Genomic DNA, 67,813 nt, shown 5'->3' on the forward strand with positions numbered 1-67,813 from the left:
GATGTGAGGAGGGCATTAGCCTTTTATATCGAAAGAACGCAACACTTTAGGAAATCGGACCGTCTAATAGTGTCATTAGCGGATCGAACCAAGGGACAACCATCACTTCCCAACGGATTGAGAGGTTAATAGTATCGTGTATTACAACCTGCTACTCCATACATAACAAACCTCTTGTGTGTGCTCCTAAGGCCCATTCTACGAGAGCAGTAGCCATGACTACAGCTTTTCTTAGAGGTGTTCCATTCTGAGACACTTGTCGAGCAGCAACATGGTCATCTCATTCTACCTTTATGAGGCATTACGCTGTAGTAAACCAATTTGCTGCCGATTCCTCTGTGGCTACGGCAGTTCTTTCGCATGTCCAAAAAACTTTAATTCCGGAGCGCTCAAGTGTTTGAGTACTGCTCCGAAGTCACCTGGAGTGGAGCACCCACGGGGCCACTCGAAGAAGAAGTTACTCACCCTGTGAAGTAATGATTGTTCTTCGAGATGTGCCCGGTGGGTGCTCCACGACCCGCCCTTCTTCCCCGCTCTGGTATTTTTCATTTTCTCGTTTCAGGGAGTGGCTGAGGAATTGAGCAAGCCGGACCGCGCACAACACATCAAAGGCGCGAACGCCGCCTCGGGCAGCCACGCATGCACGGTCCGGCGGACCACGGCTCTGATAGCTCTCTGATTTGCGGCGCTGGGACGGGACCCGACACCTGGAGTGGAGCACCCACGGGGCACATCTCGAAGAACAATCGTTACTTCACAGGGCGAGTAACTTCTTCATAGGAATAAATGGCAAATTTTCAGAATGGAGAGGGTTAACTAGAAGTGTTCCCAAAGGGTCAGTCCTAGGACCAATCCTATTCAACTTATTCATAAATGATCTGGTGAAAGAGATAAACAGTGAGGTGGCAAAGTTTGCAGACGACACTAAACTGCTCAAGGTAGTTAAGACCAAAGTAGACTGTGAAGAACTTCAGAAAGATCTCACCAAACTAAATGACTGGGCAACAAAATGGCAAATGAAATGGAATGTGGATAAATGTAAAGTAATGCACATTGAAAAATATAACCCCAACTATACATATAATCAGGGCTTGACAAACCATGGCGAAATCCACTCGCCAGCCCTGCACCACGCATGCGCCAGACCCGCACTGCACATGTGCGCGCCACCGGTGAGCAAGGTGACTGATGAAATCTACTTGCCACAGGCGAGTAGATACATGGATTTGTTGAGTCCTGCATATAATACGATGGGGGCTAATTTAGCTAGAACTAATCAGGAAAGAGATCTTGTAGTCATCATGGATAGTTCTCTGAAGACGTCCGTGCAGTGGTAGTCAAAAAAGCAAACAGGATGTTAGGAATCTATTAAAAAAGGGATAGAGAATAAGATGGAGAATATCTTACTGCCCTTATATAAATCCATAGTAGGCCCACATCTTGAATACTGCATACAGATGTGGTCTCCTCATCTCAAAAAAGATATTTTGGCATTAGAAAAGGTTCAGAGGAGGGCAACTAAAATGATTAGAGGTTTGGAATGGGTCCCATATGAGGAGAGATTAAAGAGACTGGGACTTTTCAGCTTGGAAAAGAGGAGACTAAGGGGGATATGATAGAGGTATGTAAAATCGTGAGTGGTATGGAGAAAGTGAATAAGGAAAAATTATTTACTTGTTCACATAATATAAGAACTAGGGGCCATCAAATGAAACTAATGAGCAACAGGTTTAAAACAAATAAAAGGAAGTTCTTCTTCACACAGCACATAGTCAATCTGTGGAACTCCTTGCCTGAGGAGGTTGTGAAGGCTAGAACTATAACAGGGTTTAAACAAGAACTAGATAATCTCCATGAATTTAAGTCCATAAATGGCTATTAGCCAGTATGGGTAAGAAATGGTGTCCTTAGCCTCTGTTTGTCAGTGGGTGGAGATGGATGGCAGGAGAGAGATTGCTTGATCATTACCTGTTTGATTCACTCCTTCTGGGACACCTGGCATTGGCCACTGTTGACAGACAAGGTAGTAGGCTGGATGGACCTTTGGTCTGACCCAGTATGGCCATTCTTATGTTCTGTGGTTCTACACATTTTCCCAAGCATTTCTGTAACAATAGGTATAAGGAACTGGCTGGAGTTTGAACCATTCTACTGCATTCTCTGTTCTCAGATGTCAGAATTGCAGAAGAAATTGGGTTTTTAAGACAAATTCTGTAAGCTATCACCACTCTAACTATTGAGGTGCAGTAAGATAGACAATATTGAAATTACACCATGACCTTTTTCCCCCCAACATAAAACAGAGATGAGGAAAAATATCCCTTAGATTTCAGGAAAATTACAGTAGAGTTTTCTATACTTTCTGATTATATATGTAAATTGAAATGTATCTGGTTATTCATAATTAACCCTCTAGTTCAGTGGTAAGGAACCTCAGGCCTGAGGACTGGATGCCTGGATCTGGCCCCCAAGTCTCAGGGCTCCCTTCCCCCAGTATTGGGGAGCCTGTGCTGATACTCAGCCCCTACCCTGCTACACAAAAAAATCTAAAATCTACTAGGGTGCCCCCCTCTGGTGTGGGATGGGAATGTGGGGAGTGTCTTTCTCTTTCCAAATCAGGGCCATGTCAGTGAGGGTTTGGCTTCCTCCCCCCCCATTTGTGTGTGGCCCCACACTGATTTTTCTGTGGCTCAGGGGCCCTCAACCCAAAAAAGGTTCCCCACCTCTGCTCTAGTTCTATTTCCTCTTTTCATTTGAGCTCCTGGTTCTTTTTTCTAAACTTCATCTGCAAAATGTGCTGCTGTTAAACTTTTGATGGTGCCCCCCATGGAGTAAAAAGAATAATTGACGAATATGCCTGGACGGTGAGATTAAACGATGCATGAGCTGCAGAGGGGCGAATTTCACTTAAAGAGCATAAAGCTTGTAACATGCTGCTTTTCTGTGTAGTCTCCACACCAAGTCGTTCTCCCCTGGCGTGGCACGGGGATCCGAATAGCATGTTCTGAGTCTCCCTTGGGCTTTCTCCTAAAGGTTGTCCTACCATTAAACCGTGATATTCAGTTCCATCTCAATGTAATTAGGAAAGAAAGCTGGCCCACGCTGCCCATGAATCATATGTCATGTGCACCAGTTTGATGGATATCATAAAAACGCCTCAGTCAGATTTGACCTTCTCCGTGCGGTGGGGTGGGGACGGTGACATCGGCTCTCCGGGAACGAGCTAGGCGGCGAGCTTGTTTTCCTGCAGATCAGAAAGGGAACGGAAAGTCTCTGCATTTGCATGTGAAAGGGATCTCGTTAGTCACAGCAGCAGCGCCTTCCCGGCCCAGGCCCGGAGAGCTCCATCCAGCAGGGTGAGCCAGGGCTGTGGAGCCAGGTGGTGCACGCATGCTCCTCCATCCGCAATCTCCCCTCCTCCCACCTCGTCTCCTCCCACTCCTGTCCCGAGCTCCCCGCGGGGACCAGCTCATCCATTTCTGCCAGGGAAGGGAACAAGGGCTGAACAGCACCGCACCTCGCCCTAGCTCTGCAGCCCGCCGGCTGCTTCTAGCCGCCGCAGGTTGGGAGGCTTCAGCACCACAGGACTCGGACAGCTCCCTGAGCGGCCGCCGCAGGCTGCGGCGGGGTTCGGCGCGGGGCTCAGGTTGCACACAAAGCCGGCTTGTGCAAAGCAGGGAGCCTCCTTATTCCTCAGCCTAGCTTCGCCGCGAGCCCTGCAGCCAGCCTCACCTCTCGCCAGCCGCCCCGACGAACACAAGGATGGGTCTCAACTGGGCAACGCTGCTTCAGGTGCTGGCGCTGTTCCTGAGCCAGGTTCACGGCTTCCCTAAGCCCGAGGGCAGCAGAGGTAGGTCACGGCCTCATTATCCCTTTGCCCCGAGATGGGGAAAGTTTTCCATGGAAGCAGGGAGGAAGAGTTAAAACTTTGCTCTCTCTTAGCTAAACAGGATTAGGTCCCAAGGAATCAACACACTGAGGGAGGGGGGGTAATTAAAACGGAAATTAGGCACAGGAGTGGGGATCGGCTCTTAAATGACGTTTTGTTCTTTTCCAAGGGCTGTTTTATCTATCCAACTCTCTCTTTTTCTGTGGTAGTGTTCTGCATGTCATAGATCTTTTAATCTCTTGATTATGCCAATCCGATTATGCTATTACTATTTTAGTCAAGGTCTTACACAAGTTGTTAAAGTGTGTGTGGGGGGGGGGGTCTGATCAGAGAGCACAAGGTTTGTTCAGTATGTAGAGCTTTCTCTTCTGGGGGGGAAAGTATACCCTCTTCCCCAAATTTAAATGTTTGGTTTATTCCCTCTTCTTTTTATTTTCATAAGAATTTATATTTTACATCAATTTTCAATTCATGTGTTTTAAGGGGGGAAAACTACAATTCATTTTTATTATACTGCCTCTGTGTGTACAACACTTACCGTAACTGAGTGTGTGTGTGTATGTGTATTCATTCTAGATAAAGGTCTATACAACAGAGAATTAAGTGAGGAGAGACCACTGGAGGAACAGGTAAATAAAATGAAAAAAAAAAGATCCAAATGCTGTTTGAGATTTTAAATCTAGTAAATATAATTTGGTGAGCTTTCAGCTGTGCGACTGATGACAATCTCGACAGCTGAACAAAAACTCTAAGACTATAATGAATACTGTAGCCGTTGGTGAAATGTCTTAGAGTTTCAGTAGTTCCTAAGTATTAATCATGAGCTAAACCAAAATTTTACTAGTCTAGATGCCATCAGCTCCAACTGCACAAGTCTTTTTGCATCCAAATTCACACTGAAGTCAGGCAGGATCAGCATCCATCTACAGCTCTGCAATATGTTACAACTTTCCATTAAGAGTTTCTTTAACCCAAAGATACAATGCTACAAAAACAAAACAACTCACCACAACCCATCAACAACCCTAAGGGCTTGATCATACTTATGCAAACTTATACCTAACTCTAGAATAAAGAATACAGGTCAGGCCATAAGGCTTTTCCAGAATAAAATCAGAAAATAAATTGTACAGTGTATAATTGAATAAAGAATGTGTGCTTACAACGTACTTATTGTTCCTATCTTGGATTTGTTCTCACATACCAGATTGCTGAAGCTGGGGCAGGCAAAATCAGGAAAACAGTCCCTACAGGTAAAACATGGACTCTATTAATTATAGTCATCTGCATAGTACAGTATTGTGAGGGTTAAAAATATGACATGTGTTAATACATTTTCCAGAAAATAACCCAGAGTTCAGAAATTATTCCTTTACTGATGACTTGAACCTGCTAAAGTCAGTAGCAGGAAAAGAAAGGAATGAAAAGGAGAGTGAATCAATAAGAAGTTCCCTATATGATCATCAACAACCAGCCCCTGATGATGCAGACTCCACCAAGAACCGAAGGCTGGTAGATGACTATGACTCCACTAAAAGTGGACTGGATTATAAGTTTCAAGGTATTTCATAATGATCTTTTCCTAAACTCATAGGTTTGATTTTTCATGCAAGTTATTGCAATTATGAATCATACAAAATTACTTATCTAAAAATGCACAATACTCATCAGTCGTCTATAAATTTGTTATTGTCAATTTTGTTAGAAACTTACCACATCAGAAGTACAGCTTGATAGACAAGCACAAAAAATTTCACGGTTGTTGGCAATAATCACAGACAACTTCCACAGATCTGATCCAAATGTGTAATCTGCATATTTTTAGAGCCTTCACATTCAGTTACAGGAGTACCCTAATGATAAACCTCATAAACTATATACTTAAATTAGAAAAAAGAAAGCACATTTAATGTATTTAGGAATATAGTGCTATTTTGCATACCTGTTTATTTCAGATATTAAGTCGTTTATTCAGCACATTTGTTATTTCTTCACATAGCAAATAAGGAAAAATTATTTAGGACCAGATTATGTCTGCTTTACTCACAGAAGTAGTTCATTTACTTCAATGGTTTAAGTCCTGTGAGTAAGTTAAGCAGCATTTGGCTCGAGGTGTTTTATATTTACATCAAAACATTTTGGTCATGGGTCAAAGTCTGCACATCATATTCTCTGTTGTATTGGCTTAGAATGACATGATTTGCATAAGGAAGGGCTGCAGGATCGACGTTTTGATTTGCTGAAATCCAAACAGGAAAAAGTAACATGTTATGACCTGTGTTGTTCTACAAAGCCACATGATTAAAATAAATACCAACAACACGAGCACATACGGGAGCAATGTTATATTATTTTTAAGTACTTTTCTACAAACAGCAATTGAATAGATTTCCCTGTGTTTATTGGTGCTCATTGCAAAGCTTCAGCCAGAGAAAGGCATTTTTCAAAAGAAGGTAAGCACTTGTGCATTAAGACCATTGTGTTATTGACATAATGCTTTACAGACAATTGTAGCAAAGTATAATTGTAACTTTCCTTCAGCATTTGGAGACAAGTGGGTATTTGTGTGGAAAGGAGAAAGCAACGTACAGATATTTTTAATATATATTCGAATCAAATAAAATAGAGATGTTCAGTGAATAGCTAAATCGTAATCCTTTTAGATGATCCAGATGGCCTTCATCAGTTAGATGGTACTCCCTTAACTGCTGAAGACATCGTCCAGAAGATTGCCACAAGAATTTATGAGGAAAATGATAGAGGTGTATTTGACAAAATTGTCTCAAAGCTTCTAAATCTGGGTCTAGTAAGTTTCCTATTATCATTTCCTTTAGCTATTTTATCAGTTTATTTTCCCTTCCTTATTTTTTTAAGTGGGGCTGAATGCAATGTCTGTGCATCTGAAAAGTTATTTGTACTGGCTTGAATCAGGATGTGTGAGTGAGCAAGCTTCTCAACTCAATTGTGCCACTGCACATCAATCTTACTGTGCAGTAACCCAGCTGTTCCAGTACTGAGCTTTGCTATGAAAGATGCCAGGTTATAGGATGGTTTTATGGTGTGAAAATAAAAGTCCACTGACAACAAGGAGAGCAGCACACTCATTTTTATTTCACTTTTTGTTTTCATTGAATTCTTTTGTACTGTCTTGTGATTTTTGTCAACTATAGGTCAAATTCTCAAGTGGTGTAAATCCGCATGGCTCCATTGGCTTCAATAACACTACCGTGATTTACACCAGCTGAGGATCTGACCGAATAAGTGCTGCTTTTTTTGTTGATTTATGCTATAAAATGGATTCGATTCTAGGTCTCAAAGGATGATAGTTTTATTCTACTGCTCTACCCAGTCCTTATGTCTTAGTCTAATAGTACTATTATCTACCCTATTAATCCTGCAGTTGCTGCATGCTGAACTCCCATTGATTTCAGTGGAAGATCTGTGTGGGCAGTTGCAGGACTCAGAGCAGGCTCAAAAAATAGTTAAGATTTAACATAAAAGAACAAATGCACTTCACCGGAGCTGTGGACAATGGATTTTATTTTCCATCTTTATGTAACAGTATAGTATCAAATATGTATTCTCTCTTAATAGCATCTACAGGCTATAGTCAGCTCAGTGACCCATTGTGCTAGGCACTGAACTGATATATAGCGAAAAGCAGTCCTTTATGTAGTGGGAAAAAATCTGTGTAGGTTTTAAACTTAATTTGACTACATTCAGTCTTGAAGCAAGCTAGCTAAGCAATGGAGTAACTAACATAAGATCAGTTTATAAAATTCAATTTTCAAATTACACATTAAATTTAAGAAAAAAACAAATCCTTTATTAAATTAACAGATCACAGAGAGCCAGGCCTATACATTAGAGGATGAAGTGGCGGGGGTTTTACAACAGTTAATTGCTAATGAAGCAAAAGATCGTGAGAAGGAGTCTGAAGATCTTGATTATCCTCCAAGCAGAACAGACAGTGATACAGAAGAAAAGCAGGAGAAAAAAATGGTAATTGTTGATAGCTAATCATTTCAACTCATTTACCAAATAGTCTGAGAAGACCAATATGCTGTTCTATGCTTTAGGGAATAATTAGTTCAATTTGGAAATGATAAAAAAATTTAAATGCCAGCAGCTGGAAAATATGAGCAGTGTATTACATAAAAGTTTATAACAAGATCCTAAATTGGAATAACTGAGTAACTCATTGACCTTCTAATTACAGAAATGCTGGTGCTAGTTGAGACACAGCAAAAAATGATGTTGTTGCTTGGTCTTTTAATGGTATTATCTGTAGACTTATATAAATATATATATATTTACTTTTCAATGTTGTTTGTGGAGACACTGAACACTGCTGATCAAGTTGGTGTTATGAATGGAGAAATTGATGATACCTTGGATAACACATGGCCCTCCTCCAGTGTCTTGGAAAGAAGAAATGAGCTACCTTCTGAGGATAATTTTGAGGATCTCCAGTATTTCCCAAACTTTTATGGACTGCTAAAAAGTCTTAACTCAGGTGAGCCCTATATTTTCCCTGTCTTGTGTTCATAGAAATATTTAGTAAGGAATACTGGAAAAGCTGGATACAGAGGATTCCCCCATTTTCTTCCTCTTAGCCTGAAGCCTTTAACTTCAAATTCCCATGTTTTAAGGACTTTCCTTAAAATGAGGAGGCCTGCATGCCTTTCCATCAGTGTTCTCTGTAAGCCTGTGGTTCTCAGCCTGTGGTTCATGGATTACACTCGTGGTCCATGGTGACTTTTTGGGGGGTCCACAGGAACATTGTCCAAAGTCACACGGCATGAGCAGGTGCCACCATTAGACTGTTTTACGCCGTGTTCACAAGCATGCAGCACGTCATCCATAGTGTCACCTAGGACGCAACCGCGTTGTTGCCAGTAACTTCCATCTGAGGTTCTGAGCGTCAGTGTAGCTGCCGCCATCGTGCTGAGCGGTTGCTGTGTCGTTCATCTTGTGCTACATATGCCAGAGGTGGTCCACAAAAACTTTTTGATTGGCCTGGTGGTCTGTGGACTGAAACGAGTTGAGAACCACTGCTCTAAGCTGTGCCCAGAGCCTCTGACTGGGTGGGGCTGTTAATCAACTGTGAAGTGTGCTATAGCACAGCTTAGAGGGAACACTGCTTTGGATCCCATCATCCTTACATCTAGATCAGCTGGAGAGAGTGTTGTGATTAACTTTATTCACCAGGTGCAAAGTATGCTGCCTCTGTAGCCCCACCAGGCATGTGCTATGAAACCCAAGAACCTTGAATTTTTCTATTCGATTTAACCTAAAGATATTTCCAGTAATACTCTTGTCTCCTAAGCTAGGGGAGATGAAAAAAGTGACTCAGGCTACATTATCATCAACACAAGGATGGTGCAGGTGAATTTGCCTTAGCCTCCCCACTCTATTCACAAACCACAGAGTTTCCTATATATTGCAGTGAAAGCCCTGAATCACTTCTTGCTATTCCGGAGTTAGGCATTATTTCGTCCCAGTTTATTATGAGCTAGGTTGTGGCACCTAGCCACAGACACTCTGTCAGCACACTCTCTGTCTCACACCCACTCTCACTCTCCACAGCCAGCAACGTTCTCTCGCTTGCTCGCTCCCTCTTCTCATCGGAACCAACAACCACTTACTCTGCAGATTCCTTCTTCTGCAGGAGTTTGGATACTCCCCCAAATTTCCACAGGCAAGGAGTGGGGAGTAGGAACCAAATGCAAAGGGGATCTTTTCCTGGCACATTGGTTTTTCCTCTTCACTTTCAGTCCACAAAGCAGAGAGGGACCTGTACAGTTCAGTAGGTTGGCAAGAACAAGGAACAGGGCACTAGCCATTGCACATGGCTCTGTCATCTCTTCCTGTAGTCCACCCTGCTCCCCTGTGTCAGAGCAGGACGGGGAAGAGGCAGTGACATAATGCAGCTGCATGTTGATTTATAAACAGCAGTGTAAAAACCTGCTCACACAGCTCCTCAGTGCTACTGGACTCCCTGCCAAGAGTGGGAAAATGTTTCCACCTGTCCCTGCCTGACAGTGGACCTGATTCCTCATTGTGTGCATTAGTGACATTTTGGCATGTGGAAGGCTGTGCACATAATTGTATGGTGGTGGGTGAGTTTCATGCCACTATTCCAGAAATAGCAATGACTTGTTTGGTATATAGCCCTGACAGTATGGAACACAGAAGAATAAATAACAGAGGTAATGAGGCAAGCCAGGGGTACATATGGCAAGAGAGGAGGATAAATGCTTGCTGTGTTATATTTAGCTCTAACTTTAGCTCCCCATTTATTATAAAAAAATCACTGGCTGAGAAGCTGGCTCTAAGATGGTCAGGCTCCATCCCAACACTGAATGTGCAGATACATCGTTCACGTATATGAGTCACACCCTTGTGGCAATCCATAAAATTCTCTTGCAAAACTTTGTCTCCTTTTGTGAGCCCATAGGTCTGATATGAGTTTCCTATATACAAAGCGGCACTGGCATGTTCATGTCTTTCTCTAAAATGGGCCTTCAGAGAATTGTATTTTTTTCCAGTATTCTTCATTGGACAGTCCTGAGATATATGCTTCTTTGTCCCTGAATCTTTCAAGCATTAGGGGTATGTCTAGACTACATGGCTCCATCGACGGAGACATGTAGATGAGTTTACTAGACCTAGGAAAATGAAACGGCGATTTAAATAATTGCCACTTCATTTACATCAAAATGGCCACCACTCTGTGCTGATCAGCTGTTTGGTGGCACAGCGGGGCAGTCTGGACGCGCCGTGGTCGACAAGGGAAGCCTTTGTCAACCGCTCCAGTAAACCTCATTTCACGAGGCATACCGGAGCGGTTGACAAAGGCTTCCCTTGTTGACCACGGCACGTCCAGACTGCCCTGATGTGCTGCCAAACAGCTGATCGGTACAGAGCGGTAGCCATTTTGATGTAAATGAAGTGCCGATTATTTAAATCGCTGCTTCATTTTCCTATGTCTAGTAAACTCATCTACATGGCTGTCGATGAAGCCATGTAGTCTAGACATACCCTAACAGAAAAGATTAGAATCCCTGAGTCCAAGTCTGAAGTTTTCCAGGGGTCCAATACATTTTTTCTAGAGTATTAAAATATATTAAATTCATGACAACTCCGGCTGCTCTATAACACAAGGAGCAGGCATTATTCCAAGCCTTTTTACAAAGGCATTAATTCTAGTCCCTCAAAATAATTTCCTATCGCAAGGAGTTTTGGCCTCAAGGTCTGCTATCCAGTTGTAGATATAAGATGTTCTTTATGATTGCTGGAGGGTAAGACCACTTCTAGATTAGATTCTAGGACATTTCAGACATGTACAATAGATCCAGTGTGCAGCTTTCATCTGATTGTACATGAGGCACCTTCCGGCCTCCAGATTGGTTTATCTTGCAGTCATTGAAAGATATACATTTCTGGTGCAAGAATAATTTTTCTACCACAATTTTTGTGCATATCTGGATGCTATTTTTATCTTGGATATATTTTCCTGTTAAGCATTTCAGGGATTTCAAAGAGTAGGTTTTGTTTGTTTTGTTATAAATCTCTCACATTTTATCAAGTGTCAGGTTCTCATGTCTTTCTCACAACCTAGCTTTGCCCACAATGGAAAATCTTCATCCAACTGCCAGATCCTATAAACCTGTGCTTGATAGACTAAAATGTTGAGATCTGCTTCAAAGCGTGAGTGTCTTTCTATTGGCTTCAGTTAACTTTGCATCAGATCTTTAATCTCTAATCCTCTAGTCTTGTCTTGCAGAAAATGCATTTTTTAATCCGGAGCCTTTGTTACTTAAAGGAAGAGCAAGAAAGATGCTTATGATTGCTGTAGACACTGTAGCTCTGGAGATATAATTATTTACTAGTGCTTGGTCTACTACGAAAACAGAGGGATAACAGAGCCTGGGATTTAAAGTCTTTCTTTAGGTTCTGGATTACCAAGCCAAAATTGGCCCTGACTACGTTTTTCAGAAGTCATTTTAATTATACCTTATACTGTACAATACAAGAAGACTAGCAACAAGCCAATGCAGACAGCAGATACTCACTACCTAATTGCACAATATGGTAATCTACGCTATTATAAAAGAAGTGTTTGTTGCACCGTCTGTCACAGAGAACATTTGAGACGTTTCTAGGGGAAGGCAGGCCCTCAGCCCCACCTACTGCCCTGCCCCCTTCTGCTGAGGCCCTGCCCCCCCCATGGGGAGGGGAAAAGTACGTGCGCACCTCCTACCACCACAGCAAAGGGGAGAGTGTATGTGTGCCCCAGTATCCCCGGAGCAGTGGGGAGGGAAGAGGACACATGGCCTGAGTCTCCCCACTCCCAGGAGCAGCGGGGAGGGAGGAGGCCTCACAGCCTGAGCCGGCCCAGGCCTCCCCGGTCCCGGGAGCAGCGGGGAGGGAGGAGGCCATGTGTATGTTTACCATCACAACAGGACAGGTCATGCTAGTTCAAATAAAGGAATATCTTTCTGTAACCCCTTCGCCTCCTGTCACATCAGGCTGTGAACATAGTGGAACTGATGCAGTTTTGCTCTACAGTGGAAGTTGAAGGTCCGCACCCCTTCCATCTAGGGAAGAACAACTCAGAGGATCTCCTATGTCTTGGTGCACAAAAGAGTCCTGGGAGCTAGTCTAGTGGCTAAACTTCCACTGAATGGGGCACAACAGCAGTGTAAGATGCTGCAGTCCAGAGGCTGCAGTAATAGCCACAGAGTGATTGCACTGCCACTCTCTCTTGCCCCACTTCCAACCTAGTATCCCCTACTGGGAATAGGATTTACCCTGTAGATGTTAAAAGAGAAGTTTAGGGTGTGGGGGGAGTGCTGTACAGCAAAGCCTGTCATAACTTCCATGAGGCTAACCTGTTACCTGGAGTAATGGCATCTTCTCCAGTCTTTTCTCTTCCAGCCAATATTTCCAATGTTTAGGTTAACCCTTGGTTGAAGAGTCAGTAATGTAAAGCCACCCTTCCACCCCATGCTGCCTCAATTTGCAGCCATATTTCACAGAGTTTATCCCCTTATGAATACGTAGAAATTACTCATTAGTGCAAGAAGCTTACTTTCCCTCTTTTTGTCTGTTTTCTTTGGAGTACAGGCAGTCCCCAGGTTACGTACAAGATAGGGACTGTAGGTTTGTTCTTAAGTCAAATTTGTATGTAAGTCGGAACTGGCGTCCAGATTCAGTCGCTGCTGAAACTGACCAGCAGCTGACTACAGGAAGCCCGAGGCAGAGTTGCTCTGCCCCGGGCTTCCTGGAATCAGCCGCTGATCAACCCAGCAGCGCCTCAGCTGCTCTACCCCAGGCGTTGGCGGTGAGAAAAGCGATCCCGTTGCCCGTGTCCTCCACGTCTCCCTAGTCTGCTGCCCCCCCCCCCCCCAGCAGACCAGGGAGACGCGGAGCAAAGCCACGGAGGACGCGGGCAGCGGGATCGCGGCGTGTCTGGGTTGTCCTGCTGCCGGCATACTCCAAGGCTTTGCTCCTCGTCTCCCTGGTCTGCTGGGGGGAGGGGGGGGAGCAAAGCCGCGGAGATGCAGAGCAAAGCCGCGGAGGACCCGGGCAATGGGACAGCCCAGACGCGCCGCGGTCCTGCTGCCCGCGTCCTCCACGGCTTTGCTCCGCGTCTCCCTGGTCTGCTGGGGCCCCCCTCCCAGCAGACTAGGGAGACGCGGAGCAGCTTTTTTCGCCCCGGAGGACGTGGAGGGAGGGACCACGGCGCGTCTGGGTGGTCCCGCCGCCTGTGTCCTCCGGGGTGAGAAAAGCCCCGTTCGTAACTGCGGATCCGACATAAGTCGGAGCCGCGTAACTCGGGGACTGCCTGTATAATCAAGGCTGGGAAGTTGAAATATAATGGACATGAGACTTGTAAAAGAACGCTCCAGGACCATGGGATTTATGCATTATTGAAACATCACACTCTTTATGTATAAATTGAGATTTTATGGTGAAAGACTTGTTCGGTTCTCAGTTATCAGAACCTTCCTATTGTTTTTTAAATGGTATTATTGAGTTGTAGCATTGAGAGCATTGCAAATTAGGGGCCTAATCTTGCCAGTCCAGGATTTCCTCTCTCATTAAAGCTAAAATGTTTTAAATGAGGCAAATCTCCTAAGACCCACATATCCATGCTAAATCCAGATAGGAAAAAACGCTAGATGACATCTCCTGCTCAGCTGCCAAGACAGTGCATTGAGTTGCAGCCAATCCCTAGCCATCAATGGAAGTAGAGTAGGTGTGGAGGCAGACTTTAGAATGATTATTTGAATAGTACTATGGAATGAGGTACAGTCAGCACAGGGAGTTATTGGTCTTATACAGGAAGACAGTCTTTTGCTTCAGCTATGTGGCCGGTAAATTTATTTTAATTAGATGTTTTTAATTCAAGTGAAGGATCCAGATGCAGCTGCAATTAGAGTGATGTATAAATGAATAAATAAATGCCATGCATGACATCCTAGATCTTGGGTTTATTTCAAGTCTGCTTAAAGAAAAAAAGCTCTTTATAGGTACAAAGACTAATGATTCAAGTTCCAAGTAATAAGCAGCTAGTTGATTTTACTGTCTTTGCTTGAGGGGAGCATGCAGGCATCACATTCTGTAGGAGTTTCAAGTAAAAGTACTAGTAAGTAAACATTTATATTCACATTGACATCAACTTTCAGAACTATTCACTGGGGGTGAAACACACCCCTGTGCAGAGTAGCACCCCTGTTCTGAGATTTCATGGGAACTAAATGCTGCATAGCTCTTATGCTACCTTTCTGCACAGGAGTGAATGTCACCATGAGAAAATAATGTAATTGTCATTGAAGATCCATCTTCCTGAAATGACTAATTACATAGACTTGAAAGTGGTAGAATATAGTTTTGTTTCCATTTAACCCACTTCGTGTCTGGCAGACAGTTTAGTGGCTCCATCTTCTGGGGCGTAAGTTTGGGAAGAGGAATAGTGCTCAAGTAGGAAGTCTCTGGGCTATCTTGCTACTGCAGGGCAGGATATATTGCCTACACTACGATAGATTCTTCCCAGAGGAATAAGAAAATGGGAGAGGTATGTGGTCCAGTGGCTAGGGAAGAAGACTGAGAGTCAGAAAACTGTCCCTGGTTTGTCACTTCATCCTAAGTTATGTCTACACTGAAGCTGTGAGTAAACTTCCAGCCCAGGTAGATGGACTCAAGCTAGTACTCTGAAGATAACAGTGTGGACATGGCAGTTCTACCAGAGACATAGGCTAGTTACCCAAAATCAGACCTGGGAGTTGAGGTACTGTCCAAACTACACCCTCCCTTGCTATTTTTAGTGGGCTAGTTTGAGCCTTGCTTACATGAGTCAGTCTACCCAGGCTGGAAGGCTCATCTCCTGCTACAGCATATACACACCCTTCATTTCCTCCTCTGTAAAATAGAAATAATGATACTTGCCCTCCTTTGTAAAGTGCTTTGACACACACAGGGCAAAATCCATGTAGAAAAGCTCAGGCTAAGATTTTACAAGTATTGATGCACTGCTGCACTCGGCATCACAATGCCTAGTGGATAGTAGATGGGATTTAGATTTCTAAGTGCCTAAATAGCTTTTGAAAGTGAGATTTAGGCTCCTAAATCTTTTAGGTGTTGTGAACCTGAGCACACCAACACATAAATACCATTAAAAATCTAGGCCTAAGAGTCTAGCATTATTATGGAGGTCACATGTGCTTTGGGCTGCAGAGTCCATTGTGTTTCCTGGTAAGAAGAGCCCATCTTTCCTTGTGAGATATTGGGGAGGTTCCTTTGCTGACAACCCCAAATGAAGTCATGGACAAGTGAAACTGGGTAAGGGAGCAACTTGCAGCTTTGGAGGGTAAATAACTCCCCAGAATAAGATGTGGCCTCTACAGCTTTTATAGCTCAGGGGCCTTGCAAAATTATTCTGGGCCAACTACAGAGGAATAGATTTGGGCCTGAATAGATCCCTACAGTACTTTTTTCCTCAGATTGTAACAGTTTTGAAGAAGCAGTTCTAGTGCATAACATATAGGACAACTGTCCTCTTCACTAAGCCATTTCAGCCTTTTCTTTTCATGACAAGGACATGTTTTTATGCATGAACTTGCCAAAGATATTACAGGACTGAATGTCTCTGAGTTGGCCGTAGTTCTGACTATTTATATTTTGCTTTGTCCCTTAACATAGAGGAGACAAAAGAAAAAGAAACCCTAATAACTATCATGAAGACACTGATTGATTTTGTGAAGATGATGGTTAAATATGGAACAATCACACCAGAAGAAGGCGTTTCATATCTTGGTGAGAGCACATACTTTACTCTTTATAATAACAATTATTCATCCAAAATTCTTATACCGCTAACAGTGATAATTATATTGTCATCCCACTTGATGCCGGTCTTATTTCAGGCTTGAGCACTCAGAATATTGAGGTCTCACTTTTATGATCATTTTTTATACTAGTGTTGAATTTCATATGTATCACTGTTTTTTCTTATGAAATGAAAGGTTATCAATCAAATGTGAATGTAGAAGCTCATTCACCATTTTACTCCATTTTGACACTGGTGTAATTTCATTCATTTCAGTGGTATTACATTGGTGAGGAATCAGGTCCTTATATTTTCCCAAAAGAAATCCTACATATCAGGACCTTTATTCTGCCATCCACAAACTCCTCTAGTAGTGTGGGTTTAATTCTGGGAACCTTGATCGTGTAAATCTCATAGCATCTGTTGAATTTGCTGCATTGTAATTTTGAGTCACAGCTCAGCAATGGACTCTGAGGCTGCTGGCTCTCAAGACCCCTTATTACCAGCCTTGGCTATGCACACTCTTTTCTTTGGAAGAGATGTTGGAATGGTATAAACTCTCCCCCAAAACCTCCTCTTTTGGCATCCACGTACTCTTGCACATTAAGCATCCATAGCCATTCAAACTGAATAGCCAGCACTGCAGGAGGAGAGCTCATCTGCATGAGCTCACCATGACCCCACCACTTTCCCAACTATCACTGATCTGGTTCTGCATAATAAAATTCTGACCTCTCAGCTAAATAAATCAACCTGTCACCAAGCCAGGATTAGCAGAGACCTTTCATGGAGTCCATTCTCTGTATGACATGGGCAGTTGCAGAAATCTTATTAATGGATCCTACTGTAATTGCATGGGTTTGTTATCAGTAACCTGGTCACAGAAGGTTCTGTAGCTCATAATGAAAATACACAGCAGGATTATTTTTGTACTCTAAATAATGTAAATCCCTGGACAAGTCTTGCACTCCTTTTTAGTGGGCTGCTAAAAGCATCATATGTTCAAACATCTGTCAGTATTGGTCCTTTACTGCATAGTCTCTATATATGTATTAAAAGTGCCACATCCAATAAAGTGATTGATATAAGCACTGTAGAGGTTTCACTATCGTCCTCGCAAATGGAGATAGTGTGACTTGTGTGCTTCTCTTAAAAGCATTATGCCAAAGCATAATGGGCTAATTTTATCTCTGATCTATCTCCACTGAAGTCAATGGAGTTACATTAGGGACACATTTAGTCTATTAATATTTAGGATATTTGTTCAAATTGGCTTTGCTTTAAGGAAATAAATACTTCAATCCTGGAAACAATTTGCCAGGATAACACAAGGGGAAAACGTCAGGGATTAGGTTAAGTGTTTTTGGTGACAACACGTTCTAGTGACTGATGTAGTCAGGTTATGCCTTGCAAATCTGTGATTTGTAGACACACACAGAGGGAGATTTTTTGTTTCATCAGAGCAATTACTGTAATGGAAAAAGCTCTTTCATAGGTCTCAAGTTGCTTCTGTGGTAATCTTTTTTTAGATTTACTGTTGATTGACTTGAGAAATGACTTTAAATTTGACCTTCATAGATTGAGCAAATATTTTCAAGAGTTCAAGGACAGAAAACATAAAAGGGAATATTAGCTTGGTAAAGTGACATAATCAGTATTATACATATAGGCTGCGTCTAGACTGGCATGATTTTGTGGAAATACTTTTCCCTTAATGGAAAAACTTTTAAGTATTTCCGCAAAAGCACGTCTAGATTGGCAAGGATGCTTTTGCGCAAAAAGTGCTTTTGCGCAAAAGTATCCGTGGCCAGTCTAGATGCGATTTTGCGCAAGAAAGCCCCGATCGCCACTTTAGCCATCGGGGCTTTTTTGCGCAGAACAATTCTTCCCTGTCTACACTGGCCCTCTTGAGCAAGTATTCTTGCACAAGAGGGCTTTTTCCTGAGCGGGAGTGTGAAAGTATTTGCGCAAGTAGCACTGATTTTGTACATTACAAAGTCAGTGCTCTTGCGCAAATTCAAGCAGCCAGTATAGACAGCTGGCAAGTTTTTGCGCAAAAGCAGCCACTTTTGCACAAAATCTTGCTGGTCTAGACGCACCCACCGACATACAAAATGATTTAATAGATATGGCTTATGTACAAATGCTATTTAGTTCAGTTTAGGTGCTATGATATGGGCTCAATAGTAAAATATAGTAAAAACACAGTAAAATATAAATATTATAAATGTTAAAAGAAAAAATTGCTTTATTAAAAAAAGCCACAGCTCTTTAATTGCTCATTCAGACAAGAATTAGCAAGCAGCATCAAATCCCATGTTGCTTGACAATGGGGGAAACAGTATCTGGGCAGATGGAAACATAGTCTCTCCCTGTTTCACTATAGCATTAAGCTGCCCAAATTACTTCTGCCTGTCTGGTGGCTGAAGTCATGTGGAAACTATGTCCCTGAATTATATATTAAAAATAATAAATCTTTTATTAAATCAAGTCATAAGCTTTTATGTCTCTTCTATGGACATACAGGCAGTGAGTTTAAATGCATCTACCAGTAACAGCTGGTTTGGGATTTGAAACCACAGCATTATGTCATCATCTCAGTATCCCACTCCAGGGGAAAATGTCTTTCTGCAACAGTGAATGATGCTATAAGGTTTAGCCCTGTTACACAGGATATAGCATAAGGATGGTACAAGGGAAACAGACAGAGGAAAAACAAAATTGATAGTTAAATATATAAAATCAATACATATTGAAAGTCTTGCAATGTGATTTATGTAATCCATAATACAGAAGCCAAACATCAAGAAACAATAGATATGTAAAACCAGTAACATACTTTAGCATGTACAATGCGTGTTTCAGAAAGCACAAGTCGGGAAGCATTAAAGAGAAGCTGGAACAAACGAAGATACAATGTGCATTCATCCAAAATACATCACATTGGGCAACTGTTCTGCTGTTGGAAGAATGCCAGCTGTCTTCCCAACATTCTCCACTTTTTAAACACTGATGCCACACTTGGCAGGGGTGGGTTAGGGTTGGGGGGAGAGGGGAATTCTTCAGCAATGTGCAAAACTCTGTTTGTTTCCAGAGGGACTCCTCCCCTTTACAGATTCCTTCTGGGGAGTACCTCTGCCCTATGTAAGTTGGACACTATTTAAGTAAAAATATTTGCAGCCAAAAAAAAGTATCAAGGATGTCAGGGCAAAAGAGACAACATGGCTATAGGATACAGTTTTACTGCCTGGGTTTAGAAATTCCAGGAAGCATGCATGCATTTCAAATATTAAACTGGTGTATGGGAGATCTGTTTTCATTGGCTTGGGGAGCAGAGAGGAGCAGCAGAATTTCTGGAACAGGGACATCTAGGAATGTTAGTTGACTTGGGGTGAAAATTGATGCAAAGTGATGCACAGCTGGCAAACAGCTGTTCTCTATACTTCATGCCCCTCGGTACCTAATAAATAATAAAGCAAATAGACTGATGGTACACATCCCTTTTAACACAGGCTGCTCAAAACCCAGTATTTAAAGTGGCAGATGATGCAGTCTGTAAGATTTAGACAAGTTGCTGTCATTAAAGCTAATTGTAGATGTGTGTCTAAATTGCTTTGAAAATCTATTGTGGGGATTGAATCCAGGCAGTTTCTGAACAGTGGAAAGGGGTAAGAGCCCTTCAGAGTGGGGAGGTTGGTGTACTGTATGCCGAACAGGACACATAGTTCATTAAGGTTACACTCTGAAGATTAGGCTTCTATTTATTTAACTAGCTGATCCTGAATGGTCTACAAAGAGTTGGAGACTGATCACTAAAGGCTCAAATCCTGCCAAGTCCTGAGTGCCCCTTAGAAATCCTAATTGGCCTCATCTCCTGTTCAGGTTCATGGCAAAGCTCCCATTGACTTCAGCAGGACAGGGTCCAGGCCACATTGTATAGAAGCTTGTGCAATGCACCATTTTAATATTGGAGTATGAAGGACATATTACTTTCCTGCTGTAGCTTTCTTCTGCTGTACTCTGGATTCCCCCTGAGAAACAAATGACAAGGTGAAGGAGAGATGTGGGGGGACATCTGTTCATGTCCAGTTCCAAACAAAGTAATCTCTTACTCAGTTGCGGAAGGGGCTAGAGACTCCAACAGAATCTGAGTAGAAAAATGATGGAGTTTCCCTTTGACAGCTTGTCTTTCCTATCTGCAGTATGTTTCTATAATGGTGAGATAAATAGTTAGGTAATGCACAGGCTGAACAGCACAAAGGGAGGTTTTTTGTGTGCTGAAAGAGCCTCTCTAGAGTGTTACATGTAGATTTCCACCCACTCGCTGGTTATTGCCCCAGGGTACTTCCATGTAGGTGAATCATTTCTTAAGGTGCTGAATTGTGCTTAATTTAACTGGAGTTAATCCAGAATTGTACTATGATGTTTATAACTGGTTGTGAGACTAGGATTGCTTTCTTTGTGAGGGGACAGATGGATGGATGCAGGTTAATCTGTCATCCCACTGTCCCTATGGAAGAGTTATGTTGATGCTAAATTCATAAAGAAAATAATCTACATATTACGTGGGAAGCCCTCCCAGGATCCCAGACTAATAGCATGGCTCCCAAAAGAGCTCCAGTTTGTTTAAATATGATAATGAATTACTATATTTCAAAATAAAGTCCTAAAAATAATTAGCCAGAATATAATAATTCTGGAAAATATTTGTAATAAATATTGGAGTGTACTTAAACAGAGCTTTAAGAGAAACTGGACAAATACTTATATGGCATCAGGGATTTAACACTTAACCTATGCTCTTTATAGAACAGGGGGTTCCATTTTATCCATTGGCATAGCATTTATAGGAGTAAAATGGTAACAATTGTATCCTTTACTGTCTCAATCCAATGTAATCTGCACTAGTGAGTGAACTGCTAATCCTATGTATCCCCCAAGTGTAGGTTAAGTGTTGTGTAACATGCTTCCTTAATGTATCATATCCCCCACTTGTGGGTTGTGAACATAAGATCAGAGCCTACTACTGCAACCAGCTAATGGAGTTATTCCTTTAGCTCCAGTGAAAGAGACTTATGGTTTGGTGCTAGACATTTTGTATTTTATCTCCAGTAATGATCTGGATGGGTCATTTTATCTTCAATATCCAAATTAAGGGTCTACATTCCATGCTTTTGTACAGCATAGAAGGGAGCAAACTCATAGAGAGTCCACATAAAGTGGAATTTGGGAGGCATAGTCTGCATGATAAGAAAACACATCTACATAGTATCTTTCCTCCCCCTGCACAATCACTTCTGGTTCCTTCAATATAGGTTGCCCATGAAAAAGGAGCATGACCATGCAGAGAGGGCAGTTAGGGAACTTGTTGCTCTATGCAATAGTATCCTAAGCAGAAGTAACTCATGTTACCTGTTCCTAATCTAGACATGGCCTTGGTGGATGGGAAATGCCAAGCTGTCCCCAGAGAATGAGAATGGATAAAAGCTTGGAGATAAAGGAGAGTAAGACTACAACAGCAGAATCAGGGAGTGGGCAGAGTATGGGGCTAAAGGGGAGAAAAGGAGGAAACGAGGACTCATGTAGGCATATTGCCGCTTCCATAATAAATGGGAGGATTTGGCCATTATGACCCAGAATGACTGGTTGGGTTGTGAGCATATGATCTGTCATCAGTGTCTTGAGTAGCTACCAAAGTGTGAAGGGGAGCATGAAGGAGGAGAGACGGAAACAGGGCAGTGAGAAGGAAAACATGTAAGCGTTCTGTGGATTTGCTCTCTGATGGATTTCCCTCTTAACCTGCTTAGTTAGCATGTTGTGGTTAAAGGTGATGCAGCAGGGGCATATATAGAGCAATTAAATGCCCAGCACAGAACCAAAAGCAAACTAGTTTGGGGGCTAAGGGGAAGAATGAAAATATGGCTCCATCTCTTCAATATTTATAGTGTTTGAGTCAGAACCACCTCCTTACTTCAACTCGGAGCCAGAGCCACCTCTCTCACACCTCCTTCCTTCAGCTCTGAATCACTGTTGGATTCTCTATCCCCTTCCACAACTGAGTAGGAGATTATTTTGGTTGGAACTGGACATGAACAGATGTCTCCCTGTATCTCTCCTTCATCTTGTCATTTGTTTCTCAGAGGGAATCTAGAGAAGGATTCCAAACAACATGACATACCTGTAGTGGGTAGAGGGTTCAGAGGTAGTCACACAGCCTCCTTATGAGCAATCACCTGCGTGGACGTACCCAGTGTGTTTAAAGCTACTTTGGCCCTTCTGTAAAGGTATTACTCATAGTACAATTTTTCTGTAACGCTATATTGGAGCCAAATTGAGCTTTTCTGAAGGAAATTCCACCGGGAGGGGAATGAAGACCCACAACTCTCCATGTGGTTCAGCTGCAAAGATTTTTCCTGGTAAAAAGGTTTGAGGACACCCTGCAGATCCCAGAGAAATACACCCTGGATCCCATGGGGCACTAACTTGCTCTGCTGCTCTTGTGTATTCTGTGCTACTGTTTGGGCTGTTAAAGTGGGTATTCTGTTCTTGGCTGTCCCGAATGGTGCCCCTCAGAACTCCACACAGGCCAGTGCCCAGCAGATATAACCTGGCCTTTTCTTGGGAGACACAGGGACACAGCTGAGTACACTGCCAAGTTTGTGCAGTGCTCATCAATACAGTCACTGCAGACACTCAGCTTAAACCCGTTCCCATTGAAACTAAAGGCAACATTTCCAGTTACTTATATTGAAGCAGGACTGGGCCAACAGCATAACGTAGAGAGTAGAAAAGTGTCCTGCAGCATGTTCCTCTTTCTCTATTACTGCAGCTGTATTGCCAGGGAAAGCCTCCCTGATGATGTAGGTAGGATACATATAGGTGGGTGAGCATAAGTGTAATTTACATGATGAGGGGAAGGAAGAAGGATGAGCGCTGTGGCAGAAGTATATAAGGAGGAGTGATATAAGGAGGGTACCCTGTGAAAATAATCAGGCCTTATCTTACCCCTCATTACACAGTGCCAGTTGCTCTTCCAGTAAAACCTTTTCCCCCGCATCAACAAATAGATTACATGCACCTATTTAGACACATGCACCAATGTTTAACTTTCACCACAATGTAGGTCACTTCTCAGTTTTCCCCTGTGCCTTCCGTCTCAAAAAAGGGACGTGTTGCCCAGCCAGCTCTGCTGAGTCCTGAGGGCCAACTCCATTCCTTTGCACCATACCAAGGCACAAAAGGAATGGTCTGGATCCAGTCCAGGGGCAGCAGATTTGCAGAAATTGTGATGGTTCCCAGAAGGCCCAGAGCCTGCACTCGTCCCCCACTCACACTCCCTCAATCCCACCTGCTTAAGGCTCTGGGAGGGAGTGTGGGTGGAAAAGACAGTCTGGGGTGCAGGTTCGGGGATGAAGGTGCTGGGTGCAGGCTCTAGGCTGGGGGTGCTCTAGCCCTGCTGCGCTGCCGGTGGTGGGCCCCGGGCCATTTTAAATCTCCTGGGAGTAGCAGGTAGGGCTGGGAGAGAGACCAGACCCCAAACTTTGGTGGAGCTGAGCCCTCGCCAAGAATATTTCTGGTGACCATGCACCATGGGCCATAGAACTTGCCACCTATGATACACTCCTGTGTAGTAGGAGGCTGGGGGGCAGCTTTCCTTAGCCAATCTAGGGGATGTCATTGAGTTCAACAGTGAAACAGGTCAAAAGATCTCCCTGCTTTCCCAGAGACACTGTAGCACTGAGTTGTCCCTAAACAAAAATGCCAGTAATGACCTGAAGCTACACTTCTCCCGCCCTCCTCCCCGAGCTCCAGAGACTTCAAGTGGGAGTTCTTCAGTCTGGGGAGAGTGGTGGATATGACTCCAGAGCCAGCCTTTGACAGTCCCAGCATGAAAAGCATGTGACTGCCAGCCTAGGACCTGGCACTCAGATGCCACAGGGGCTTGCCCATATTGTAGTGCATTGATGTGGGCATCTGGGCCAAAGAAAGAGGTCACATGTGAGATCACAGCGTATCCATAGGGGCTAGGCCTCCTCAGCTGACTGACTGTACAGAGATGTCAGTTGTTTCAGCATTACTAGTCCCTCTCATTGAATCTCTCACCCCTCCTTGGCTTTCCGTGTAATGCCCTTTAAACTAAAAGGAGGATACTGCATTTCCTCCCTGTATTTAAAGTTAGCATTCTTCTTGCAAATGTCATGGCTGTTCTTGCATTTCCCTTTGCTGACTTCCTCCCACTTCCCCGTGGATCTGCTGCGATAAGTGCCAGACCTATAGCTGCTCTGTTGACACATTAATTTAGTTTTTCTGATTCCTGAAAGCCAGCTGCTTTCATCCTGGAGCATTTTTCTACCCATTTGCTGTTATTTAACAGCTCGGCATAAGAACTGCCTTCTGGAGTCACTGTGTTTCTATAGGCACAGCAGAGAACTAAACCCATAAATATGGGATTAAGACTAGGATGTTGAGCTGAGGGGGAAGGCGCCATATGTCTGAATTTCCCAAATTAAATTCCTTCCTTTGAGCTCCAGCTGTGTTTACATGACCTGTGTCCCAGTTCAGTGCCCTTTGCACAATTCATCTTGTCAGAATGTTATTTAAAGCACTTGATGAGTAGCATGAGCAGCTCAGGGAGGGGACTAGGGCACTTCACTCACTGTGCTGGAGATCGCTCTTCTAGCATTTGATTTAGTGGGTCTAGTTAAGACCCATAAATCGACTGCTGAGGGTAGCTCCAACCGGCATCAGTCCTCCTCGCAGTTGTGAGGCGTCAGGGAAGCTGATGGGAGTGTTTGCTCCTGTCATCCTCCTGCTGCGGGGATGGCACCAACCTTGGTTTAAGAAGGTATGCTGACTCCAGCTACAAATTTTACATATCTGGAGTTGCATACCTTCAGCTGGCCTGTCTGGTCTAGTGTAGACCAGGCCTTAGATCGGAGGAGGAATTGAATCCCATGGCTCTGGAGAGATTTCCCATCTGGCTAACCCCAGAAGTGATGTTGCTGAAATCCTCTCAAGCTGCAGCCTGCCAGCCACTTGCAGACCAATCAGCATACAACTACAAGACATGTGACATCATCAGGGCCATCCCAGTCACATAATAAATATTGTGTGGATGTGACCCACACCACAATGGGGGTATGGCTAGACTACAAGTTTTTGTCGGAAAAAGGTACGCAAAATGCGCTCGACATTTTGAGTACCTTTTTCCAGTTCTTTTGTCAGAAGAAGCTTTTCCGACTTTTGGCCCATCTAAACTGGACCAAATGTCAGAAAAACCCCTCTTTCGAAAGTCCCATTCTTCATCATAGAACGAGGAATACAGGGGCTTCCCAAGAGCGTGTTTGCTCTTCTGCCAAAAAAAAAAACCCTGCAGTCTAGCCATACCCATAGAGACTTCCATATGGTAAACAGGTCGAGAACCACTGCTCTGGAGGGAGCGGCATCTAGCTATCTTGAGCTGCATGAGAGGGTTAGTCTGATGCACAGTCTCTGTGGAAGGGGATTAAACAGGAACAAATAAGGAAATCCTGACACTTATAAAAACCCTCTTCATTATGATATCCTGGTTACAAAGAGAGCAGTGAGGCTGCAGCTGTCTCCTTTCAGATCAGCTTGCCCCTCCTGACTGATTCATCCCATGATGCCCCCACCCCAGGGTCTGTGACATGACATGACACTGTCTTGAGTGGTGAGGGTGCAAACACTGTGACACTGCTCATGCAGATTCTAAAGCAGACATTACACATTCATTTGTAAAACTATCCTGTTGACGAGAGTGTTGGGAAGAGTAGCAGAAACATCCATGACACATTCACAAGGCTTAAATCATTTACTCTGCTTGAATTTCCAGTGGTCCTTATATTCTGATGATCAGCAGTAAGGAGGAGCCACACCCCTCTCTCCGGGGGGGATTTTGCTGGCCACGTGGTGTACATACATTATATAGTGCCATAAATTTTGTTTAGGAAGCCCTGCCTCCTGCTCTCCCACCCCTCCTCTTGAAGGTGACAGTTCCATGTGCCTGGCAGAATGTAGCTGTCATAGGAAGCTATCCTCATGGAAAGAGTGGCATTCCCTTAGGTAGCTGGGGTCAGTTCTGCAGATGTTTATGCCTATGCATGGCCTGGAGGTCACAAAAGGTGTGTCTAGACTACAGTATTTTTTTTTAAAGTGGCCTTTTTTTGAAAAAACTTCCCTAGCATCGAGACTGCTGCTGCGTTCTTTCGAAAGTAAATTGAAAGAACACGGCAGTTTTTTCAACCACGGAAAACCTCGTTTTACAAGGAATAATGCCTTTTTTCAAAAGTGCTCTTTCAAAAAAAGGTGCTATATAATGCAAACTGTGTTTTTTCGAAAGAGAGCATCCAGACTGCCTGGTGCTCTCTTTCGAAAAAGCGGCTTGCTTTTTCAAAAGTACTGGCTGTCGTCTAGATGCTTTTTTTCAAAAGAGGCTCCTTCAAAAGTATCTTTCAAAAAAGCCTCTTTCAAAAGAGGCTTGCAGTCTAGATGTAGCCAAAGTCATAGAACAGCACAGCTGGAGCTTCGTGCAAGAGTACAGGCCTCAGCCTGCGAGCCAGTGGCAGACTGTTAGGGTTGCAGTCCTTTACTGGTGCCCCTTGGGGTGTTGATGGTTATACACTAACTCCAGATCTGGTCACTCAAGTGGCTGTAGCACTCTTCAGATGATGGAGTCTCAGCTCTCCAGTCAAATCCCTCTACTTACGTACCCTTTCCATGGTCCTGGGGAACAAGCAAACAGCATAGCAACAGTGTCTTAGAAGGGCCTAACAGCTGTGGTCTGAGCTGATGACATGGAGGCAGACTCCCTTGGTAAGAAATGATGTGACAATAATAGCTTGATGTTTAAAGTGTTTCTCTCTTCTCGCTGCCACCTCTCTCTTGTCCGGGTTCAGCTTCAGTCATCTTACTTACATCTGGGACAGTGCAGGTGATGGCTGTTCAATGGGATAGTTGGGAATGGTGCTTCTTGTGACAGAAGTAAGGAAAATGTAGAGCTGAGACTTGTCTGAATGTTACTGCCATTTGAAATGATGATGCGCGTGTTAACTCGGTGTGGGTGTTAACCCGGATGGAAGTGAGTTTTGACACTCCACAAGTGAATTCTCTGGAGGTAAAGGGGCAGTTCCATATCACAGCTCTCTGCTGCAGTAGCCTGCCTACAGGAAGGATGTGGGCCACTGCATCTCTTCCCTTTGAGGAAGAAGAGTGGCAGGCCATGATCAGTGATAACAAATGCTACAGACAGATCTGGGAATGTCTCACTGTGCACATCTTTCTCCTGTCTGTGGGCAAGAGTGAATCATCCATCAGCAAAGCTAGTGCTGCTTCTGCACCATGACAGTAACCTACCTCAAGTTCAGTGCTGGAGGCCCATCTCTAGTTACTAGTAGTTCATATAACCCAGTGGTGGGAAACCTGTGGCCTGCACGTGGCCCCCTGGGGCTCCACCTGCAGTCGAGACCCCTTGGCTGCATCCCTCATCCACGCACCGGGGCCCTGCACTGCCTATGCCTCCCCCTCCCTCCCAGCACTTTCAGAGGAGCCACAAATCACCTGGTTCAGACTCTGTTCCTGCACCTCCATCTCCCTCCCAGATCTGATTCATGGTGTTCCCCCTGTGGGCTGCTGTGGTTCACGGAGGTAAAGGAGGGCCACTCACGTGGCCCACTCACAATTCGTGGTTCCCCTGATATATTCCCTTTTTGATGAGGCGAGACATAAGTGAAGCTGATGAATGGTAAAACTCTGCATTCAGTTTCATTAGTGAAAAGCCACTGAAGTCAGCAGAGTTGTGTTTACCTCAGCGTAACAGAGAGCAGGATTTGGCTCAAATTATTGAGCAGGTCTGACATTCCATGCAGAAGGGAGCAGTAAATCATATATATACACAAGTCAATACATCAACCAATACTGAGTAGACTTTCAGTTTTGGGAGGGATGGAGAGAGCTTGAAAGATCTCTGGGATCACCCACTGCAGGAAGCAAGAGACCCTGGGAGAGCTGTGCTTTTTTCGGAGACTAAAGTATGCATCAACATACAGCAACTTTCTGCACAAACTGTTAGGCTGAAGCTTGCGATGGTATGTAAAACTGATTTCTTTACCTGTGGTTGACTGATATCGGGCACTATAGTCATCACGCTCTCTTTTAAAAAAAACACGAGCATTTCTATGTGGTATGGGAAGAACATACAAGAACAGGTCTTTTTGAAGAAGTGTTGTTTCATGTCATAAATTTTTGTCATCGGTCAGTTTTCAAATTAAGTTGACAAGTGAACAAGGTTTGAATGTGAAAATGCCTCTTAGGCACAGGTTGATGATGCAAAGAAATTAGCTCTTTCCAGGCAGGGGCGGCCCTAGACTAGCTGCCAGCAACTGGTGCCCTAGGTGAACCATGCAATCGGCGCCCCCACCTCTAAACCCCTCAATGATATTGCACCACCATTTGGCTCCCCATTTAACTTGACGCCTTAGGCGACTGCCTAATTCACCTATATGGACGGGCCACCCCTGTTTCCAGGAAATGTTACAAACCCCAGAAATCGTCATGAAAAGATCTATACACAGGAAGAGAAGTATCACCTTTGGATTTCATTATTCATTCAGTTAGACATTAGCATGGGCAGATTACTCACTGACCACTAACAAGTCCTTAGTCACTCAACTAATAATAATTAGTTCTCACAACAATAATTGACTCTTACCCAACAATTTCAAAGAGGGTTGTGAGAACAGATTAATATTACTCTCATTTTACAAATGGAAAAGTGAAGCAGAGAGAGTGGAAGGCTAAACATTTTTAAACGGGCCTCTGTTTTTAAGTGCCTTCGTTTTTTGGGTGCCCAGTTAGAGAAACTTTGGACCTGATTTCCAGAAGAGCTGAGTTCTCACATTTTTAGCTGAAGTCAAAGGGATATGCACGTACTACGAACCGCTGCAAATTTTGCTCTTGATGTCTCAAATTGCAAAACCACTTTGGAAAACATCTCCAGTGACTCAATCAAGATGAAAGAGCAAGCTAGTGGAAAATCTGGGAATAGAAATCAGATCTTCTTGATGGTTCATTTCTGTATGTAACCATTAGACACCAATGCGTTCATGTTAGGTAAACATTCTGAATGCCTATTGCATTTGGGATGGTTGTTTTACTAACTTAGGTCACATCCATTAGCTCTTTAATTCTTGTTTTGTTCTGTTGATTAGCATGGTTGGCCAGGCTGATGAAAGGTCAACACCTTTCTGAGTTCTTACTCTGTAACAAATAGGTTGCTAGGGTAACCAGACTAGAAAAGTCATCAGATCTTGTTAGACCACCAAATAGGGCATTTAGTTGCTTAGCTACATGTCAATTCTAAAGATGACTCACACCTTTAACTTAACTCAAAGGACACATTATTCAACTGTGGTCCATCCACATCTGGTGGAAACACACGTGCTTCAAAAAAATGCAAACTGTTGGGGAGGATTAATTTTTGGGGGAAAAAGAGGCAACGAATCATGTTTAATAAAAACCTGACCTATCAGTGGTAATCCTCACTGTTGTATGTGAAAACATATCATTGTATTCCCCATTAATGGACTTTGACACTGTGCAAGTTAGACTCTGGACTCACAGTTTAGCTGACTACTCTGTTTATTAGCAAAGCGCTTCGCCAATACAGACAGGAGAATGAGTCTCTCTAGCAATGCCCAAGCTATCTCATTTATACAGTTAAAAAGTGTGCAAATCAAAGAGAGTGAAATTAACAAGATTACCTGGGGCTAGTCACATACCCCATTTCCTTATTAAGTCTCACCAATCACCTGTTAATGTCTCACTGCAACCTTAAATGGAACCTTTGTTCACTGCCTAATATCCTTCTTCCTGCTCCTGCTACACGTAGGCACACATTCTACTTTGGTTCATTCTACTTTCTCACCAGCTAACTCATAGTATATGAAACAAAAAAATGCAAACTGTTGTGCTCAAATCCCAATGGGTATGTCTACACTTGCTCCCTAGTTCGAACTAGGGATGCAAATGTAGACGACCAAAATTGCTAATGAAGCGGGGATTTAAATATCCCGCACTTCACTAGCATAATCTTGCTCGTGCGCTATTCCACTCACCAGCAGATTCGAACCAGGAAGTGCGCTCCGGGACGCATTAGTTCGAATCAAACCTCTGGGTTCGAACTAACGTTACTCCTCAAAAAATGATATGCAAATTCAGCACTAATTTGCATATCTTCTTCTGACTGCTTTTTCTAAAGTGGGTTTTTTCAAAACTTAAAGTAGTCTGGATGTGGTTTTTTTCATAAAAAAAACCTTTTTTGAAAGAAAAAAAACACTTTTCCTTTAAAAAAAAATTTTACACTTTTTTGGTTTAAAAAAAACCAAAACATCTAGACTACTTTCATTTTCAAAAAACCTGCTTTCAAAAAAGTGATCGGAAGAAGATATGCAAATTAGTATCACATTTGCATATCTCCTTTAAAAAAAAAACCCACAGTCTAGACGTGCCCACTATGAGGATGGCACTGAAGTTTAGCTAAGGTACATTGACTCCAGCTACATTTTTTACATAGCTGGAATCGTGTACCCTAAGCCAACCTTCAATGGTAGTGTGAACCAGGCCACAGTCTCTTTCTAAAGTAACTGGTTTCTTTATGTATTTATAATGACTTATCTAACTTTGTTGGCTATCATTTTTGTATTACACTCATTCTTTCTATTGCACTATGATTAGGGCTTAAAAGAAGTGGCAGTACTTCTCAACAGCACAAGACCGAATATGAATGAGAATAATTTATTTCATTGAAACTGCAAGGGAATTTAGAATAAATGTATTTACATGGTTTAAATTAATCCAGAATTCCAGGGTTAACAGCTCTTATGAAAACTGTTGTGGCTCTTTAATGAACACAAGCAATTTTACATCTCAACCAAAAGATCTCCTACCTCCTGCAGCACAGCAGCCTCCAGAACCATGCTGGATTACTGGCACAGCACAGCTTCACAATAAAAAATGACATTGAGGGCTCAACCCAAAGACTATGAAAGTCAATAGGAAACTTCCCATTGACTTCAATGAGCTTTGGAGCAGGTGATTACTAAAACATCAATTAGACTTCCTTCAACACTATTTTTTCTCTGTGGATCTCTCATCCAACAGTTTACCAAATCCAGTCTTCATTAGCTGAGCAAATGTTGCAAGGTCACAATCTCGAATTACAGAAATGTATAATGAATGAAAAGTTGTTTGTTTTTTAACAAAGAAACTTAATTTTGTATAATGAACAAATTTGCAATCATGCAAAATATTGTACCAGCAAATATTCAAAATCAGCCAACAAACTGCCATTTAAATGTTATGTAAATTAAATATGGATGACTCCAATAAATCTCACCAGCTGTGAGGCACAATTGCTTTTGGTTATCTGTTGTGAAGTAAAGTGTGTTTCTGAAATATCTAACCTTTAGGCTGCTGCAGCACTAGACTTCTCACCTTTGGAAAAGCATGCTCTTAGATGATGGGTAAAGTGATTAGCTCTGGGTGTTTTCTTCATTGCCTCACAAGTAAAATATGATTTAAAATATTTAAGGCTTTTACTAGTCCCATAATAATCTACTCTGCCAATAATGAGTAGTTCACTTATTTCTACAAAGGAAAAGTCAGAATCAAAGCACCCAAAAATCTCTCAGAGCTACTTTGGTTTAGAATTGTGGAGTGATGTTCAACTGTACTTTTAAAAGGTTGCTGAAAGAACAAGCAATCCTAGACTAATGCCACAATATACAAGAGAAAGCTTAAATGATTGCATGATCATTTGCATGTGTATAATTAAAGATAACATCTAAAGGAGGTTTGTGTTCCTTTTACTAATATGAACGGATCATATATGAATTGTTTATATTTTTATTTCTAAGAGCCAATTTCTGCTTTGACTTTAATATGTTACAAGAGTTTGCTTACTAGTGCTTTGAAAATCTTTAAGGCTTTGTTCTATGTCTCCCAGGGTATGTCTACACTACAGAGTTAGTTCGAACTAACGGAGGTTAGTTCGAACTAACTTTGATAGGCGCTACACTAGCGCTCCGCTAGTTCGAACTTAATTCGAACTAGCGGAGCGCTTAGTTCAAACTAGGTGAACCTCATTTTACGAGGATTAAGCCTAGTTCGAACTAGCTAGTTTGAATTAAGGGCTGTGTAGACCCTTAATTCGAACTAGTGAGAGGCTAGCCCTCCCCAGGTTTCCCTGGTGGCCACTCTAGCCAACACCAGGGAAACTCTATGCCCCCCTCCCGGCCCCGGACCCCTTAAAGGGACATGGGCTGGCTACGGTGCCCGTGCCAGGTGCAAGCCTGCCAGCACCCAGCCAGCAGACCCTGCACCTGGCACGGCTCAAGCCAGCCACCCGATGCCCCCCAGCCCTCCCCCTCTTCCCAGGACCAGGCTGGCGGCTCCCGGGAGCTTGCCCGGGACCGCAAGAGGCGGGCACCCGCCTGGGCTAGTGCAGACATCGTGGACCTCGTCCACGATCTCCGCACTAGGCACAGGAAAGTGGCCGGCTTGGGCAGGAGAGCTACCAGCCTGGCCACCCAGGAGCAGGTGTGCATGAAAATCAAGGTGGTCCACTGAGACCCCCGACCCTGAGCCCTGACCTTACAATGGCCGTCCTGGGTCAGACCAAAGGTCCATCTAGCCCAGTAGCCTGTCTGCTGACAGCGGCCAACCCTAGGGACCCTGGAGGGGATGGACCGAAGACAGTGACCAAGCCATTTGTCTCGTGCCATCCCTCTCCAGCCTTCCAAAAACCTTGGGCAGGGACACCACTCCTACCCCCTGGCTAATACCACTCCATGGACCCAACCTCCATGACTTGATCTCACTTCCCTTTAAACTCTGTTCTAGTTCTAGCCTTCACAGCCTCCTGCAGCAAGGAGTTCCACAGTTTGACTCTTTGCTTTGTGAAGAACAACTTTCTGTTACTAGTTCGAAGCCTGCTACCCATTCCTTTCCTTTGGTGTCCGCTAGTCCTTCTTTATGGGAACTAATGAAGAACTTTTCTGTATGCACCCTCTCCACCCAACTCCTGCTTTTAGAGACCTCTATCCTGTCCCCCCTCCGTCTCCTCTTTTCTAAGCTGAGAAGTCCCAGTCTCTTTAGCCTCTCTTCATATGGGACCTGTTCCAAACCCCTCATCATTGTAGTTGCCCTCCCCATTCCCAGCCTCTCTCTTCCCCTCTCCCACTTCCTTTTCCCAGTCTCCCCCAGTTTTGTTCAATAAAGACAGATTCCATTTTTTACCACAATTGTCCTTTATTTTGTACATCAAGAAAAGGGGCTAGGGAAGGGTAAGTGGAAGGAGGTGAGGGAGGAATGGGGTACGAGCCCCCGATGGGGAGGACTGGGCTGGCTCTGCGGGCTTCTGGGGGTGGAAGCTCTCCTGCAGCCCCCCAATTGCCCCCTCTTCCCAGATGGCAGCCTGCGGCAAGTGCAGCCGGGCTGATGGCCGAGTGGTGTGATGTGCCCAGTGTGGGCACTCCGGGCACTCCAAGCCAGGACTGGTTTTCAAGCAGGGCACCCCTGAGAACTGTCTGTCCGGGGTGGGGGTCGGGTCCCTTTAAGTGCAGCCCTCGGCTAGCCTGAGACAGCATCTCCACGCTCTAAGTCCTCCTCTGATGCCCTGCCGGCACTTCTTCCGGCCATCCTTAACCCCGGTTCAGGGTCCACTTAATGTGGACGTGCTAGTTCGAATTAGCAAAACACTAATTCGAACTAGTTTTTAGTTCTAGACGCGTTAGTTCGAATTAGCTTAGTTCGAATTAACTAATTCGAACTAAGTTAGTTCGAACTAACTCTGTAGTGTAGACATACCCCTAGGGCTGTGTAAATTCACCATAGTCTGCTGAGTTTTTAAATCAATGTTTGTCTTGTGTCACTTGTAAAAATGCTGTTTTGATCTAATCAGATTTGTAAAAGATTATCCCACTTTAAATATCACATAAAACCTTTTTACTGGACTAATTTCCCAACTGGACTATAAAAGGAGTTGTCAGAGGGTATGTCTACACAGCAAAGTTATTTTGAAATAACCGCCATTATTTCGAAATAACTGTACCAGCGTCTACACAGCCAAACCACTATTTTGAAATTAAATTGAAATAATGGAGGGCTTATTTCAAAATTGGTAAACCTCATTCCACAAGGAATAGCACCAATTTTGAAATTGCTATTTCGAAATAAGCACTATGTAGATGCTTATTTCGAAATAGGGGGCCTCCAGCCCTTCCCAGGGTGCCCTGGTGGCCACTCTGGGCACAACCAAGAAAACTCCTCTCCCCCTCTCCATCCCCGGAGCCCTTAAAGGGGTAGACTCTGGCCACAGTGCCTGTGCCAGCTCCAAGCCTGCCAGCCCAGAGCCAGAAGTCGCTGCACCTGCCCCAGTGGCCCGAGCATGAACCAGGCAGCCAGTGCCAACCAGCCCTCCACCGCTCCCCCATACCAGTCTGACAACTCCCAGGAGCCTGCCAGGGGCTGGAAAAGGTTGGAGCCTGCCTGGTCCAGTGCGGAGATCAGGGACCTAATTCAGGTTTGGGGGAATGCCTCCAACGTACATAATCTCTACACTAAATGGGGGGACCCAACCATCTACAGGCGGATGGCTGCCAGCCTGGCCACCAAAGGCCACGTGTAAGCCCAGGAGCAGGTTCGCATGAAAATCAAGGAGCTGCAGCAGGCGTGTGCCAGGACCACAGGAGGCAGCTCCCAACCAGGGGCAGACCCAGACCCCTACCCCTATTTTGATGCTGTGGACTTCATTCTGGAGGGCATGATGGTCCGTACCCCCCAGGTGGTCATCGACCCTGGGGCAGAGCTTGCTGCCTCCTGCTGCTCCAACCCCTGCTGCCTCCCCAGCTACCGCTCCTCCTCCCACTCCTTCTCCCCCTCTTGCTTCTTCCTCTCCACCCTCCCCACACTCCCAGGGATGCCGAGGCCCCCGCACCCGTGGTGCTGGGAGACACTTAGGCTGGTGAGACCCCCCCCCAACCCTGAGCTTCTCCTCTCCCTTCCTCTCCTTGCCTCCCCCTTCCAGCTCCCTCCTCCCAGGTTTCCCCCTCCCCTCTCCCACCCTCACTCCTCCCCTCTCCCACCTTCTTTCCCCAGTCTCACCTCAGTTTCAGGTCCCCCCCCCACACACCAGTTTTGTTCAATAAAGAGGCTTTGTTGTAATGAACACGTGTCTTTTATTGTACAGCAGGAAGGAGGACTGGGAGGGGTAAGTGGAAGGACGTGAGGGAGGAATGATGCACAAGCCCCCAGCAGAGCACACCAAGGAGACTGTTACTGCCTGCAGAACATGCTGCCAGGCTCACAGCAACACATCCAAGAGAAGCACCAGAGTGCCCAGGGGCAGCTCCGGCTCTATGCTGCAGAGTGCTGTGGTGTCCTGAGTGAGGACAACCAGAGCACTCAGCGAAAAAAATGCTTTGCTGTCCCTCAGCGAGGTAGGCAAGCAAGCAGGGAAACCTTAGAACCGGCTGTCTGGGGGGGAGTCCCTTTAAGCACATGTCTCAGATAGCCTCAAGCAGCAGCCACACAAGGTAACTCCTGACCTGATGCCCTGCCAGAACCAGTTCCGGCCGGCCTTGAATTAAATTCAGTGTCCCATCAGTGTGAAAACGCTATTTCAAAATGCATTTTGCATCTAGACGCGTTATTTCAAAATAAGATATTTCAAAATAACACTGTAGTATAGACATAGCCAGAGAAACTATTTAGAGGAATATTCTCCTTCCAGAAAAAAAGAAACCTGCTTTTTTGTAGCTTTGATATAGAGAATTTCTGTAATTACACACATCCATTCCTTACACCACAAGCAGTTGGTAGGCAGAATATGAGCTGTATTTTTTGCCAGCTTATTCACTGATCAGAATGGAAGTCTGGGTGATTTAAATAATCTGAATAGATCTACATTCTCTTGCTATCTTTTATGCATATTAATATTATGATATTATTTGCTGCTCATATTATCATGCTATAGTATATTTTCTTAGCTAAAAACATTCAAAGTTCTCTGTAGCAATAAAGCTATTCTGTTTCTTGGTAATCAATTGCCTTTATGTTATATCTTCAGTGACAAGAATTAACTCCTTGCTTAATCCTTTTGTTTTCTTTGGGCAATTTAACTATGTTCTTGCACAGGCGGGTAATCTGAGCACTATCATTTTCAGTAGGAGAGTAATTAGGTTTTTTCATTTCCCAGAAAACTTGGATGCAATGATAGCTCTGCAGACAAAGAGTAAACTTGAAGGCCCTCTAACCAGCACCAGAAACAAGCTACTAACAGGTATTTATTCTATTCCTGTCTCCTTGTAATCACTGCTTAATAGCACATTATTGATTGTTGTTCAAGATATTTAGTTATAAATAAAACTAATTTGCACTAGATGTCAGACTGGTAATTTAAGGGTCTGAGCCTGCAAAGTGCTGTCTATGTGCCTAGAACTTCAGCTATGGCATTTATACTAGGAGGGAGGACTTGTCACATAATTGCCCAAACCTCCAAATCTTTATTCACACGTATCCTTATTCCAGCTGGGACTTTCCTTGCTTCAGTGAGTCTTGCCAATATACAAGGATAACCCATGTGTAATGCTTTGGAGGCCTTAGATTTGATATATTGCATTGACTGCAAGGCAATCAAACTCAAGAAAGAAGAGGAAAAAGACAGGCCCCATTCTATGGATTGTATGACCTTATCTAACTTCCATAATCTTCCATGAGCTTTGAAACCAGCCCTTAGGGCAGTGGTGGCCAACATGCAGCTCACGGGCTGCATGAAGCCCACTGGGGCTCCACCTGTGGCCGGGCCCATAGGCTGTCCCTTTCCCCCACATGCCTCTCACACACTGGGGCATGGAGCCCCACACTTCTTATGCCTTCCCCCTTTCAGAGGAGTCATGAATTGCCTGATTTGCACTCCATCCCCAATCCTCCCCCTCTCTCTCAGAGCTGGAAGGCTGTCAGTCAGCTGTTCCCAGTGTTCCAGCTCTGGGTGTGAGGGGGAGGAGCAGAGAAGAAGCATGAATCATGCGATTTGCTACTCCTCTGAAAGTGCTGGGAAGGAGAGGGATGAGCAGGTAAGTGCAGGGTTCCAGTGCCCCAGTGCACAAGAGGCACAGGGGAGAGAGGGTCTGCGAGGCTGCAGGTGAAGCCCCAGCAGGCTGTGGGCTGCTGCAGCCCACTGAAATGAAGGAGCGCCACTCATGCAGCCCACTCACTATTTGTGGTTGCCCATCCCTGCTTTAGGAAATGCATTTTACTATATCTTAATTGAACTAGTGTTTGCAAGTGAAAATGTAGCATTTTCAGGGACCAGGGCAGGAGATGACCTTCAGGCTTCTATGAGTTTCTTTCTGAAACAATAGTCAAAGTCTTCGAACTTCCCAAAGAACTTGCTAATGCTTAGCACTGAATGATGTGATTTCAAAACATTTATGGTAAGGGAATATTCTGATTGCAACTTTAGATAAGAGCAATGAAGAGGCAGACAGTACAAAGGAAGAAGCAGCTAAAATGGAAAAGCAATATGAAACATTGAAGGATTCCACAAAAGTGGAAGAACAAAATACAGCAGGAAACAATGAAGAACCAAAAGGTACTCTTGCTATTAGCCTGTGCACTGAATGATTTTTTTTTCTGGTCAGGCTAGCAGTGGGTTATATACACAGCCAAGTGGCACAAATGTATGGATACAGCCAGTGATCCCTCTGAGCTGTTCAGCAGCACAGTTTTATGCATGGAGCCCTGAGACTCTAACTGGGCGCGGCTGATTAATCACCTGTGAAGCTGTGGTGCTGCAGGGTTTAGAGGGAACACTGGATACAGTATAGAATAATTCTGTAATGAGACAAGCCCATTTGGCCTCTGGTTAGCACTCCATGCGAGCATGAGGCCAACTCCTATTCAGCTCTTGGGTCTCAACGCTCACTCGCTGAGCTGTCATGTGCATGGTATTTTGAAGACCAAATCCAAATTTTCCATTGACCACAGACATTTTTCATAAATATTTTCAATTACTCAGAAAACATTTTCCCATTGATGAAAATGTTCAGCCAGAGCTAATATGAATACAGTTCAGTTCATGCACATGTGACCTGCTCTTCCCAAATGCACCCAACTCTGCCGGGAGGCCAGCCTTCATGAATTTCAGCCCAACTAGTGAAGCCCCTTTTCTTTAAGTGGCAGCAGAGTCAATGCTTCCCCACTGCACTGTGAAGTTCCTTGTATATATTCTTTGCCCTCTGAATTCTTTGGAATTGCTCAGGACTTTCACATAAGCTGGTACTGAGAAATGACCATTCTAATTTAGTACTTTGGCTTAAATTCAGCAGTCTGTATTCCCTACTACCAATCCTGTAAACAGCCTGGGAGGATTATTAGCATCCTTAAACTACTCTAGTGACTGTATCAGCAGCCTCTTTGTGGAAGAGCATAATTCTATGTAACATAAATTAGTTACACATACACAGTGCTGGCAAAAGACTTTGCCGGGCTCTGGGACCCTTGAAGGAGTGGGATCTTGGGCAGAAGGGGCAGGGCTAGGAGTAGCCAGCCTTCAGCACTGTCCAGACTGCACTGTAAGGGTTCTGCTGGCAGTTTAAAGGGCCCAGAGCTCTGGGCGACTGCCACTGTAACAGCTACAGCAGCAGCCTTGAACCCCAGGCCCTTTTAAATTTCTGGGCCCTGGTGCAACTACTCCCTTTGCCTTCCCTCCCTGCATCAGCAGTCCTGCACATACACTTCAAGTGAACAAGAGACATGATTGGCTCTGTAAAGCAGAGGAAGACAGAGTCTCTGCCCTGAGAAGTTTCTCAGTGCAAATTCTTTTATTTAAAACATGAATATTTTAGAGAGCATGGATAGTGCAGCTGAGTACAGTGGAGTCAATGGAATACAGGCAGTCCCCGGGTTACATGAATCCGACTTACATCGGATCCCTACTTACAAACGTTGTGAGGCAACCCCGCACTAGGTGCTTCCCCCCCCAGCAGACCAGGGAGACACGAAGCTAGCGTCCCCCTCCTCCCCCCCAGCAGACCAGGGAGACGCAGAGCGGCTTTTCTCAGCAGACACCTCAGCTTGAGAATAAAGGACTGAGGGAAGTGAGGTGTGGGAGAATAAAACTGAGCTCTGGAGAAATGTTTGGCTAGAGTTTCCCCTACAATATGTACCAGTTCCGACTTACATACAAATTCAACTCAAGAACAAACCTACAGTCCCTATCTTGTACGTAACCCGGGGACTGCCTGTACTATTGTTGAGTCCAGTGAGAGAACAAGATTGGGTCTTTGATTTGTTTTGACAACAGTTTCTTTATACAGACTTGCCTGCTGGTATCTGTAAGGATAAAATTGAGTCCATCATCTGCAAAAAAAAGGATCAGTTTATTAAACTGGTCCATTACCATTTTCTGAATATATTATAGTTCCTTAAAATGATTCTTTAGCAATCCCAGTGGCTGAGTGAAAATTGCTCATTAGTATTGTTGTGAACTCAGTGCACATGCAACTAGCAGTTAGTGTAATATCTAGAAAATAGGAACCTACTTCAGAGATCCCGCTAGCAAACAATACTGTTTTCTCATTTTGTCTCCTTAAATGTATTTTATTTTGTTTCATACTGTTCCTAAGCCTCTACAGATAGGCCTTGATTTCAGAAAGGTACTTAAGCAAGCGCCTAATTTTCAATAGACAGACCCATGTGTCTAGCTGAACTGGGGCCATAATCCTTTATTATGGAATTTACAGCTTGCATTAGGAACTAGATCAAATGAATTTGAATACATTATTGCAGTGAGGTATTGCTCCTTTGCATCTGTGGCTTTTTAGTGACCTAAGATTATCAGTTCATTCACTATTCTGGACTGAGCATATTGACTGCTCCAGTCTGAGTTCAGAACTTTATGTTATGACAGCAAATTAACAGCTGAAAGAGGAAATGGAGCATTGATACCTTTTATGATCCCAGCTGCCTCAACACAGCATTTAATGTTTCATGCCATGGCAGGTCAGCCTGGCCATAAGCTACTCTTTCCTCAGAAATCCATAGTGAATGGAAAAAACCCTACTCATCTGGCGTATATCACACAGCAAACCCATGAAAGACACCGTGTCTCGCCAGTGTGTATTTCAAACACAGAATGGCCCCCAAAATTCAAACATAAGCACAAATGCATTTTTAGCCAAATTTCTTGCGTTAAGGCACCTCTGTAGTGCCCATCACATAGTATTACAGCATATCCCAAGTACTTAAATAGAAAAATGGTGGTTTGTGTGTGCAAGAGGGTAGGTCGTGTGTGTGTGTGTGTACGTGCGTGTGATACTTACTGAGAAAAAGCTATGCTCTTTGTTCTGCCTTTGGCTACTAGTCTGGCAAGCTCTATGGTTATTTGTATCTGTTGCTGAGGTGAGTTTCATAGTCTAACTACATCTCCAATGGACAGTCTGTCTCTTACATTCAGAAGCCTCCTTGTTGGTCAACAGGTTTAATTTTCCAGTAGCAGCTAGCTGTCATGGGAGATCATGGTTGCAGAGACGGGTCATTTGTTAGGTAACTGAGGCCAGACTTATGGAGGACTTTGAATATGAAGGAAGAATCATGGATGTGGATTCCGTGTTCACTGAGGAGCCAGTACGGAGAGTGTTGAACCATGACAATATGTTCCTGGCAACCTGGTTACCAAGCTGCTGCATTTTATATCTATTGGAGCTTTTTCAGCACATGTGGTTTCACTGTTAGATATAAATAGTTGCAATAATCAAGCCAAGAGGTCACGGTTCACATGTCGTTATACACAAGTTGGCAGCACTAGGATAAGGTGCATTCTTGTAGCCAAGCACAGAGCGAAGTGAATACTTTTTGTTGCTGTGGCTATTTGAACATCCAGGAGCAGTAAGAAGTCCAAAGAGCGCACAACTGCAGAATGACTCAACGATGTGAGGAAAGATATCCTAACTAGTGGTTATGTCTATTCAGCATGTATCCAGTTTGGACCAAATTCTGTTCTCATACCTTCACAACCACATTCAACTCACTGGGCCTGTTCGGGTATAAATTAAATGAGAATTTTGGCCCGCTGTCTCTTCATTTAACATGCTTTGCTGTTTCACAGACTCACTTCCTTCCACCCTGATTCTGCGTGCCTAGAGCAAAGGTTTCAGTATACTTACTATTGTATCCTCTTACAGATGGGATCAGACATGCACAGTAGGCAGGATGTCTTCCACAAGCTAATTTCACTAGTCTTTTTATGACACATATGAGCATGTTACATCACTAAAGCTATAACCAAGTTAAGAATTCTCTGTAACATTCCCTTCAGGGATTTGTTTTGATCTGTGTGCTTTTGGGGCTAAAAATAGACACCATTTCAAAATTCAAAATCTAGAGGCTGTAACAAGAGATTATATAGTTTTCATGCTTTTCTTTCCTCAGCTAATACAGTGCCTGCATATCAGGTGGTAGGTTTTGTCTTATGCCGTTCAGAATATCACAGTCTTATATGTGCACTGTTACATCAGGCAATAGACGAGGTTTCTGATGTTTTTACTATATGAGCTGGATGCACAAAGCTTTCAGTCTTATTAAAATCATACCTCATTGTCTTCAAACTTTAAGCTTTGCTTAACAGCTGTTGTGATCTAAACACCACAGAATGACCCCTGTCCATGCATGCAATATCTGTTGATATCTATAGGAATTACACACACAAATCAAAGGGAGGAAATGGCCATAAATTCCTATCAGAACTAATTAATCTCTTACAGACAGGATGTGCTAGCCATGCATGGGAATATTGCCTGAATAAACATGACAGAGCTAGTCCCTTAAATGGAAACTAATAATAGTGTTAATCTGTCTTCCCCTATAGCCAAGTTTTCTCTGTTAAACAAGCTGTATTAATCATTGATGAAGGGTGTTTGATTTGTGTCTCATCTGTTCCTCAAGGGAAAGCTGAGGCATATTTGGAAGCCATCAGGAAGAACATAGAATGGCTAAAGAAACACGACAAGCAAGGAAACAAAGAAGGTATGAAATAAATAATCTTGCACACTGGGGAGGACACCATTACAATTTGTTTTTATAAATTAGAGCATACAGATTATCTTCATAAAATGAGATGAATAATAAAAATATAAATTGTGAGATTATGGACAAGTCTGGATCACAGCCTCAAAGTTAGTGACATTAGGATTACTATGAAGTAGTCTTGGATCAAATATAGGCTATGTGTAAAAATTATACAAACCGTCTCTTATAAAATTCCAGAATCTTATGGAAATATATATAAATATTCCACTGAACAAATACAAAATATAAAAACTAAATGGTCCAGACTGCCTCTGAATCACAAAATTTATGCTGACCAACTTGCTGGAAATAAACTCCTTGTTCCCCCCACATAAGAACTCCACAAAAATCCCTGAATGTCAGTCTTGCACAAGGAGATCAAGAGAAGTGTTGAAAGAACTATTTTTTAGCAGTAGTGAAGATGATCTTTTTAATATATGCATGGATCTGTGGAAACCCAGTGGCATTATACTGGCATTGTAAGAACATAAGAATGGCCATACTGGCTCAGACCAAAGGCCCATCTAGCCCAGTATCCTGTCTACAGACAGTGGCCAACACCAGGAGCCCCAGACGGGGTGGACTGAAGACAATGATCAAGCGATTTGTCTCCTGCCATCCCTCTCCAGCCTCTGACAGAGGCCAAGGACACCATTTTATCCCCTGGCTAATAGCCTTTTATGGACCTAACCTCCATGAAATTATCTAGCTTTTCTTTAAACTCTATTATAGTCTTAGCCTTCACCGTCTCCTCAGGTAAGGAGTTCCATAGGTTGACTACACGCTGTGTGAAGAACTTTCTTTTATTAGTTTTAAACCTGCTCCCCATTAATTTCATTTGGGTCTTCTAGTTCTTCTATTTAGGGAACTAATAAATAACTTTTCTTTATCGGCCCTCTCCACACCACTCATGATTTTATATACCTCTATGTACAGTGCTGTGTGTGTCCCTTTCCAAGTAGCAGGAATCATAGAATACTAGAACTGGAAGGGACCTCGAGAAGTCATCTAGTCCAGTCCCCTGCCCTCATGGCAGGACCCAGTACCATCTAGACTATCCCAGATAGATGTCTATCTAACCTGCTCTTAAATATCTTCAGAGATGGAGATTCCACAACCTCCCTAGGCAACTTATTCCAGTGTTTAACCACCCTGACAGTTAGGAACTTTTTCCTAATGTTCAACCTAAACCTTCCTTGCTGCAGTTTAAGCCCATTGCTTCTTGTTCTATCCTCAGAGGTTAAGGAGAACAATTTTTCTCCCTCCTCCTCCTGACACCCTTTTAACAGGAAACGAATCCTGCAGATTTTGTTTCATAAACTTACATAAAACAAACAAGGTGAAAACATGTAGGAATCACAGAGCATTGTGGCATTACTCATAGGTACGCTGACCATCCATCCCAAATTTCCCAGAACAGTCTCGATTTTTAATGTCCTCTCCTGGTGCCCCGCACAACATTGAACTGTCCCAGAAAGTCCCCAGGCTCCAAACGCAGCTAGAAGCGGCTGTGCAGCTGATTCTCCTCCTCCTCCCCCAGCTTGGGGGGAATATAGGAGTCAAGGACACTTACCAGGCTTTCCCTGCTGCTGGGGAATCCAGCCAATAGCAGCATCAGGAGGCATTGCCAGTTGGGAGCATGCGAAAGCAAGTGGGAGGCTGGGAAGGGTGTGGACAAGTGGCGGGCGGCTCAGCTGGGCTGGGGAGGGGGTGTGGAAAAGTGGCACATGACTCAGCTAGGCTGGGGGGCGGGGCTCAGGGAACTGACACCACTCAGCTGGGCTTCAAGGCAAAGGGGACCCAGGAAGCCCAGTATGGGGGCGGCAGCACGGGGCCTGAAATAACCTCCCCTGATCTGGAAAAATCCCTCATCTGGAACCTATGGGAAGACCTGAACCTCAGTCTTCAGTCCTCCCTGTCCCTTCCCTTTGCCCCTTGGGGCTGGAAGGCCAAAGGAGTGAGGAGTCTGAGTTGGGGGCCACCTCAGTGAGGGTTGGGGGTTTTGGAGTTCTTTTGCATCTCCCTTGTGTGGTGCCCAACTGATTTTTCTGTGGATCAATGGCCCCTGACCCAAAAAAGGTTCCTCACCCCTGCCATAAATAAAAAAAAACATTGAAACCTTTTGTGTTGGATGTAAATTAATATTTAATTTAATTTAAAATGATGTTTGATAAACTAAAAATTTAAATTAAACCACTCTCCCAAGCTGCAGAACTAGAAAAATGGCTTAGGTGTAATTATGTAACTAACGGTGAGTTTCCATTAGCAGCTGGTGGTTCATTGAAAGGTTTACATTGAGCCAGGTGGTCCACAGGCCAAAAAGGTTGAGAATCACTGAAATAGAGGTAGCCTTGGGCTCTCCCCATGAGAGACCACCCCAGGCTCCCTGTGGCTCCAGAAGAAACCAGAGAGATTGGGTCTGTTACCATGGTGGTGAAATCATCACGTCACTCCAGTGTGGATGATGGATAGACTCTTTTTGAGTTGATGCTTTAAACAAGATGTTAAGATGCCACGTGAAAACACTTGGTGCATCCACAGAGAAGCAGCATGTATCATCTCTCACCAGAGAGGGTTGTCATGACTTTTGTGTACAGGCGGTCCCCGGGTTATATGGATCCGACTTACATCGGATCCCTACTTACAAACGGGGTGAGGCAACCCCGCACTAGCTGCTTCCCCCCAGCAGACCAGGGAGACGTGAAGCTAGCACCCCCTACCCCCCAGCAGACCAGGGAGACGTGGAGCGGCTTTTCTCAGCAGACACCTCAGCTTGAGAATAAAGGACTGAGGGAAGTGAGGTGTGGGAGAATAAAACTGAGCTCTGGAGAAATGTTTGGCTAGAGTTTCCCCTACAATATGTATCAGTTCCGACTTACATACAAATTCAACTCAAGAACAAACCTACAGTCCCTATCTTGTACATAACCCGGGGACTGCCTGTATTAGTAAATAAGCCCTTTGTGAGCTCTGAGAAGCAGGGCCAGTCATAACCAATTGGCAGCTCCAGGACACCACTGGGGAAAATCTATGGAGCAAAAAAAAAAGCCGAAATGCGGTCGGAGCCCCTTTAATTGCCACGTGTCCCGAGCAGCCTTCAGTCGGGCTTGTTGGCAGCCCCTTGAAAATGGTGGCCATGGGCAACTGCCTGGCTCGCCTGCCCCTAAGACCAGCTCTGCTGAGAAGAGGTGAGATGTTTTGATTTCCAGCTTCAAGGATTTGTTCTTCTGTCTTTGGGCTGCATGTTGCCTAGGCCTGAATGGAGGTAGCAGTGACAACCCATTTCTGAGTTATTCTGACACACAAAGTGAAACCTGTGCTAAAGACCGCACACCCAGTGAGAGAAAGCACTGCTGTCAGAAAAAGTAAATTCAAAGTCTCACCAATTTTCTTCAAAGAACGCCTTTACCAGGCAGTGGGGCTTTGACAGATTGGTCCCTTTTTTCTGAAGGGTGACTAAATGTTAACTGGATCTTTTTGGGTAATATCAACAGATTGCTTTTGGCCCAATCCTAGCTTAAAATTTAAATTGGATCAGGTGCCTTGTAAGCAGGTTGGGAAGTGGTCTCAGTATTATTTACATAATATAGGCATTGCCATCATGGTATTGACATATACATTTCTTAGTAGCTTTACAGCCTCTCCCTGACTTACAATCCGGTTACGGACCAAGCAATTGGTCCGTAACTCGGTTTGTTCGTACGTCGGACTCCACAGAGTTACATGCGACTGCCCATTGATCCATGGGAAATGTACCTTGGAAGCAGTGGTTAGTGACATGGTCTTTTCTACCCTGTAATTGTCATGGTGAGTTCAGTATTGTCATTCTGGCATGTGTAAACGGAGGGCACTTGATAGTTCTGCAGTAACTTCAAACAATGCAGTTGCAGTATAGCTCATTAGGGATGTAGATTCCCATTAATCAGTTAACTGGTTAATGTTAGGTCACACTGGGGCTGCTGCTGGCTCCCAGCCCCCTCCACAGCACGCTGGACTCCTTAAGGAAAGAGGCTGCTCTGGACACTGGTGCAGTCCCTGCCTGCAGGGCCCCCCAGTTCCCCACAGACAGGGGCTACTCCGGACAAGAATAACCTCTGTCTGCAGTGGAGCTGGAGCAGCCCCCTGCCCACAGCAGATGGGGAGCTGCTCCAGCCTCCCTCTGATTACCAGTTAACTGGAACCAGTACGTGTCATCCATTAAGAGGACTGGAAGTTGTCCCATGAAATTGTGAGAGAGTTCTGGATGGTTCCCAGGCCCTGAGTGAGATGGGGCTGCATCAACACTGCAAAATAATAGGCCTCGGATCCTGGATCTCATCTTGAATTGAGGTTGGAACCATAGTGCTGCAGTGTCATGGGAATCCAGGTCTGGAGCCTGGGTTAATGCAATTGCAGTATAGTTGCATAAGGGGCTCCTAGAGGGCCCAAACCCATCCCTATTGGTAGAAGACGGTGGGAGAAGTTCTTAGAGGGGGTCACATGGCACTCTTCTGGTCATGTATCCATCTTGACCCTAGAAGTACTACTCCAGGGTGGGACTTCCTGTGGAAGATGGGTGGGGCCTAAGGGGTCGGGGCGTGTCTAGAAGTGTGAGGGGGCATGGCTAATGTGTCCCTACTTCTGGTTCAGAAAATATGGTCACCATACTCATAGGAGCTAGCCTTTAAGGGCACTATGCACCTTTCAGATGCCAAACCCTGTAGAAGAGGAGCAGTGACTGAAACAGCTGCTCAGTCTTCCTTAGGCTGGTTCTCCAACACATTGTTTCTCTTGGAGATGGGATTGTCAACAGCATGGGAGAGGGGGCGGGAGAGGATCCATAGGAACACCAGGAACACTTGTCTTGGCCATACCATCTTCTCCCTCAAAGCGTCACAACAATCCAGTACCCAGCCTTGGTGCTATTGGGTGGATTTCTATGTAAATGGTAAGGAGAAACAACAGGGCACAGTGGGGATAAGTAAAGCATTTTGAAAAGGAGAGGAAGGTCACTATCATCAGCCAAGAAGGAGAGGGAGTTGAGACTCGGACTGTCCCATGTGTTTTCAGAAACCTCTATATGTGATGTCATGTAAGACTGGTACTGTTCAAAAGCGTCAGAGGGGTAGCCGAGTTAATCTGTAACAGGAAAAACCTAAAAAACCACAAATAGACTAACAGCACCTTAAAGACCAACGAAGCATGTAGATGGTATCATGAGCTTTTGTGGGCACAACCCACTTCTTCAGATGACTGTCATCTGAAGAAGCGGGTTGCGCCCACGAAAGCTTATGATACCATCTACATGTTTTGGTACTGTTCAGTCAGTGCATGACTACAGCTTGATACCTTTACTTCCTTTGCAGAAGCTCAGTAAAAGATTCAGAGGAGTAGCCGAGTTAGTCTGTAACAGGGAAAACTTAAAAAACAACAAATAGTCTTGCAGCACTTTAGAGACTAAAAAAACATGTAGATGGTATCCTGAGCTTTCGTGGGCGCAACCCACTTCTTCAGATGAATGGAGAAGTGGATTGTGCCCACAAAAGCTCATGATACCATCTACATTTTTTGTTAGTCTCTAGGGTACTGCAAGGCTATTTGTTGTTTAAGTTTTTTCGGTAAAGGATGTTTGGCCTGAAAAATAATGACCTGATTTTCTCACCTATAACCCTTTCCCTTTTAAAATTCCCTACACGCAATTCATAGCAGTAGTTGTAGCTGGTAGAAGATTTACATTTTACTGCAGAATTTCCATGCCCATTCCAGTCAATATTTCCATGTATCAGTGTGTTTGTTACAGCAATTAGTGTTCAATCACATGGGATTGTTTTCTGTTTCCCAGATCCCAAGCAGACCCTTACTCCTCTTCATAGTAACCTTTTCCTCAGCATTACAGCAAATTGAAAATGACTGTGGTTACAGCTATAACAGCATCTGATCTGTTTAGGAAAGCAGTAAGATGGATTGATGTGAATTCCTGAAACGAATGGATCCACAATGGCAATCCTGAACATCATTATACTGTATGCTGTTAGGGCAAGATTCTCGGTTAAATGAAAATAAAATATTTACTCTCCTGATGTATTATCCCTTAACCTACCCCTTCTATAGAGTGTACTCTGGCAACTGCTCTTTCAAAAATCTAGCAATGGTAGTAAATGTAGTGCAACTCCACTATTACATAGACAGGTATTATTGTAGTTATTATACAAATGGATATGCTGAGGGAAGGGTGGTTTAAGTGATTTACCTAAGGTCAGTACCAGACCATGGACTACAAATCAGGAGTGAAATCTGGCCACACTAAAGTCAATGGCAAAACTGCCATTGGATTCAGTGGGGCCATGATTTCAAACCAGGAGACATGATTCCCAGTCTTCTCGTCTTTCACTGTTAACATTGTCCCAATTGGTGGGGGAGGGGAGAGCAACAGAATTGCAGGACCCCTGGGCCAGGCGAAAGAGGCAGGGATGGGGTTAGTCTCTCTTTGCCAGCCCTCCAGCACCTTCCAGAAAACACCACTCAGGGCTCTGCTACCAGAACCCCATGGGACATGCTCCAATTTAAAGGGCCCAGTGCTCCAGCTGCCACCACAGCAGCAACAACCGGAAACCCTGAGCCCTTTTGAATTGCCAGGCTCGAGGCATTTATCCCCTTTGTATCCCGCCTCTTTCCCACTGGCGAGCCTAGTCCCGATTTTTAATTCTTCTCATTGCAAAAACCGAATTGCATAATTTAATCTGCTTTTCAAAGTGCCCTACATATCATTCCTCCGTACTTGTTCAGCCAATACTAGGTAGAGAAAGGTATTATGGTCTATTGTGCAAATAGTGTATAGTTAGAGGATGAAGTCCTTACATTCATATTTATACTATGGTACACATTTGAACAAATTACAACACATTTTGTCTGAGAATTCTTATGGCTTTGTCTAGGAACAAGATAATTCATACTGTAAAAATTGCACAGGAATACATTTCTAGGAAAGCTATTCAGTCATTTAAATTATCATAAATCTTTAGAACATAGATATGCTCCAGGCTGCCCGCCAGTGATTCTTCCATTGAAACTTGCCTCTGTGTGTGCATTAGTGTATAATATCTAACGTTCACATTATAAAATATAATATTCCCCAGTGGATGCTCAGGGAGAGTTTTTCAGATTTATTTGCAGAATTAGTGTCTAAAACTATTCTTCTTCCATGGAAAACAGTGACTTTCTGGCAGAGCAAGGTTTTGTTCAATGGCATTCAGCCAGCGTTACACTGTATAGATGCAAATTCTTGAGTTTAGGCTCCTGTGTTTATCATTTAGCAGTGCAGCAGAACATGAAAAGCATCTTTCAGTACTTGTAATATGGACTGACATATACAGACAACTCACTGCAGTATTTTTCAAATCTGGAAATTGTTCTTGTAGCCTGCCAAAGCTGAATAATAATCATTTCTTTTCCACTCTAGCTCCAGTGAATAGATTTCTTGAATTTCAGAGAGTTGAACCAAAGACTTCATGGGTTTTTTCATGGGAAACAGTCAATTTAGTTTTTTTCTGTGAAGTCCATATTAACTGGGAACATAATAGTCCCTTAACAACAACTTTGGCATGCACAGACTTCCAGCACATAGATCCTTTTTCAGTAAAATGGTACAATGTTAAAATACCAATTACAAAGCAAGAAAAATAGATGAATAATTCTTATTACATCTCATAATAGGGGTTTGAACAAGATTTTTTTAAATTACTATGTAAAGTTTCATTTGTATTATAATGAGTTCCAGTCTTTCCAAGTGACAGAGAATGGACTTGCTGGATAATGTTTACAATTATATTATTTCATAGGTAAAACAGCCAAATGGAGAAGGCTCATGGTGTTCATGAATTCATGTTTTGCAGATTATGATCTTTCAAAGCTGAGGGATTTCATTGATCAGCAAGCTGATGCCTATGTGGACAAAGGCATCCTTGACAAAGAAGAGGCTGATGTGATCAAGCGCATATATGGCAGCCTGTAAAAACACGGGAAGGATGGTGAAGTCATCTGCCTGCCCAACATGTAGGAAACGATAGTATAGCTTCACCCACTCCTAGCTCAGTGACCTCAGATCTACTGTTTTGAGGATATCATTAGAAAGTGCTCTGTTTGCATTGTACTGAATCTTTTCTAGACAAAAGTGAAGAGCTCTGTAACCATCTACACTGATTGCATACTGTATTTTCCGACACAGATATCAACCCCAAAAGCCAAATGACATCAAATTTATACTGAACAGGGTAACATACAAAACATTTACTTTGACTTACTATCTGCATTTGTAATGTCTCAGAGGAATAGCCGTGTTAGTCTGTAAAGGCATGTCTACACAGCAGCGTTATTTCAGAATAACCAATGTTATTCCGAAATAACAGAAAGCATCTCTATACTGAAAGCCATTATTCTGAAATAATGGCAAGCTGGAGGACTTCTTACTCTGGTTCCTGTAACCCTCATTTTACAAGGAGTAAGGGAAGTTGAAGCAAGAGTTTTCTTCCTTCAACTTCCTGCTGTGTAGATAACGCCAAAAGCCGAATTAAGTTATTTCAACTTCAGCTATGCAATTGACGTAGCTGAAGTTGCATAGCTTAATTTGACTGTAGCCCTGCTGTGCAGATGTGCCCTAACTGGAAAAAAAACAAACAACATATGGTCCTAAAGCACCTTACAGACTGAGGGTATGCCTATACTACAGAGTTTTTTCAGAAAAACTTTAATGATATCCATACTGCAATTGCGTTTTCAAAAGAAAATTGAAACAACAGAGGGGTTTTTCCGACATTGGTAATCCTCATTCTACAAGGAAAAGACTTTTTCTGAAAGAGCTTGTTCGGAAAAAGGCGCGAGTGGACAGGGAAGAGGGAGTTCTTTCGAAAGAAGAGGAAAGAGGAAAAAACACAGGTGCCCTAGTGGCCATTCTGTCCATAGTAATCACAGCTTAAATTCGAGATAGCATCCATTCAGTGTGGACACTCTCTTTAGAAAAAGCAGATGGCTTTTTCGATGCGCTTTTGCAATATGGCTGCTCCCTTTCAGAAGACGTTTTTCCGGAATATCTCTTCCGAAAAAGCTTCTTCTGAAAGAAGCCTGCAGTCTAGACATAGCCTAACAAAAAAAAATGAAGCTAATGTTATGAGCTTTCATGGGCACAAGCCACTCCTTCAGATGAAAAGTGGGTTGTGCCCACAAAGCTCATGACACTATCTACATTTTTTTTGTCAGTCTAGGGGTATGTCTAGACTACATGCCTCTGCCGACAGAGGCATGTAAAATAGGCTACCCGACATAGTCAATGAAGCAGGGATTTAAATATCCCCGGCTTCATTAAAATAAAAATGGCCGCAGCGTTGTGCCAGCTTAGCTGATTGTCAGCACAGCACAGCAGTCAAGACACAGATCCGTCGACAGGGGAAGCCTTTGTCGACCACTCCTGTAAACTTGATGAGGCATAAGGGAGCGGTCGACAAAGGCTTCCCCTGTCGACCGATCCACGTCTTGACTGCCACGCTGTGCTGACAATCAGCTGAACCGGCAAAGCATGATGGCCATTTTTATTTTAATGAAGCCGTGGATATTTAAATCCCCGCTTCATTGACTATGTCGGGTAGCCTAATTTACATGCCTCTGTCGGCAGAGGCATGTAGTCTAGACATACCCTAGGGTGCTTCAGGACCATTTGTTGTTTTTTAAGTTTTATCTGAATTTAGTTTGTTCCTGTAGCAAAGCCAGTTGTTTCTGAAAGAAAGTAACTTTGACACTGCGACCTTTTGCTCTCACTCCATTAGTTTTTCCAAGATACTATTGTATGTATTTGTAAAGGGCGTTATTAGAAAATGAATGACAGTTACTAGTTCTACAAATAAATATTTGAAAATAATTTACATATTAAAATGGTCATTAGTCTCCATATTTTATGTCTAGAATATCTTATTTTTGAATCATTGGTGTATCATCATTTTTTCTATCAGTGTTTGTGTTTGCGCATTCACTATTACAGCTATTGGCAAATGTGGGCCATTAACTACTAAACTAAGTGAGTAACTACAACTGCCTCTAATATAAGTGGTACAGGAAAGAGCTGTAGTGTCCACTGCCAACTGTTGTAATTAACATCCGTAGCTGTTCTGTGGTGCATCCTTTGATAACGGTCAGTTCTCTATGCATGTATAAACAGCTGCATTCTTGATGTGAGTAGCCGGATAACAATGTAAATAGCTTTGAATTGTTAAGTAAAAAATGTAAAGATGATGAAATCATTTTGAAGGGCGCTTGCAATTAGAGGTGTGCTTGGGAACATGTGGCCTGCTTTCCAGATGGACTTTAATGGGAGTGGCAGGAGCTCAGTATTTCTGAAAGTCAGGTCAATGGTTAATTTAGTTACCTTTGAACTGTACTGAATAATATTACTTCCTTTAGCACCATAGGAAGTCTCTCTCTCCCCGCCCCCCACCATCAGCATACTGTTTTAGCACCTCCTAAGTATGCAATAACTGAAATAACAAAATGTAGTCTCCGCCTTCCTCCTTCTCAACTTGCAGGGTTGATAAGGACATGGATTTATGTGTTTGGTTAAGGGTATGAAAGGTGAGTTGTAGGAAGAAGGTAGAGCTGGGTGTTAAAGTGAAGCAAAGAAATGAGTTTTGAATTTACTTGTGGACGTTGTTAGTTCTGTGGTGAGGCTTTGCCCAAATAGGGACGAATGTTCTTAGAACTGTGTTCCAAAACCATATATGCCATTTTGTTTGACCAGCTGTAAACCACAGTCAGAATATCATTCCATGGGCCTGATTCTGTGGGCCTGACTCTGGTTGAGTACTTACTCACCCAGGTAGTCCCATTCAAGCCAACATGAAAAGTTGAGTAGATATGCATTTTTATAAGCATTACTTTGGGGAGTAGATAAGCATCTTTAAGCCATTGTTGTCTGGAATCATTTCTCCTCCTGACTAAACCAGTCCAACTTGTTATGTGAATGTTTCAACTCTTGTTTGGTGGCCCATCAAGTCAAATTTTAGCAGTCACTACATGTTTCATAATATGACATGAAAAGGAAGACCAACCAGCCTGATGCATTGTCCTGAGCACATCTACACAGCAGGGTTACAGTCAAATTAAGCTATGCAACTTCAGCTACATCAATTGCTTAGCTGAAGTCAAGATAGTATAATTCGGATTTTGGTGCTGTCTACACAGCAGGAAGTTGAAGGAAGAACACTCTCCCTTCAACTTTCCGTACTCCTCATGAAAATGACGGTTACCGGAGTTGGAGTAAGAAGTCCTCCAGCTCAACATTATTTTGAACTAAAGGCTTGTAGTGTAGATGCTCTCTTTGTTATTTTAGAATAACATCAGTTATTCTGAAACAATGCTGCTGTGTAGACATAGCCCCTGTGTTGCAAAAGAGCATTGGCTTGTGCTAAACTAAGGCCACTGTGCGTGATCTGAGCGGTAAGTGGTTCTTCAGGTTAATACCTTTTTTTATGAAAGCACCACTTGCAGCATGTTGCTTCCAGAGCACTTGGTGGAAATCAGTAGATCATGCTCTGCCAGGATTTTCCCTACCACCACTAGGGGAAATATTTTCCATCCTTGCACATCTCTAGTTCTAATACCACAAAAAATTGTCTGTGTTGTTCTGTTTGTATTTCTGCTAGATGCATCAAATTCCTTCACTAGTGAAAGTATCACTGACCATTGTAACAAGTGCAAACTATACACTATTCACCGTATGAGCTTTTCTACTAGAATATTGTTTCTGATACTGTACTTTATTAAACACTTTGCTACAAGCTACAGCACTTTAAGGTGGGTTTTTTTTTTTCATTTGAAGTGGACTTAATACCTCGTGCCCACGGAGTGACTTGTCGATGGCCCAATTCTGCCTCACCGAACTCAATAAGAACCGGTGGCGTTAGGACTATTTTTGGATTGAGGGTGCTAAACTGCACCTCTCCCTTTAGAGCTGTTGAGATCAGGTTGTCAAATCCCCCAGACCAGACTCCATTGCTGCAAATGGCATCTGGTCCGTCTGGTCCAGGGGAGTTGGCAACCCTCACTGTCCTAGGCTGGGGCCACAGCCGGAAGCAGCTGCAGAACCCTGGTCCAGCAGCGGGACCCCAGGGCTGGTGGGGCCCTCAGGCTGCAGAGCCTGCATCAGGGCCAGTGGGACCCCAAGTAGGGTTGCCAGACGGTTTCAACAAAAATACCGGACACACTTGACATTACATCACAATCTACATTACATCTTATTTAGGAAATACCGGACATTTCTATTTTCTCAATTTGTTTCCCGAACAGAAAGCTCAAATACTGGACTATCCAGTTCAGAACCGGACAGCTGGTAACCCTAACCCCAAGGGCCAGCAGAGTCCCTGGGGCTGGTAGGTGGCGGGACTCCAAGGGCCAGTGGAGCTCATGGGACCGTTGAGGACTGGCAGAGCCCATGGTGGGAGAACCCTAGGGGGCTGGCAAAGTGCATGGGGATGGTAGGACCCTGCAGGGGCTGCCCAAAGGCTGGTGCCCAGGGCTGGAGGAGCCAGCAGCAGTAGCATCACCAGGTGAGGGGAAGCAGAATGCAAAACTTGGGGGGTCTTGAGCACCCCCACACTCCTAATTCCCACACCTATGATATCCATGAGAAGGCTCCTATCAATGTGAATACAATAGGCCCCAATGACCGAAGAAGAATTTAGCATGGAATTAGGGACTCGATCCATTACTCTCTAAAGTCAATGGACAGACTTCCTAGGCATCCACACTTCTATCCACCCTAGTAATGGGTCCAGAACAAAACTTTTTATCTGGCACACACGGTCTTTGGTGATTTGAGTAAAATGGAACCCAGGTCAGAGTCCTCTAAGGTTTTGGTTTTACAAACCTTGACTGGAAAAGGATTTGCAAAGCTGAAATCACAAATACCTGGTTTTCTCATCAGAAAGGAACAACAAAACCAGAAGTGTTTTATGTACCTCACACACCTACTTGCGCACACCCACCTCTTCCCACTACCAGAATTTTGGTCTTTCATATCCTGACCCAATGCTCATATTTGTATTTTAAAACTGATGAGGTTTTGCAAAACCAGCCCACAACTTCTTTCATCCATCTCTGATCCAGACATGTTTTTGTACTGTCTATTCCTGGGCCACTTACTTTGGTTCATGTCATTGGGACTCTTGCACACATGTCAAATCTTTTTCTCCCTTCCTATCTGATACAAATACAAGGACATAAAGTATCTTCCCATGCAGCAAATAAAGGTAATTGCTTCTGCAGTAACAACCACGATAGCATGAGAAGCAACAAGAACTATATCAAAGAGAACAGTCCCCTTGAAGCAGTCTGTCCACATATTGACTGATAAAATGACAGCCAAGGGCCTAATACAGAACACATTTCCATATCTTAAAGCCTCCCTCACCAAAAGCAGAAATTTCTCCCTGCAGTAGCAATAAGGAGACATTGCTGATAAGCACCAAGTCCCTTCATTTATTTTGTTTTCTAGGATTCCTCATATTTAAAGTACATTTTTATTACCATTTAGCTAGGAGGGCATGTGCTAGAGCAGCTGCCTTCTGTGGAAGTTGCAGCACATTCAAAATGATGCAACACAGTGATCTACAGAACTACAGAACAATTCCACTGGAGACTTTTATTACAAAGGCACAGGGAAAACGTTGACACTTCTTCTAATGGGAGAGCATCAATTTAATTCATTTTATGGGAACTTTCAATCTGTGCGGCAGAAGTCTTTGTTTCACTGGAAGAAGAGGGTGGGTACAAACCAGTGTACCAAAGAATGCACAGTGAGGCAATTTTAAACTGAACTCAGAATGCATTCAGTCGCAGACTCATGTTCAGGCCCCCTGACAGGGGAACAGATAGGGCCCAGTGCTCCCAGATGCTGCCTCCACTATTGCATCAGTGGAGGAGGCTGAAGCCCTGGGCCCCTTTGAACTGCCACCAGAGCATCACTCCATATGGCTCTGAGAACTCGGAGGGGAGGCTGATTGCCCTTAGCCTTGCCCCTACCGTCCTCAACCCCACCCTTTCTGGGGGCACAGAGCCATCCCCCTACCTTGGCCCAGGGCCTACAGTGACTGTCGGCCCTGATGTTGGCAAGTGTGCTTTTTAGTAGGCCTAGTCAGTGCTTTCACCGAGTATCAAGCTATGTAATAAGGGCTAAGACTAGAGACTGTTAAGCCTGCACCAAAACAAAGTGCTTAGTCCGGAGAAGGCTGAAGAAATGATTTTGTTCTGGACTTGCTGACTCCCCTTGAAAAAGAGCAGACTTGTGGCTTTAGCTGGAGGACCAAAAGCACTTAGAATACTCCCCAAATGTCCCTGCCATAGGATGGGAACTGTGGCACAGCTCAAATAGAGAAACTCAGATCTGACACTGGAGAGGTCGAAGCCTGCTATAGGCAGCCTTGCTTTTGAATAGCTTTAGACTACTGCAACAATATTAGCAGGAAAAACCATATTTGCCAAATGCACATAAGAACAGACGCCAGATTCCACCATCCATACTCGGACAAAACTTGTTTCCAAGTGGGAGTTCTGCTGAATAAGAACTGTAGGATCATCCCCAAATGGGGTAGCCATATCTGGGTCCTCTCCAGCAAACTTTGTAGCCACCTTTCCCCACAGTTGTAGCAATAGTGGAAGATGTACCGTATTTTCCGGCGTATAGGGCGACTGGGCGTATAAGACGACCCCCTATCTTTTTAATTAAAAGATAGGGTTTCATCTTATACCCCAGCGCCCCTCCGCCTCCTTTGCTCCCGGTGTCCCTGGTCTGCTGGAGATGGTCCCCAGCAGACCAGAGGCACCGGGAGCAAAGCCGCCAGGAGCGCCTGGGCTTCCCCCCCCTCCCCCCCCGCCGGAGCCCCTCCGCGGCTTTGAAAGCCTCGGGGGAAGCCGGCGGCGGGGCATCCCAGGCGCGCATGGGCTGCCCCCCCGCCGGAGCCCCTCCGCGGCTTTGAAAGCCTCGGGGGAAGCCGGCGGGGGGGGCAGCCCATGCGCGCCTGGGATGCCCCGAGGCTTTCAAAGCCGTGGAGGGGCTCCGGCGGCGGGGCATCCGGCGTACAAGACGACCCCCGATTTTTGGGGGATGTTTTTTAACTTCAGAGGTCGTCTTGTACGCCGGAATATACGGTAGCATACTCAGGCCTTAAAATATGTGTGCTATACCTTCCACTGTTACTATCACCAATGAGGCAGTCAAAGCCCCAGATAACATCTTTAGTCTGGATACCTGGGCCATGATTCCTACAGCCCTTCACAGATACAAAATTTATATCTGCAATCACAGGGCTTGACAAGCGGTGGCGAGCCCCGCTTGCCAGCTGTGTGGTTTGGCACGCTGCACATGCGCAGACCGCACTGCGCAGCCACACCGAGATAAAATCTACTTGCCACAGATGAGTAGATTGCCCTAATTGTCGAGCCCTGTGCATCTGCAACTGAATCTGCAAAATGAGCTATGGACATCCACACTGACTTCCATGGATGCAGATACCTGCGGATATAAAGCTGCTTTTCACAAATTTGCAGGGTTCTAGATAAACACTTTGTATCCACATCCGCATCCATATCCACAAAAATGAGTTGCGGATATTCATGTCCTCAGATGTGGATACCCACGGATATAAAGCAGATAACTGCAGATTTGCAGGACTCTAATGATTCCCTACTACCTTGTGCCTTTTTTAGCTACTCCCCCTGGTGAAAAGTGAGACAAATATTGCAGTCGTGCTTTGGTAATGTGTTACCCCCCCATCCACACAGATGTAAATACCTACACCAGATGGAGGGACAGTAGAAGATCAAATCAACTGAGCTCTTGGGAAGTACAAGTGAGGTTGAAATTAAGGTTCTAGTAACAGAGTCCCATCTCATTTGCACAGCTGGAATTGCTGTATTAACTCCATTCATTTTAAGTTAACTCCTCTGGATTTAGCCTAGTATAACTGAAACCATAGATTGGCCTCCTTTCACAATGCATGAGTGGAAAAATACCATTACTTACAATAGGACAATCTAGATTTCATCTCAGTATTTAACTAATGTTAGATATGGATCCACCGCAAAACACCAGCTCTCCTGATCATTAAAGAAGAAAAATGAGCCCTCTGTGATATACTAACCATGTAGATACATCAGGGTATGTCTACACTACAATGTTAGTTCGAACTAACGGACGTTAGTTCGAACTAACATTCATAGGCGCTACACTAGCGCTCCGCTAGTTCGAATTTGAATCGAACTAGCGGAGCGCTTAGTTCGAACTAGGAAAACCTCATTTTACGAGGATTAAGCCTAGTTCGAACTTACTAGTTCGAATTAAGGGGTGTGTAGCCCCTTAATTCGAACTAGTGGGAGGCTAGCCCTCCCCAGGTTTCCCTGGTGGCCACTCTGGCCAACACCAGGGAAAATCTATTGCTCCCTCCTGGCCCCGGACCCCTTAAAGGGGCACGGGCTGCTACGGTGTCCGGGCCAGGTGCAAGCCTGCCAGCACCCAGCCAGCAGACCCTGCACCTGGCACGGCACAGAGCCACCCACCCGATGTCCCCCAACCCACCCCCTCTTCCCGGGACCAGGCTGGCGGCTCCCGGGAGCTTGCCCGGGACCGCAAGAGGCGGGCACCTTCCTGGGCTAGTGCGGACATCGTGGACCTCGTCCACGATCTCCGCACTAGGCACAGGAAAGTGGCTGGCTAGGCAGGAGAGCTGCCAGCCTGGCCACCCAGGAGCAGGTGTGCATGATAATCAAGGGGGTCTACTGAGACCCCCGACCCTGAGCCCTGAGCTTACAATGGCCGTCCTGGGTCAGACCAAAGGCCCATCTAACCCAGTAGCCTGTCTGCCGACAGCGGCCAACCCTAGGGACCCTGGAGAGGATGGACCGAAGACAGTGACCAAGCCATTTGTCTCGTGCCATCCCTCTCCAGTCTTCCACAAACTTTGGGCAGGGACACCACTCCTACCCCCTGGCTAAGACTACTCCATGGACCCAACCTCCATGACTTGATCTCACTTCCCTTTAAACTCTGTTCTAGGTGTAGCCTTCACAGCCTCCTGAAGCAAGGAGTTCCACAGGTTAACTATTTGCTTTGGGAAGAAGAACAACTTTCTCTTACTAGTTTGAAGCCTGCTACCCATTCCTTTCCTTTGGTGTCCTCTAGTCCTTCTTTATGGGAACTCATGAAGAACTTTTCTGAATGCACCCTCTCCACCCAACCCCTGCTTTTAGAGACCTCTATCCTGTCCCCGCTCCATCTCCTCTTTTCTAAGCTGAACAGTCCCAGGCTCTGTAGCCTTTCTTCATCTGGGACCTGTTCCCAACCCCTGATCATGTTAGTTGCCCTCCCCTCTCCCAGCCTTTCTCTTCCCCTCTCCCACCTCCTTTTCCCAGTCTCCCCCAGTTTTGTTCAATAAAGACAGAGTCAATGTTGGAAGAAACGTTATCTTTATTTTGTACATCAGGAAGGGGGGCTAGGGAGGGGTAAGTGGAAGGAGGTGAGGGAGGAATGGGGTACGAGCCCCCGATGGGGAGGACTGAGCTGGCTCTGCGGGCTTCTGGGGGTGGAAGCTCTCCTGCAGCCCCCCAATTGCCCCCTCTCCCCAGATGGCAGCCTGCGGCAAGTGCAGCCGGGCTGATGGCCGAGTGGTGTGATGTGCCCAGTGTGGGTACTCCGGGCACTCCAAGCCAGGACTGCTTTGCAAGTGGGGCACCCCTGAGAACTGTCTGTCCGGGGTGGGGGTCGGGTCCCTTTAAGCGCAGCCCTCGGCTAGCCTGAGACAGCAGCTCCACGCTCTAAGTCCTCCTCTGATGCCCTGCCGGCACTGCTTCCGGCCATCCTTAAGCCCTGTTCAGGGTCCACTCAATGTGGACATGCTAGTTCGAATTAGCAAAATGCTAATTCGAACTAGTTTTTAGTTCTAGATACGTTAGTTCGAATTAGCTTAGTTCGAATTAACTAATTCGAACTAAGTTAGTTCGAATTAGCGCTGTAGTGTAGACGTACCCTCAGTTTTGGCTTGTGTAAATAAGGTACACCTATTCCGCATGTGTATGATGCAAAGAGCAGAATGTCTGAAATAGTTAGTAAGCTCCAAGGGAAGAGATCCTGTCTTATCTGTAATAAGATAAGGTACGTCTACACTACAGGATAAGATCGAAGTTATGTAGTATCGCCACATTATTTGCGTAGCTAAAGTCAAAGTACATTCTTTTTATAGGATAACGAGTCTCACGGATAAGGGAGAAGCGTTGGACATGGTACACCTAGATTTTAGTAAGGCATTTGATACAGTCTTGTGAATGATATTCTTATCAATAAATTAGGCAAACACAACTCAGATGGGCTGCTAAAGGTGGGTACATAACTAGCTGGATAACAGTTCTCAGAGAGTAGTTATTAATGGTTCACAATCCTGCTGGAAGGGCATAACAAGTGGGGTTCCGCAGGAGGTCTGTTTTGGGACCGGTTCTATTTAATATCTTCATCAACAATTTAGATATTGGCATAGAGAGTACGCTTATTAAGTTTGCAGATGATATGAAGCTGGGAGGGGTTGCAGCTGCTTTGGAGGATAGGGTCGTAATTCAAAATGATCTGGAGAAATGGTCTGAGGTAAATAGGATGAAGTTTAATAAAGACAAATGCAAAGTACCCCACTTAGGAAGGAACAATCAGTTTCACACATATAGGATGGGAAACGACTGACTAGGAAGGAGTACTGCAGAAAGGGATCTAGGGGTCATAGTGGATCACAAGCTAAATATGAGTCAACAGTGTGACACTGTTGCAAAAAAAAAGCAAACATCAATCTGGAATGCATTAACAGGAGTGTTGTGAGCAAGACACGAGAAGTCATTCTTCCAGTCTACTCTGCGCTGATTAGGTCTCAATTGGAGTATTGTGTCCAGTTCTGGGCACTACATTTCAACAGAGATGTGGAGAAATTGGAGAAGGTCCAGAAAAGAGCAACACGAATGATTAAAGGTCTAGAGAACATGAGCTATGAAGGAAGACTGAAAGAATTGGGCTTGTTTAGTTTGGAAAGGAGAAGACTGAGAGGGGACATGATAGCCGTTTTCAGGTATCTAAAAGGGTGTCACAAGGAAGAGGGAGAAAAATTGTTCTTCTTAGCCTCTGAGGAAAGGACAAGAAGCAATGGGCTTAAACTGCAGCAAGGGAGGTTTAGTTTGGACATTAGGAAAAACTTCCTGTTAGGGTGGTTAAACACTGGAATAAGCTGCCTAGGGAGATTGTGGAATCTCCATCTCTGGAGATATTTAAGATCAGGTTAAATTGGCATCTATTAGGGATGGTCTAGATCAGGGCTACTCAACACGCAGCCCATGGGTGGGATCCTTTGAACATGGCCTTTACTGGGAACACACTCCACAATGGTGAAGCATCTCCCAGGAGAATTGAACATTGAAAGACACAAGCAGATGGACTGTCTGGAACAGATGAGCACAGGATATCAGCTATTCCAGCCCCCAAGAGGGAGGTGCCAGGATTTTGATCTAAATTATGAATAGCTTTTACTAGTTACCCAATGATTTTCTTGATTTGCGATGGGCCTGATTTTGCAATTCTGTCTCACAAGAGTTAGTACTGTTGAGATCCGAGGTATCAACTCTCATATACATAATTTAGTCTTGTTACATGCTTGCCAAGCTCTGGGAATATGGTTGCTAAGCAGAAGGCAGTAATTTTGTGGAAATAATCTAAGGTTCAGTGTGACGGTGTGGGGTGTGATCACCCCCTCTCGGTTCGAGAGGGGGGTCTGCGGACCCCTTCGTCCTCCTGTTGTTCCTTGTTGTTCCCGGATCCCCAATATGGGGCCCGGGCCCCTTGGGTGCGATCACCCCCTCCCGGCTGGAAGGGGGGGTCAGCGAACCCTAGCAGTGAGTACCCGCCATGCGGGGTGGGGCCGACACCCCCAGTTTAAGTTCTCCCCAGTCTGGGGTTCTAGTTTGCTCTCTTCCGTCGCGTGTGGCTGTCGGGTGCTAGACGCTCCCCATGTGGAGGCAGGGGGACCCGGTCCCACCCTCTCTCCGGGTCCCAGCCTGGGGCCCTGAGCGCCGGGGCCGCTAGCGCCCCGGCACGGTGGACGGGGGGGGGGGGGTGAGGATTCTCCCCCCTTAAGTTCGTCCACCCACGGCCGCCAAAAGCGCCCTGCCCCGGGCTCCTTCCTCCCTCCCGTTGGGTCCGCCGGCCCGTCCCCGTCGCCCCGGCGCCTACCTTGACCCGGCGGTCCGCAGCATCCGACGTCCAGGCGGAGTCTCGGGGGTGAGTTCTCCGGCCCCGGTGCGCTCCTGGCCGTCCCGGTCCCTCCTGGCTCGGTGCGGCGGGGTCCGCCCGCCGTCCGACGAGGGGCTGAGCGCTCGCCAGGGGCAGTGGCTGTCCCGGAGGCCCCGGGACCAGCGCCGGGCCGGTAGCCGGGCTGGGTGGCGCTCACTCTCCGTCCTGCGGCGGGGGCTCTCCTCCGCCGCCGCGAGGAGCCTGCGCCCTGCTTCTCCGGCGGCGGGCCCTTTTGAACTGGCCCGCCGCGCTGGCCGCCGCCCGGGGCCCCGCCCCTTCCGGGCACGTCCCAGCTGGCGGCCTTGGCAAGCGGCCATGCGCCCTGGCCCCGCCTTCCCCGAGCGAGCCGGCGGGGGGCGAGCCGCCCGTCAGCTGTCGGCGCAGGCGCGGGCGGAGCGCCCCCGCCTGCCGCCCCCTGATGTTGCGGGGCTGCTGGGGAGTCTGGGGCTGGGGCTGGCCGGCGGACCCCCGCCGGCGGGGACTCCGCTCGCCCCGCCCCCGGGAAAGTGACGGCCGGCGGGGGCTCCGATCGCCCCGCCCCTGGGAAAGGGCCGGCCCGTCACATTCATATAGAAGTTAATGTTGCTGGTTCTGTCTTTAGGCCTCCAGTCTCTGTTCCATGAATAGAAACTCTCCACTAAGTCTATGTCTAGACTGCAGGCTTCTTTCAGAAGAAGCTTTTCCAGAAAGAGATCCTCCGAAAAAACTTCTTTCGAAAGAGAGCGTCTACACAGCAAAAGTGCATCAAAAAAGCAGTCTGCTTTTTCGAAAGATAGCCTCCATTCAGTGTGGATGCTTTCTCGCATTTAAGCTGTGATTACTATGGAAGGAGTGGCCACCAGAGCACTTGTGCCTTTTCCTCTTCTTTCGAGAGAACCCCGTTTCCCGTCCACAAGTGCCTTTTTCCGAAAGAGCTTTTTCAGAGAAAGGCTTCTTCCTCGTAGAAAGAGGTTTACTAATGTCGAGAAAACCCCTCTGTTCTTTCGATTTTCTTTCGAAAGAATGCGATTGCAGTGTGGATGGAATTCAAGTTTTTGGAAAAACAGCTGTTTTTCTGAAAAAACTGTAGTATAGATATAGCCTCAGTGGTGAAGGTTCAAACTGGCTCCTAACAGCTCCCAACTAATCCCCTTCCCCACCTACCTCCTTAGAACTGGCAGAGCAGAAGGTGTTGGGAAATTAAGACCACAGGATTTACTAATAGCATTAGTCTGGAACAAGGCGTGATGAAGTGAGGATTGTATTCACTCTGTTTGCTTTGTTATGCTGTATGCAATTCCTACTGTCCTGTGCTGTTCTGTAGTAACTCTGTGTGTGTGTCAGTTCTTCTGGGCACTGCACTAGCGCACAGCTGGGGATGGGAATTTTGGGTGATAATCTCACTAAGGAAAGGCTGCCCAGCCCAGCACACACACAATGGTTTAGACTGTTTTGTAATCTGAGCCTAGGTGGAAGATTCAATCAGGTCTTTTGCCAGGGAAGCTAGACAAAGGAGGAGGCAGGGCTGGGACTGGTTGCTGGGTAAGTGAGGGAGTCTCCACTGGCTTAGGATACAGGGAGTCTAGCTGGCTTGGGAGGTAGGGGGCTCTGGGCCCCCCATCCTCAAGATGGAGCATGATGACTGCTCCTGGTTCCTGTGCTAACAAGTCTATGCTAAGCTGAATCTCTCTGAACCAATAAACCTTCTGCTCTACCTGCTGAGAGTCACATCTGGCTGTGGATGAGGATACAGGGCCTGGTGGTTTCCCACACTCCGTGACACAAGGCATGCTGGGGAATAAATTCAATCTATCCTTTCCCACACACATGGGGAGAGATTTGGAAGGAAGTAGCTTGTGTTGACAGCCTCTCCTGACAGTTGTGTAAACACACTGGCTACATCTAGACTACATCCCTTTTTCGTAAAAGGGATGTAAATTAGACGTATCACAATTGCTAATGAAGCGGGGATTTAAATCTCCCCCGCTTCATTAGCATAAAAATGGCTGCCGCTTTTTTCCCGCACGGAGCTTTGTCGGAGAAAAGCGCCAGTCTAGATGCTGATCTTGCGGAAAATAAAGCCTTTTCCGAAAGATCCCTTATCCCGCTATGAAATAAGGGATAAGGGATCTTACGGAAAAGGCTATATTTTCCACAAGATCAGCGTCTAGACTTGCGCTTTTCTCTGGCAAAGCTCCATGCCGAAAAAAAGCGGCAGCCATTTTTATGCTAATGAAGCGGGGGAGATTTAAATCCCCGCTTCATTAGCAATTGCGATACGTCTAATTTACATCCCTTTTATGAAAAAGGGACGTAGTCTAGATGTAGCCACTTTGTTTAAGGGATTTTGTGGAATCCTTTGTATACGCGACTGAGATGCACTTTGAATAATTGTCAGAACAAATGTTTGAGAGACTGGAAGTATTTTACTACCTTCTTGGGAGTGAACTGAACCAAAGCCTATTGCAAGGGGAATTTTTTTTTTTCTGGTTACAAATCTCAGACCTCTATTCTTTTGCTGGGCTTGGTATAGCCACTAATTTGCTCAGGTTAAGGTCAACTTTAAAAATGACAAATTTCATATTGATAACTTCTCTGGGATTTCACAAGATTCTGTTTGTAGTCATGTTATTTCATAATGGCATATTTTATATAACATTATTTCTCTCCTTCCCCTCCTATGTTAGTTTTCATTCCCACAAACTTTTCACTTTATTTCCTGAGTCAAAGTCAATCTTGTAGCATAGTTACCATTGCTGCAATAGGACTGTGGGTAAATTCTTCTTATGGTGGCAGAGGAAAGCATGAAAACATTACTTAATTGTACCCTAAAAGCTCAAACCAGAAGGCAGATAACCCCAAATTTATTATTTTTGAAGATCTTAGTTGTAATACTGGATTTTGTACAGTCCTGTGACTTCTTTAATGACTTCTCTGTCCTTAGAACTGATTCACAGCTTATTCCTTCACTTATAAATTTAGAGGATCAATATAAAAATAGATTGTTACTTTCAAGCACAATAAATAACCCAAACACCAGCTCTTTAGAATTTCCGTTGAGACTTAATCTTCAGAGAAGACAAATAGGAAGAAAAATGACTGTAGAAAGAACATAAATAAGATTTACAGAAGTCACTTAAAAAAATTCAGAACAGCAATTGCAGCTAATATCAATTCATTTAGAGCAGGCTGGCTCTCTCCGTGCCAAAGTTTCAAGTGTATAGTTCGTATTAATAGGAAGCAACATCAATACATTTCTATTCAATTTTAAAGCAGTTTTTTCACAGTATTGACTCGTGGATCAATGAAGAGCTTGAGATGACAATACAGTGTTAAATAAGCCTATCTGGTGATACATTCTATAGTGTATTTAAAATAATCAGTCACAAAAGAAAAACCTTCTCAAGCCCTGAAGCCTAATAAAATCCTGCAGTTCCAAATCTAGGCAAGAGCCTGGATCAATTTTAACACTATCCATAAGGAGTCATACATCTGGCTATCTGAAATCTTTTTACTAAGGAAAATAGTAGGATCATCATCTTTGCAGAAGCACAACAAATTTGCTGTTCATTTAAACCAGGGGTCGGCAACCATTTCAAACCAAAGAGCCAAACTACATCAAAATTCACAAGTGGTCAACAGAGCCATATAAGAATGCCCATTTGCATGACTGAAAATATGCAATTTAATATTTATGACATGATTAATAATGGCATAAATGAAATATTGTACTCACAAACTTCATTTAATGGGACATCTGCTGCTGCATCTTTTCACACATTTCTTCCAAGTTTAAATCATAACTGGTGAAATCCAACTTCATGCACACATTCAGGCTGTCTTCTGTTAATCTTATGGCAGGGGCTGGGAATGTGGGGGTGCAAGAGTATGGGAATGTGTGGGTAAGAGGGGCTCAGGGCAGAGGCTTTGGATGTATGATGGGCTCAGGACTGGGGTGTGCGGGAGTGCAGGAGTGTTATGATGCTGCAGCCAGAGGGAGGCTGGGCCCCAATTGGGGGGTTGTTGGGCAGGCTTCATTTTTAAAATATTATGTCCAATGCAAAAGGTTTCAACACTGTCTTTATTTGTGGCAAGGGTGGGGAACCTTTTTTGGGTTAGTGCTTAGGGGCCACTGTCCAATAGAAAAAAAATCAGTTGGGGAGCACACGAGTAAAAACCAAAAAAGCCATTCCTCCAGAAACCACCAACTCTCACTGATGTGGCCCCCAACTGAGACACCTCCCTCCCCTGGTACTTCAGCCTCATGGGCGTGGGGAGGGAGACATCCAGGGAGGACTGAGGATCAAGGTTTCAGGCCAGGTTAACTCTTCTGAGGTTCCAGGGTTAGTGGATTTTGTATCCCTCACTCCAGGCTCTGGGGTGGAGCCAAAAATGAGAGGTCCAGTGTGTGGGACAGAGCTGCCAGTGAGTAGGATAGGGTTACAGATTCTGGGTGGGAAGTAAGGTGCAGGGGCAAACTGGGAGTAGGTGTCTGGCTGGGGGTGGGGGAGGCAGGAGCAGAGTGTGCGTGGGTGTCTGGCCAAAGAGGAGGGGGCTGAAGCAGGGGGCAGGAGCAGGATGCTGGTGGGTGTCTGGCCTGGGGTTTGGATTGTGACTTGGTGCAGGGGATTGCAGTGTAGTGTCTGGGAGGGGTATGGGCTCAGGATGGGGGCAGAGTGTTTGAGTTACATGGGAAAGGGGGGCAGAGGGTTGGGGGGAGAGACTGGGGTGCCAGAGGCAGGCTATGGCCAGGACACTTACCAATGAGACTTTCACCTCAGTACATTTCTCCAGCTCCAAAGCCTGCCCCCACAAGCTGCCTGGCCATGTGCTCAGTGACTAAAAACCTGAGGGGAGTAGTGATTGGTGGTTCCCACGCTGCCTGTTTTTGAAATAGGCAGCTGCCAATGGTCAAAACTGGCCAATGGGATTGTGCTAGGGGCGGGAGCAACTATGAGGCACTGCTACCCCTTTCCCTCCTTACTCATAGCACGCAGAAAACAAATGGCCCATAGCAGTTTTTCTGCATGACGCGTGGGGGCAGGGCAAACAGGGGAAGCTTCCTGGAGGCTCCCTGTTGCCTCCATGAGCCCAATCCGGCCAGCGCAGGGTATTTTGCTCCAGCCTGCGGTAGCGC

At 44.7% G+C, this 67,813-nt stretch overlaps 1 protein-coding gene across 2 annotated transcripts; it reads left to right on the forward strand.

The window, feature by feature from the left end:
- The first annotated feature begins 685 nt into the window (after nucleotides 1-685).
- Nucleotides 686-51,652, forward strand: SCG3 (secretogranin III). Of its 2 annotated transcripts, XM_075897243.1 has the most exons (12): nucleotides 688-3,850; nucleotides 4,466-4,518; nucleotides 5,097-5,142; nucleotides 5,232-5,450; nucleotides 6,553-6,695; nucleotides 7,730-7,891; nucleotides 8,228-8,405; nucleotides 16,100-16,213; nucleotides 36,499-36,582; nucleotides 37,765-37,893; nucleotides 42,246-42,326; nucleotides 50,240-51,652. In XM_075897243.1, the coding sequence occupies exons 1-12, from the start codon at nucleotides 3,763-3,765 to the stop codon at nucleotides 50,356-50,358; spliced, it is 1,416 nt and encodes a 471-aa protein (XP_075753358.1). In that variant the 5' UTR covers nucleotides 688-3,762; the 3' UTR covers nucleotides 50,359-51,652. The 2 variants fall into 2 exon arrangements, with proteins under 2 accessions (XP_075753359.1, XP_075753358.1); XM_075897244.1 differs by lacking the exon at nucleotides 37,765-37,893 and having other exon boundaries at nucleotides 686-3,850.
- Nucleotides 51,653-67,813: the final 16,161 nt, after the last annotated feature.

Source organism: Pelodiscus sinensis, chromosome 14 (genome assembly GCF_049634645.1).
Source record: "Pelodiscus sinensis isolate JC-2024 chromosome 14, ASM4963464v1, whole genome shotgun sequence".
Lineage (NCBI taxonomy): Eukaryota > Metazoa > Chordata > Testudines > Trionychidae > Pelodiscus > Pelodiscus sinensis.

Excerpts from the sequence above, each read along its gene's own strand:
- SCG3 (XM_075897243.1), top strand. The coding sequence starts at position 3,763 with ATGGGTCTCAACTGGGCAACGCTGCTTCAGGTGCTGGCGCTGTTCCTG. Across the intron at positions 5,143-5,231 it reads CAGGAAAACAGTCCCTACAG|AAAATAACCCAGAGTTCAGA; the intron begins GTAAAACATGGA and ends TACATTTTCCAG. Across the intron at positions 42,327-50,239 it reads CAAGCAAGGAAACAAAGAAG|ATTATGATCTTTCAAAGCTG; the intron begins GTATGAAATAAA and ends CATGTTTTGCAG.